Genomic DNA, 71171 nt, shown 5'->3' on the forward strand with positions numbered 1-71171 from the left:
CAAGAGACAATGGAACAACGCAGGCCCTCAACAACTGCTCCTTACACTCGAGTGCCCTTGTTTTTGTTTTGTTTTGCTTTTTTGTGGGGGGAGGAGTGTTGTCTCTCAAATTCCTCTCTGGCCTTGCTCTGCTCTAGGTAGAAATGTCAACCTTTTAAGGCTAGGCCTATTAGAAGCAAGTACAGTCCTGAGTGAATGTGTATTGTTTAACGTGAACAAGACAATGTCAGAAACATGAATGCATCAGAATCAGGGAATCTTCCTTTGGTCCCAGTGTGAATATTGACCATATACAGAAAATGTCCACCTTGTCCCCCTGAAGATGTTTGCTACCTTAAGACTGAACTTGTCTCCTGGTTCAGATGCTTGCCACAAACCTCGCCTCCACATTCAGCGGTACACCATGAAGATGCTGAACTTCCAGGGCGCTTCGGCAACTCCGTCAGTGTGAACACAGCCCCGAGACTAAAGAGCAGGCATCTAGTGCTTGGTATCTCTTCCCTTACAAGATGAGGAAGAAAGGCTCAGCAGGTAGAAGTTTTTTGCTTTTTATTTAGACATGGGATTTTCCTTTTTGTATAACTTATCTAATTAAAATATTCATCTTGTAGTTACCACAAAAAAGTAACATAGAAAATCGTATTTACATTTTGGGACCAAAATACAAATGCAGAGCGGGATGGCGCTCACTCCTGCCCTCCTGCCTCAAAGCAGAGAAAGCAAGCCCCCGAGAGCCCTGTGACACCAAGGACCGCAAAGGGCTAGTCCATCACGTGTGATCTGTATGTAGTGTAGCACAGAAAAAATTGCACGAGTCTTCACAAATGTGACCAATATTTGAACATGACTGTGTCTGCTTTGTGGCCATTGTGCATGGGGTGAGGGGCTGTGGGGACAGCTGCCTCCTGAGCCCCTCACTGTTCTCACCAGTCATATCCCTGACGCAGACACTCTTGAAAGGGTAGAAAATCTGGCTCTAAGTAAACTGGGTGCCTCAGAAATCTTTGTGCCAAACCGGATGCTGACACTGGATAAATGTGTGTCCTTTCTTCCCCTAGGCCTACAAACTCCTAAGGGGAATTAAGGGGAATTAAATCATCCACAACCAAATCCACAACAGGAGAATCGGCAAAGGGAAATCTGGGAAACACAGCTAAGGCATAAATCTGAGGTGGTCAACACCTAGAGAGGGGCTGTTCTAGACAGCAGGGCCTGGCTCCTAGTACAGATGTCCCTTTGAGTTCAGCTAAGAGACCTGATGTTAGACTTTGAGGTCAGGCTGAGAGAGCTGGTATGGTGAAACAAGCAACCAAGAGAAATTTGTTTTACTTAGCAGTACCTGTGTCCCAAGGCAACTGGGACCCAGCATAGCAAAGCACAGTAAGGCTGTGGGGGTTGGGAGGGGTGGGGTGGGGCAGGGCGTTAGCTTTAGCTGTGCAGGTTCGTGTGCTGCCTTGGAGGCTTCGTTAGCCTGAGGTCTCGAGGGTAGGTGCACTGGCCCAGTTTAGCAGGCTGGCCCCTCAAGTTCGTAGTGTATTTCACCCGGTTCATAACCAAGTGAGTCCTGCTCTGTTTTCTGACAGCAAGGAAGGAGCTGGCACTGTCCTCCTAGCTCTGACCTTGCCTGCATGTCATCTAGAAACTGACTGGCTGGGACCAGGGTGACCATCTACCCTTCGGCAGGTGGCCCATCCCTAACTCTGGCCAACACTCAGAAGGCGGAGGCTTCACAGAGTTCTCTGCTGGCTACAGTGCACTGCTGCTCCTCTGGCCACGTCAGCACCTTTCCTGTCCAACACGAGCAAGCTTCACAGCACTACAATGCTCTAAACCACTCACTCCTGGTAGGAATTCATAGAGAACAAGGAAATAAAGTGCTGGCTTTTCAAACCCCCCAACCACATCAGAGCTACAAAAGCCCTGTCATGTGTGTTTCCCCACAGTGCAGGGAGAGACAAAATAAGGAAGGGTCTGTGTGTCTGTGTGTCTGTCTGTGTGTAAAATACTGAACCAGAAACTAAAATTATAAAACTGCTGAGGTCCTACATCAGTTCATCTCTTAGGCTCTGTCCTCCAGTGAGCTGGAAAATGGGGGAGAGTAGTATGCTTTGAAGATGATGCAAACGGCCTTCCTTAACAAATCTACTGAAGAAAAGTGCCCACCAAGGAACAGTGGGGGTTTCAGCAGGGAGGCTCCCCTGGAGGACAGGCATCCTGGCACTCACTCACTCTTAGCCCTGCATCTGGGTTTGGAGTGACACACTGGCTCTGAAGGACCAGTGTCTACTCAGAAGAGCTGACTAGGACAAGAATGGCTTTCGCTAGGCTCATCTAACTTTAATAAAGGACCTGGAAAGTAAAGGGCTAAATATAGTGGACCAAAGAGAAAATAAAATAAAATAAAATAAAAACCCCTGGGGGTATTATAAATACATCTGGGGGCAATATTTATTAATTAAAACTATGTCTTATAGTTTACAAAGATGCTAATTAGCAACAAAAGTATAACTGATCTTAAAGTCCTCAGTAAGACTGAGGCTCATACTGTCTTCAGAAATCTGAAGTGTGCTACAAGCAGGGTGCAGGGCTGAGGCACAGAGGGGGACACCTGGAACTGTGCAGGAGTCAGAGGCCAAAAGTTCCACAGAGCAAAAGATACGGGTCTTCTGTGGACATCCTCTTCTCCCGTCCCCATAGTCCCTGTAGTCCTGCTTCCAGACTCAACCTCCAAGGCAAGTCCTGTTTATCGTCGGGAAAATCTGTTCTTGAATGCTTTAATGGTCTTGGCCATCATCGGGGCAATTTCTGTGAAGAAAAAGGAGACAGTTGCTTCAGATTGGAGGCAGGACAGACATATGCCACTGTGGTTCATAGCAAAGCCAGGCTAAGTTTGTTTTCCATGGCTGTGTATCTCACCTCCATGCACAAATGGACTAACCAGCAGGAACTGTCTGAAAAGGTGCCAGAGAAACCCCGTCCTAAGGCAGACCCCGTAGGTGCAGAACCAGCAGCATCTCTTACAGCTTTTGAAGACTGGCTGCTGTGCTCATGGATGGCTCAAGACACAAATCAGTCAGAAGTCTTTGCTGACCTTTGGGGCCATAATGCCGACAATTTAACTTTGTAACACACACACACACACACACACACACACACACACACACAGACACACACACACACACACACACACACACACACACACACACACGTATCCAGAGCCTCCAGCCCCCCAGAGCAATGGGTCTCAGGATGAGCTAATAAGCATGAACACCTGAGGAGGGCCAGTCTGACTTGGCTGGTGTTCTTTGTCCAGATAACGTCTGTGTCAAGATTCCCCACCAGCCCACAGCCTGCTCCCACCAAAGTTGCTTACTCTTCACAGCTGGTTTCCTGGGATCATAGGAAACAGAGCTGCTGGCCACAGGAGCTAAGTGGGCACTGCTGGTACTGGGCCCTTCGTAGGCCAGCTCCTCAGGACTTGAGTGGAAGCTGCTGCTGCTGTTGCTGGCAGGAACATGGCTGCTTCCTGTTGTATATGGTGCTGGCTTAATCCTGAAACACGGAACAAAGCTGATAATTAGCTGGAACACAGCACACAATCTAACAGAGCTGTTGCTGGGTGACTGGGTGACTGCGCTGTGGCTCTGTGCGGTGGCCTGGTACACTGAGTCCTGGTGAAGAATCAGATACAGCTGTCAGCCCTTTATTGAGAGTGACAGTCACACTAAGCTTTTCCTGTTAAAATGTCAGTCTATCGGGGCTGGGGATTTAGCTCAGTGGTAGAGCGCTTACCTAGGAAGCGCAAGGCCCTGGGTTCGGTCCCCAGCTCCGGAAAAAAAAGAACCAAAAAAAAAAAAAAAAAAAAAAAAAAAAAATGTCAGTCTATCATTTGGAAATGCTCACATGCCCTAAAAAAAAATGTAGTCACCCTGGGAATTTGTTTTGCTTTGGTATGTATATGTATGCAGATGTGGGGACCATGGGCAGAGATGTTCATGTAGAGGCCAAGCCGACCTTGGGTGTCATTTCTCAGGAGCCACCTAATTACGAGATAGAGTCTCCTGCTGAGATGGAGCCCGCCCTGCAGGGTCGGGTCCTTCCTCTACAGGAGCACACGTGTAAGAAACGGAAATGCTCCACCTCAGCAATGAGAAGGGACACTAAGGCAGAGGGAAAGTGCAGATCCAGGAATCATTCAGGAACGCACTCTCCAATGCCTGCCGCCACCACAAAGTCAGGCACTTCCTGCCCCCAGCTCCCCTTCAGGGTAACGACCACGCAGCAGAGATCTTGCCTGACTTTCTCAGGGACAGCTGCTCCCCCGGTTCCAAACTTCTCCTGCCTCCGTCGAACATCTCTCGGTGGCTTGGCCACAGAGTTCACAAAGGCCATCTTTGCTTGTCGTCCTGAGTAGAAACACAAAACATCAATATTTACCTTCATATGAAAGGCACCCAATTTGAGAGTCTAGAGCAGTGGTTCTCAACTTTCCTAATGCTATGACATTTAATACAGTTCCTCATGTTGTGGTGACCCCAACCATAAAATTATTATTATTTTTTTAAAGATTTATTTATTTTATATGAGTACACTGTTGGGGCTGGGGATTTAGCTCAGTGGTAGAGCGCTTACCTAGGAAGCGCAAGGCCCTGGGTTCGGTCCCCAGCTCCGAAAAAAAAAAAAAAGAACCAAAAAAAAAAAAAAAAAAAAAAAGAAAAATGAGTACACTGTTGCTGTCTTCAGACACACCAGAACGGGGCATCGGATCCCATTACAGATGGTTGTGAGCCACCATGTGGTTGCTGGGAATTGAACTCAGGACCTCTGGAAGAACAGTCAGTGCTCTTAACCTCTGAGCCATCTCTCCAGATCACCCATAAAGTTATTTTTTATGGCTACTTCCTAACTGTAATTTTGCTACTATTGTGAATGGTAATGTAAATTTGTCTGTTTTCCTCAAACTAGGGTTCTAGGCAACTAGTGAAATGTTTTTTGAACGCCTCAAAGGAGTCACAACCCAGAGACCACTGGTCTAGAGTCTTCTAGAGCTCCAAACCAGGGCTCCTCAGGTCCTGTGAACCCAATCTCTGAGCAGCCAGAGGCAGGAGACACAGCCCCACCTGGATGCCCTTGCCCAACCCCACACTTCCTGTACCTTTTGGCTTATTGGCATGTGCAGACCGGATGTTGTTTGTGAGCAGGCGCAGCCGCTGCTCTCGGGCGTCCTGAAGCCTCAGGTACATCTCCCTCCAAGACTCATACTCTTCTGGTCTTTCTTCCTTAAAGTCCCGGTGACAGTGAACTTTCCACAACTGATCTGTTTCCTCAATTAATACCTGGAACCAGGACCAAGACTTCTATACAACTTTCCCACACATCTCTCCATTACCTACCCATGACCCAATGCCTATGGTGTGGGAGAGGGAGGGTGATGTGGTAGCAGTAGTTACAGAACCACACTACTGGGAAGAAGGCAAATCACTAGATAGATAGCAGGAAGCAGGCGTAGTTGCTCACGCCTTTACTCTCAGCACCCGAGAGGGAGAGGTAGGTGGGTTTCTAAGTATGAAGGGTAGCCTGGTCTACACAGTGACTTCCAGGAGAACCAAACTCTGTCTTGAAAAAAACCAAAACCAAAAAATTAGCCAAACAATCAAAACAAAAAGGCTCCCAGGAGCAGACACAAAAAGTATGCTTGTGTAAAGGTCGAGACGTGCAAACCAAACATGCCCAGAACAGTGATTTGCCCTCTGACCTGCCCTTCGGCCAAGGCAATCCAGAGACAAAGCTACCTTTGGAAAAAGAGCCAGGAAGGTACGCCATTCCCACTTAGGGCACTCACATGATTGCATTCCTCTATTCGGTAGAGCTGATCGGGTGTGCACCTCTCCAAGACAGGTTCAAGAACAGAATAGGGGACTCCTCCCACTTCAAAGATGGCTGCAGAGAAACCAGAGGTGAGAAGGTGAGTGCTGAATGGCAGCCAAGCTCCCTGTGACAAAGTCCCAGGGCAGTAGCATAATCAAGAGATCGGTGACTCACAGTCAATATTATTCTTAAGCACCCGGATACACTGCTGGTGCAAGGTCATCATTTTGGGGAGATAGGCACACTTGGAACCTGAATACACCTGCATCTTAGAATTCATTCTGCGTCCTGTGAACCCAGCTTCTTCTTCTTCCTGGGGTGAAGAGAAAGCTGTAGAAAGAAGAAAACCAGCAAATCACAAAAGATCTCCAGCCCATAGTGAAGAGCCCCCACACGGCAGCCCATCACTTTTTTTTTTTTTTCTTCTTTTTTTCGGAGCTGGGGACCGAACCCAGGGCCACTGAGCTAAATCCCCAACCCCGGCCCACCACTTTCTAACTCCGGCAGCAAGGGCTCCAACAGCCTCCTCTAGGGACCTCCTTGGGCAGCACACACACTTGGTGAACAGACATAGATGCCTGCGAAACACTAATGCAGGCAAACTAAAAATATAATCTTTAAACCTAGCACTTGGGAGGCAGAGACAGGTGAATCTGACTTCAAAGCCAGCCTGTTCTACAAAGTGAGTTCTAAGGCTACACAATTTTGAAACAGACTCTGTTTCAAAAAAATGAAAATAAATGAAAAAGATGTCCAAAATTACCTTTTCGCTTTGGCTGAAAGGAGGAGATCAACTCGAGGGAGGGAAGGGGACGATAGTTGGTTTGTATGGCGGGCAAGGGGATGTCTGGCAATGCTGGCAGCACATCAGTAGGGACCTGCAAGAGAGAGTGCAGAGCCCACCCTGTGAACCCAGCTTTCTTCCCTGCAGTCGGCTAACCAAGCATACCATACAGGCAAGCAGGTCAAGGAGAGGGAGCTACAAGTCACCCATGACACCAGTTAGGGTCACTGAAATAAATGCTGATAGGGCAAAAAAATGTCTTAGAAAATTGTGAGGCGCTAAGAAGTAAATGTAGGGTCTCATACATTCTCAGTGAGTACTGTACTACTGAGCTTCCTCCCTAGCCCGGAATAAAGCTTATCCTGTCACTGTCCACCTTAACTGCTAGCATGGCTGAGAATATTAATAACGATCAAAACTCAACCAGTTGAATGGCAGCAGGACAGTGGCCTGGCGGGTTGTACGGTAAAGAAATCATATGGCAGCAGCGGCCTGGCAGGCGGGCTTTCCACACTTGGCAGGCAGGCAGGAGAGACAGAGCAGTCAGTTACCTTTCTAGGCCTCGTGGGTTCGGCTCCAGCTGGCTGCAACTTGTCTGACTTGTTTTCATTCGCCTTGGGTAATTTCTGAGCCGAGTTCAAGTTTTTACTAGTGCTTTTAGAGTCCTTCTTTTTAAGTCCTTTTTCTCCAAGTGCTGTACCGGAAGTTTTCACAACCTTCTTCTTTTTCTTGCGGGGCTGGTCATAGCTGAGGTATGACTCAAAGGACATGGTGGGCTGCTCAAACTCATCATCCATGTCCATCTCTTCTACTTTAGGGAGTGAGCCTGGTGACTTTCGATCCGAGTTAGTTCTTACTTTCCCCTCCTGAGCCTTCAGGTTGTTGGGAACTTTATCCTTGGCTCTGGGTAATGGGTCTCCTGTCCCTCGTCCTGAGTCCACGCTATCTACACTCTGCTTGTTTTTGTCAGACTTGATTTTCTCGGAGTCCTTGTGTTTGGGCTTTTTAAAGTGGTTGTCTGAAGCAACATCTAAGGCAGGTGACAACTTCTTCTTGAGGCTGTTGCCTTCTCTGTCCTTCTCTTTCTTGACAACACTGGAGGGCAGCTTCTCCTTGGCACTGTCCTCTGAGAGTAGCCTTCGGCTCTCCTCTTTGGAAGAGGCTTTGTGTGACTTCTCTCTGCCCATGACAGAGCTCTTCTCATCCCCCCTGGCATCCACAGGGCGTTTCTCCTTGTGGGAAGATTTGTGTGGCTTGTTTTGGCTAACAGCCCCTTTCCCTTGGTGCTCACCCAGGTGACTAACCCCTAGTCTGTCCTGAAAGGTATTACTGTGGACTTTCCCAGGCTTCGGGTGTGAGACGATGGGTTCCTGGTCCATCTCTGGGGACCTAGAGAGGTCTGTATACATTTGATGGGGACTTGAAGGTGGAGGAGATTGAACATGACCATAGTCAGACGACTCGGGGTCTGAAGAATATGGTGGTGACACTTTGTGACACCTCTTCCTTTCATCTCTCCTCTCGTGACCATGAGCCACTTTGTGAGGCCTTTCAAGCTCAGGAAGTTTTCTGTGCTTTTTCTGTCTGTGCTCAGGGCTGTAGGGCTGGCTGCCTGAGGCTTGCCAGCTTTCCTGGTAGTTCCCCTCCGCTTCCTCCTCCTGCTGGGGAACATCTCGGGGACGCTTGCGGGAATTGCTCTTCTCAAAATCCTGATCCTCAGCCTCATTGTTTCTAGAACAAAAGCCAGAGCAGAAGCAGGTCTCAGCATTAGCCTCTTCCAAGTCTCAGACCTGACCTCAGCCATGGAGGCACAGGCTCCATCCCAACACTTGGGTGGTGGGTCAGGAACTCAGATGCTCAAGGCAGTTCATCCTCTGCTACAAAGCAAGTTCAAGGCCAGTGGGCTACAGAAGACCCTGCCTCACCACGAAACAAAACAAGGACCAGGCCACAAGTGCTGGCTCACACCTATAATTCCAGTACCAAGGAGGCTGATAGGATTGTTGAGGAATCAGATGTTCAAGGTCACCATGTTACATAGCATGTTCAAGGCTGGATTAGATTGAGTCACAGAATGAGACCATGTTTTAAAAGAAGATATTAAGGCCAGTCTGACAGCTCAAAAGATAAACTTGTCATGCAAGCCTCAAGATCCTAGTCCAATCCCATGGTGGCAGAAGAAAACCATTTCTTAAAAACTATCCTCTGATCTCTGAGCACAGTTCCAGCCACTTCCACCCTTAGTATGCTTGCTAAGTGAGAGAATCTGTGCTCAGTCCTCAACATACCTGTGCTCAAAAAACACCCAACAAAATGTTAATGTTTCTCATTAAAAAAAAAAAAAAAAAAAAAGAATTGTACCCTGGCATGTTGGCCCATTTCTTCTTCTTTTTTTTTTTTTTTTTTTTTTGGAGCTGGGGACCGAACCCAGGGCCTTGTGCTTGCTAGGCAAGCGCTCTACCACTGAGCCAAATCCCCAACCCCGGCCCATTTCTTTAATTCCAGCACTCACAGGCATAGGCAGGCAGATCTCTGAGTTCAAGGCCAGCCTGGTCTTGAGTTCCAATGTGGCTATAGTAAGAGACCTTGTCCCAAAAACCAAAACCAACCAACCAAAAAAAATTTAAGAAAAAAAATATTTGTTTGCATTTTTACATATTTATTTCAATGAGAAGCCTGCACTATACACACATGGAGGCCAGAGGACAACCTTAAGGAGCCAGAGCTCTCCTTTCACCACATAGGTTGCAAGGATCAGTAGTTAACAGCACTGACTGGGGTTGGGGATTTAGCTCAGTGGTAGAGCGCTTGCCTAGCAAGTGCAAGGCCCTGGGTTCGGTCCCCAGCTCCGGGAAAAAAAAAAAAAAAAAGAATAGCACTGACTGCTCTTCCAGAGGTCTTGAGTTCAAATCCCAGCAACCACATGGTGGCTTACGACCATCTGAAATGAGATCTGATGCCCTCTTCTGGTGTGTCGGAAGACAGCTGCAGTGTACTCATATATAATAAATAAATAATAAATAAATAAATAAATCTTTAAAAAGAGAAAATTTATTCTCGATACTTTATCATATATTCTACAATAACCTACAATAATAGTGGGTTGTTTTTAAAATTGAGGTAACACAGTTTGACATGTGAAGCAGAACAAGCAGAGAAGAAATGTTCTTACCGTTCTACTGGAACCAGCTTCTTCCACTGGGCAACCAGGTCTCTGGCAAAGTTTCCCACTTGCTCATGTTTCCGAAAGCTGTTCACTGTTTTCCCCACCCCAGTCTCCTATAAATGTAACACAGGAATTGATTGAGGATTCTGAGCCTAAAGGCATGATTTTCTACAGAAGTAAAACTTCCTGTTGGAGAAAAGCAACAAATACATACTCCTCTAATAAAACACCCAAGCCTTATGCTAAGTTACTTTGTAGTCTATGTTCAGATGTCTGACACAAAGTAATGAAGCCCACAGGTTTAGAGAAGGTCATCAGAACAGACCAGAACCACAGACTGTAACAAGGAGGGATAGGGTTTGATGCAGCATGCTTTCCCTGAGTCAGTGAAGTCCTCATCATAACCCTTAAGGAAGGAAGGAATCAGCCTAAAGCCATGGAAATTTGGGTTTGTTTGTTTGTTTGTTTGTTTGTTTTTGAAAAGACCGGGTTCAGTATGTATACCAGGCTGGCCTTGGACTCAGACTCACCTACAAAGGCATACACAACCATGCCAGCCTAGAAGTTTCCTAGAATTAGAATCTATGACTAGTAGATGCAAAGCCAATATTCTTTTCATGTATTAAACTTTGTAAAAGATTTATGCTTCTATGTGTGTGTGTGTGTGTGTGTGTGTGTGTGTGTGTGTGTGTGTGTGCCCACGCATACGTACATACATAGGTACATAATTAAGTATAGGCCATGTGTGAGCAGCTGTCTCAGAGGTCAACTGGAGTTAACTAAAGGCAGCTATAAGCTGCCTGACAATGCTGAAACTGAATTGGAGTTCTTTGGAAGATTAGTAAGCACTCAAACACTCGCCTATCTCTCATGCACCTCACGTATTTACATTTTGAATTGAGGGAAAGAGTGACAACTTTGCAGCACCCACATCAGGTAGCTCCCAATTGCCTACAACTGCAATTTGAGAGAATCTGAGGTCCTAATGTTCTCTTTGGGCATTTAAATACTCAAAGTCGCACTGGTACACACATGTAAGTAAAAGAATAAATCTTTATATTCTGAACTAAAATTTTTGAACCAAAATTCAAGTAACAGGAACTAGTCACACAGCTTAGCTGAGGGCACTTGTCTGTCATGCATAACGCCCTGAGCTTCTTCCACAGCATGCCTGCCTACCTTGTCACATGACATAAAATCCACCATTTTAAAGTACAGTGATTCCTGTACTTTACCTTCATACTTACCTCCTCATAATTCCTCATACTTCCCACCACCTAACTCTAGAACATAAAATAAACCCTGTTCCTTCCAATCCCCAAGCCCTAACAACCACACATCCCTTTTCTGCCCATTGATTAGCCCATTCTGGACATTCCATATAACAGAATCATACACTATGCGTGTTTTGCATCTGCCTTCTTTCACTTGTAAAGCCTATCCTCACGTCTCCCTCTATCCTCTCTCAGTGAGAAACATTTGCATCAGTACAGCCACATAATACAGTTAAAAATTCTTACCACAAGAATGTCTACTGTAATAGGTAAGACGGAAAGTTTCTTCAAATATTTCAATAGCTGCAGAGAGAATGAAACAAGTATTAATTTCTATAGTCATACGGACCTTCTCTGAGGCAGATGATACCATGTGCTTGATGGTGAGATATTTGGAGTGATGCTCTTCATAGTAACAATAACAACTATGGGTGCTATTTGTTATCTTAGGTGTGAAGAAAGGCCTTGTTACTAGCCCAAGACATTCACTTTAGTCTATATGGTTTTAGAGTCTTGGCTTTCTTTAGTGACTTTTTAAAACTGTGTGTGTTGTATACTCGTGTGTGTCTGTGGAGCACAGGACAACTACCACCATGCTGGGCATGGCACTGCACGCCATTAATCCAAGCACTGTTTAGGTGAGGGGAGGTGGCCGGCCTCATCTAAACTGGGACCCAGTCTCAAAAAACCCAACAATCAGTGCCACAATCACTGGCCTGGAACTCACCAGTTAAGCTAAGTTCACTGATCAGTGAGTTCCGGGGCAGCTCTGTCTCTGCCTCTCCAACACTGGAATTACAAAAGGGTGATACCAGCACAGCATTTCTACACAGGTACAGGGGACCGAACTCAGGTCCTAACTCTTCTGAAACAAGCTCATTGTTACCAAATGAGCTACATCTCCCAAGCCCTCTTTTGCAGCTTTTGGGGTTTCCTGTTTATAGTACTAGACATTGAACCTAGAGCTTAACTATGCTAACAAGTGCTCTATTGCCAAGCCAGAGCCTAGCCTTCTTATGTTTAGAGACAGCCTCACTAGCTTACTCAGGCTTGGCCTCGGCTTTTAAACTTCCTGCCTTAGCCTCTGGGACTGCAGGGTTACAGGACTATGTCACCAAGCCTGACTACATTACGCTTTTTTTTTTTTTTTTGGGTTTTTTTTTTTGGAGCTGGGGACCGAACCCAGGGCCTTGCGCTTCCTAGGTAAGCGCTCTACCACTGAGCTAAATCCCCAGCCCACGGTTTTTTTCTTTTTAGAAATTTATTTTATGTATGTGAGTACACTATAGCTGTCTTCAGACACACCAGAAGAGGGCATCAGATCTCATTACAGATGGTTGTGAGCCACCATGTGGTTGCTGGGAATTGAGCTCAGGACCTCTGGAAGAGCAGTCAGTGCTCTTACCCACTGAGTCATTTCTCAAGCCCAGATTATGTGTCTTTAACTACTTTCTTCTCCAAGGGTAAAGAAGAAACAGAGAAGTGAATTAAAACTCACTAAATGGGACTGGGGAAATGGCTCATCGGCTGCTCTTCCAGAGGACCTGTATTTGTTTGACTTCCAACACTCACATGGAGGCTCAAATCATCTGAAACTCTAGCTCCAGGGGATCCAATGCTCTCTTCTAGCCTCCAAGGGCACCAGGTATGCATGAAGTGCAGACATTCATGCAAACAAAACATCCATACGCAAACTAAGTAAATAATGTTAAAAACCCTTACTAACTTGCCTGGCATGGTGACTAATGTCTATAATCCCAGCATTTAGGAAACTGAGGTAGAAGGATCACCCTGAGTTCAAAGGTCCTCTGGGTTTCAAAAAGGGAGATCCCGCCCCCTGCTCACAAAAACAAAACAAAAACCAATCAAACACTGCCATCAGCAACTATCAGTTTGCAGAGGACTGTGAAAGGTAACAAGTTTAGAGAAATTATCTACAGACTTGATACATCTAAAGTAGAACAAGGATTCCACAGGAGAAAAGGACCTACAAACCTCCTGAAAGGCTAGTGTTTAACAGAAGTCTTCAACACAAAAGGGAAGTCAAGACCAATCTGAGTTCCTGAAGTCAGAGCTTTGCTGTTAATAATGATCAAACATTTCTGGGTAGATCACAAAGATTTGGGTTTGTCCATTTCCTTTCTAAAGTCTTTAAAACTAGGTCAAAACTGGTGGAGCAGAGCTCAAGATGGAGTGACAGACAGGTCGTCTCAGCTTCTTGCCTGATCATGTGAAAGTCAGTAACCTCCCTGAACCTTAGTTACTTCATCTGCAAATCAAAACCAGTGTCTCCATTTGCTGCCAGCTGTAGGATTCATTGGGACAAACCCGGTGCAGTGCTTAGTCATGGTGTCTGCAACACCATAAAAGTTAATAAACATGTTCATCCCTAATCGTTTCATTCAGCCAATACCTCCTTCCATGCCCTACCCTGGATCCTGGACCAGACACTGCTCAGGCAACTCCTACTTAATTTCCAACGTATGTCAGGATTGGCTAAGCCTTTTTCTAAGAATGGGTATGTAATACAAACACTTTCCACACGTGGGAGTGTGGTAAAGTACAGCGGTGTAAACAGACAACGGAGCCAGCTGTGGTACTATGCCCTCGTAAACCCAGCCCTCAAAGTCTGATGCCAGCCTGGGCTACACATTGTAGGCCACAGTACATGGCAAATCCTCACTCGAAAGCAAAAACATGGAGCTGGAGAGATGGGTCAGTGGTTAAGAACACTTGTTGCTCTTCCAGAGAATCCAAGTTCAGTTCCCAGACCATCTGGCAGTCACAGCCATCTGTTACACCAGCTTAGAGTACCTGATGTCCTCTACTGGCTTCTAGGGGCACCCACATACATGTGTACAAACTATCAGGAGATTGGAGCTTTTTGGTTATATGCACATACAACATATATGCATAACTATTTCAATTTTTAAATTCAAAACAGGGCTCAAGAGATGGCCCAGTGGCTAAGAGCACTGGTTACTCTTACAGAGGACCTGGGTTCAGTTCCCAGAACCCTTATGGTGGCTCACAGCTGTCTGTAACCCCAGTTCTACCTGACCTAATGCCCTCTTCTGACCTCCATGGGCATCAGGCATGCATCTGGTAAACATACGTACATGCAGGTAAAACTCATAAAAAATAAAACAACTTTTTTAAAAAACCAACATAAAACAAAATAGGTAACTGCTGCCCTCACATTTAAATATTAGACAGTAAGACTCGTTCTATGTAGCCCAGGCTGTAATCCTCATATTACTACAAGGTGGAGCAACAAGTATGTTTTTCTGGTCATTCTACTTCTATAATTACTTAACATGGTCTCTAGGCAGAGCAACTGGATCACAGGTGACAATCTTGTTTGACTGGGAATAAGAGGCCCAGTGGTGTATCTGGGGAATATGAAACTTAATGGAGTAAAAATGATACTTAAACTCTCCATTTCCTCTATGATCCAACCCAGGAACATATGCAAAGGCTAATGCTAACAACATTTTCTCAAAGGGAAATCTGGAGTTGCTGGAAAGAGTTAAAATGGGTGGTTCTCCTCTCCCCGAGAAGGGGACATTTATATACCATCCACTCTGCTTGTCTCATTTGACCCTGTGTAGTGCGTACTGTTCTCCTATTTTACTGATACTGAACCTGGGTCCAGGGAGGTTCCATACTTGCCAAAAAAGCCAAGAAACAGCTAACACCACTGTCCTTAAAAGGAAAGCAAGGAACACCTAACTCATGCACCTCGAAGGAAAGAAGAAAGCAGGAACTCTTCCTCAGTACCGTGCTACCTAACAGCTCACAGTTAATGTGACAAAGGAGCTCACAAGGACAGTTACAGGACCAATGACACAGCCAACATAGAGGAATGGAGTCAGAAGTCAAAGAGGATGTGCTTTGCACTAACTGGCAAAGTGAGTGCTGCCTGTTGCTTACCTTTGCAGACACAATGAAAACTCTTGAAATTTTCAAGAGTTCAGTTCGCGATTCAGCTCAATATAAGAAAAAGACTTCACCATCCCCTGTTTTCAGTAAATTCCAAGAATGAATGAAGCAATAAGAAGCAGAAAGTACTATGGAAGTACTTTCAAGTAGATGGAAACTTGTATTGTCACCCCAAAGTTTCATCCATAAAGCCAGCAAACACTGCTAACAGATGACAGAAATAACAAAAGTTTGCACAGTCCCATGCATAGGAATCTCAGGTTCTCCTGCCCACTGCTTCCAGCCTTGGAGCTAACCAGTTCCTAACAGTGACTGCCTCGTTCTCCATCTACAACCAATCTGTGTGCTTCAGTTTTCACACTCAAAACCTAATAAATTGGACTGCTAACTTTATCCATCACGAAAATTGTTTCCAATCCAATGATAGGACCAAAAACTAAGTCATCTCCCAGTACTTTCTCTAACAAGTAAGCCTAGCTAGAGCTTGGAACGAATGTAGAGTGAATACACAGCTAATTTACACTTAAAACACCAAAATCCAATAGCAGGGGTCCCAAAAAACACAGGTGTGGAATCAGCCTTTTGGCTAATAATGGTCTGGAAGCAAGATTTGGTTGCAAATTCAATACTGCTCTATAATCATCTTGCCACTTCAAGAACCTGTGAGAGCTTGCTGTGTTAAAAGGAGGTTAGAAAGTCAGTGTGCCGGCTTGCAATTTTCTCTCTGCAGTCAGCGTGTTTCTGAATATCAACGTTTCAGGTCCTTTGCACGGGGGTCTCTCAACATTTTCCTCACCTCCATATTGCTCTCTTCACAACACATTCAGTTCTCTCTCCCTAGTGGGTACAGAAGCCAGGAGCTCACTAAGCTGCTACTGAACTATATCCCTTGCCCCAAGGTAATTTTCTATCTGGGAAATGAAAAGCCAAATAGGGCTGTCAGTGGCAGAGGGCTTGCCTACTAGTGTTAGCCTAGGAGTCCCCGCCAACACCACAAGAACTACAATCAAATACAACAACAAACTAAATACCCTTTGAAAAACTTATTAGGAGTTTAAAAAAATTTACTTAAACCTTTTCTACCCTGACATTTCATACACAAATAGACCATTCCAAAATTTAAATTCTGAGAAAAAAAAAACCTACAGATATTACACGGAGGATTTTTATTTTTTTAATCTGCTGGGGGAAACGACCAAATGAGGGTGGTTACTTTAAGGTCAGTCACAAGTCTTATAGTGTTCAGGAAGGCAATCTGGTACTTGGAAATAATGACCATTTATTAAATGCCCACAAAGGGTTATTGTAAAAAGAAACTTGTAAATATGTCTGACTGAAGGTCCCCCAAGGCCTCCATAGAAAGGAAAACACAAGACAATTGAAACATTTACGTTTTCGGTGATTTATAACACAGCTTCAGAAGTGTATCTCTGAGCTGAATGGGGGTGGCCTGGAGGTGAGAGGTAGTGTGAAACCTTCAAAACCAGAGAACCCTCTCCGTGACCCACTAGGAACAAGAGTGAATGGGGTCCTGGACTGGAAATTCTGAAAGATGGCGATTAACACAGAGAGCACCTGGGGCCAGCTGGTATTTCAGGAAGAACCTAGAGAAGAGACAGGCTGAGCAGAGAACTACCCCAAAGTCCAGAGCTGGTGCTGGATAGGAACCTAGATTGCATGTGTAAGTCCGCTTGCTGCCTCCCTCCATTACTTCCTCTTTTACTCAGCTCTCTGGACACTTCACCTTTTAGGAAACTCAGGCCCAAGCTAGAACGCTGACAAGCAATGTCACACCCGTCGGTGTTTTCGGCCAGAGACTTCAGTGAAAATGATCCTAACTCCCACCATACCCTCTCCTAGAGCAGCGAGAAGCCTGGTCACCTGGGGACCAGGAGGGGATACAATGTATTTAAGATAACAGTTTCTAAAAAGAAGCAACAAAGTAGTGAAGTGCAATTAAACATGGTTCCTCATCACAGCCTGCTCCCACCTTCCAGTATGTCAGAGCGGTGTAACACGCTCACGCCCTCACCAGGCACCCGAGTTCCAGGCGCAGAGCTCAAAAACCCAAGGCGTTCCCCGTTTTCTCGTTAAAGGACAGGGGAAAGAACAGGGGTCCTGGAGCCGGCGAGCGGCACAGTCGCAGGACCCCCAACCAGCGGACAGAGTCGCTCGGCTAGGACCGGCAAACAGCTGGCGCGACTGCCCGAACCCCGGGGAGCGCCGAAAGGGCCGGCCGCCCCTCGAGTCCTCAGCACTCAGTCGGGGGGCGCCCGCCGGCGGCGAACTCCTCGCTGCCCCGCGCCGCTCCGTGGGGCCTGGCTTCGGGTCTGAGGAGAACCCCATCTCACCCAGCCCGCGACCGTTACAGGGCCCGCGCCGCGCCCAACGCCCGCCCGCGCCGCCCACCCGCCCGCTGCTCACCTTCTTGGGGTCCGGGTTCGCAGCCAGGCGCGCCTGCAGCTTCTCCACAACTTGGAGCGCCGACTCCGCCGCCATCGCTGTCACTGGCGCGGCCTCCTCGCCGGAACTGGGCTCGCGTAGCGTCCTCGGGCCGCAACTCCGCCCTCCGTGAGGCCCCGGCGGAGACGGAAGCGCGAATGGTCCCTTCCGGGCCTCCGCTGGGGGGCGTGTGGGGAAGGCCCCAGGACCGGCCCCCGCGCCAGACCACGCCCCCAACATCACGGCGACCAAGTCACAGCACAGCTCAGGTCACGCCCCCGACACGCCCTGCCCAGAGCCACGCAACCAGCCACGCCCCCAAGGCCTTCTGCGTCCCGCGAAGGTTCTGTAATCTGAAAGACAAAACTCTGGCTTTACACTTCGGTCACTGCCCTCCCAGTCATACTGTCATTTACACCTGAGGGTGGTGTCAGTGCTCAGGGTTTGAAGCGGCCCCAGTGACTATCTTGAGATCCTTGGAATGGAAGGAAAGAACTGACTCAGGTAAATTATCTGACTTCCACCTGCAAGCTGTGACACACCCACACAACAAAGAAACATGTAATTTTAAAGTAACTTAACGGTATTGTAATTTTGGGAGAGCAACCCAGGCTGTCTGGCTTCAAGACAATTTGAAACACTGGAAATAAAAATAGTAACACATTACCAACTATCTTGTCCTCAACAGCAGAGAACAGCCTTTTTTTTTTTTTTTTTTGGATTGTTCCAGTGACATTACTTTCTTTTCTTCCTCTTTCTTTCTTTCTTTCTTTCTATCTTTCTTTCTTTCTTTCTCTCTCTCTCTCTCTTTCTTTCTTTCTTTCTTTCTTTCTTTCTTTCTTTCTTTCTTTTCCCGAAAAGGGTTTCTCTGTGTAGCTAGCCTTGGCGGTCCTGGAAGGCACTCTGTAGTCCAATCTGGCTTTAAACGCAAGAGATCCACCTGCCTCTACCTCCTAAGGGCCGGTCGTGATTGAAGCTATGCGCCACCACCATCTGGCTCCATTTAATAATAAATTAAATCCTAGTAAATTAAAAGCCAACCTGAACTACATGTCCAAAAAAGGAAAAAAAAAAGAAGAAAGAAAAGGGGCTATAGAAATGGGTCCACAATTAAGAGCACCAAGTGCTCTTGCAGAGGACCTGAGTTCACATCTGTCTGTCAGCTCCAATCCAAAGGGACCTACGCCTCCTGCATCTGAGAGCACCTGCACTCACATGAGTGTACCCACCCACATATAATTGAAAAATAAATCTTGTAAAAAAAAAAAAGAAAGAAAGAAAGAATAAATGTTGAGGCAGTGTCTCAGTAAGGTAGCCTTGGCTGTCCTGAACTAGCTATATAGCCTTGACCTGCCTCTGCCTACTGAGTACTCAGATTAAACCAATTGACATCAATTGGTTTAAACCAGTCCCCCACCCCCAAAATAAGACTTAACATAGGGTCCAGGGCGATGGCTCAGTGGCTAAACTGGCTAAGAGATAATCAGTTGATGAACTGAATTTTATTCTTGGGGACCATCACGAAGGTGGGAGGAGAGCGTTGGCTGTCCTCTGACCTCTGCACACGAATAGTGGCATATGAGTCTCTCTCTCTCTCTCTCTCTCTCTCTCTCTCTCTCTCTCTCTCTCATACACACACACACACACACACACACACACACACACACACACACACACACACTAAATGATATATAAGAAAAGGGGCTGGAGGGCTGGAGAGATGGCTCAGTGGTTAAGAGCACCGACTGCTCTTCCAGAGGTCCTGAGTTCAATCCCCAGCAACCACGTGGTGGCTCACAACCATCTGTAATGAGATCTGATGCCCTCCTCTGGTGTGTCTGAAGCTACAGTGTACTCACTAATAAAATAAAATATATAAATATATCTAAAAAAAGAAATATAAGAAAAGAAGAGAAACAAGGAAGGAATGAAGGAAGGAGACAAACTGTCTAGTTAAGGAGGAATACTGAATTCTTCTGGAAAACAGCATACAAATTCCTCTACTTGAGCAGGTTTGTTTTGCTTAACTGTGGCCACAGCTCTCCTCAGAGTTTCAAATTTCTAAACTGATTACATCCCTGATTATTTCACAGGTGAACATATATACTTAGGGATGGCACCTTCCCCTAGCGGGACTCCCAAAGCTACTCTGAAGCCTTGGTGGCACAAGCATTTAATCCCAGCATTCAGGAGGCAGAGATAGGCAGAGCTCTGAGTTTAAGAGAGACCAGTCTGGTCGACATAGGGACAGCCAGGACTACAGAAGAGAGACTCTGTCTCAAAAAAAGTACTATGAACATTTAACAAAAAAAAGAAAGAAAGAAAGAAAGAAAGAAAGAAAGAAAGAAAGAAAGAAAGAAAGAAAGAAAGAAAGAAAGAAAAAGAAAAAAAGAAAGACAAGCGCTTTAGCTCACTGATACAATGTTTGCTAAGCTTGTAGGAGGTCCTGGCTTCTGTCTCCTGCTTTCCTTACACAAAGAATAACAAAAATAATTCAGTACTTTCAAATGGCCTCCATGTATATACATTGTATCCAGCAGTAGCCTAAAGCTTCCCTTAGCTGTTTATCTTGCTTAGTTTGGTTGTCTTTTCATTATGTGAGCTCAGTGAGGGTCTCTGTGCTCTGTAGCTGCTAAATAGATGCTCGACGACTGAGTTGATGGCCACCCGGATGGCTCAGCAGGTCAAGTGCTTGCAGGGAACGTCTGGCAGGAGCAGACTGAGACTGGCTGATGGCTTCCTGGTGGCACAGCTCTGTGCTATACCATACATCTTTCCCTCCCAGACCCATTCTTCTTCCACTGCTTGTATTTACTTGCCAGCACATCGGCTGGAACCTCCTTCTACAGAAGACCAGCTGAAATACCTAGCCTTGTGGACTGAGTAACTACTAGATTCTTGGACTTCCGGTTCACAGTTGACCACTGTTGGCGTAGTTGGACTACAGACTGTACGTCATCACCATAAATTCTCTCAATATAGAGAAACATTCCATAAGTTTTGACTCTAGAGAACCCTGACTAATACAAATAGTTTGGCTCTTTTTTTTGGGTTTCGGTTTTTGGTTCTTAAGATACTATATCCTGGGGTTGGAGATTTAGCTTAGTGGTAGAGCACTTGCCTAGCAAGCCCAAGGCCCTGGGTTCGAACCTCAGCTCCGGAAAAAAATAAAATAAAATAAAAAGATACTCTATCCTATGTAGCCCTGGCTATCCTGAAATTCATCATGTAGCATACACTGGCCTCTTATTTTCAGTTGTCCTCCTGCCTCTGCCTCCTGAGATTACATGGTGTGATGGCTTAGGTAACTGTTAGTTATCTAGCCTGCCATTTTGTGCTGTTACTTGTGTCCTAAGAAAACTTTCTCACATGCTGTTACAGCTGCTGCTAGGTCGTTCTGTGCTTGGGTGTTCTTGGAAACCGTTCTCAACAGACGTTAGTTAGAACTGCTTTGTATAGCTAGCCACAATAAGCGTGGACCCGAACCAACCACTCGGCAGCACTTCCTACCTCTATTATGATCTTTTATAGTTTACGCCTATGTAAGCTGCCCCTGTGATGGACTTCAACTGAAGACAGACACCCACACCAATATAAAAAGCCATTTGGAGCCCTGACCGCTCTTCCAAAGGTCCTGAGTTCAATTCCCAGCAACCACACGGTAGCTTACAACCATCTGTAAACTTTGCTGTACACTTACCCTGTTCCCATCAGTTAGGGTATTCAACAGTGGCAGGGGACTTGTCTTGTCTAACATTCATGTCTTAACTTGCCAACCAGGATGTCGGTCACACAAGTATGTCTGTCTGTCTGTCTGTCTGTCTGTCTGTCTCTCTCTCTCTCTCTCTCTCTCTCTCTGCCAAGTAAGATGTTAAGTTCCAGGGAAGTGTTGGGAACTTAAACTTTACTTGACCCCTGATCAAAATTATCAATTTCTCATGGTGATGTGTTTACAAAAAAATAAAGATAAAGGGGGAATATTTTTTGTTCCATGCGGGTGAGGTGTGGGGGAAGGGAGTGCTTGGCAGACCCATGTTGAGGCATCCCTTCATGGAGGGGCCAGCCATACACGGGTATAGTATAAAATAGTTTATTCAGGGTATGGGGAGGAGAGTTGAGGGAGTAGTAGAGCCAGAGAAAGGCGGGGGGGGGGGGGGGGGGGGGAGGAGAGGAGTAGAGGCCAGTCATGAGCACATGGAGAGAGATGGGAGAAAGGAATGGAGAGAGAGCAGGAGAAAGAAGGGAGGAGCAAGAACAAGAGAGGAGGGGCAAGCAGCCTTTTATAGTGAGTCAGGCATACCTGGCAGTTGCCATGTAACTATGGGGCGGAGCTTAGACAAAAAAAAAAAAACCGCTAACACCTGGTTACTCTGAAGAGAATGACAGAGTACTCACGTGCATTAAATAAACAAATTAAATAAATAAATCTTCTTAAAAGGGGGGGGGGCTGGAGAAATGGCCCAATGGTTAAGAGCACTGACTGCTCTTCCAGAGGTCCTGAGTTCAATTCCCAGCAACCACATGGTGGCCCACAACCATCTGTAATGGGATCTGATGCCCTCTTCTGGTGTGTCTGAAGACAACAATAGTGTACTCATAACAAAAAAAAAAAAAAAAAAAAAGACTTCCACTTTGAGTAGGGGTCAAATCCCCTGTGTACAGCAAAGACATGTTCCTAAGGGAGTCCCCTATCTCTAAATCCTGATTGGTGGAATAACTCAGTACAGATGTTTGTAGATTTGAGCTTAAAAGCCCTGTAGGATTTTAACTCAATGTCATATCCAGCTTGCGAGTCCAGACTGTGGCCTTGATTGATCTCTCTTGGGGTGTGGTGGTCAATAAACCATCCCTATTTGCCTGAGCTCAGTGTCTGAGTGGTTTCTGGGATGATTCCAAGACTCCAACACACGATGTACTAAACTCGGGTTCTTTTTGCATAAGCCATTTTCCTTCCTGTTGCCTGAGGCGATACTTGGGATGAAGAACAGGTTCGAGCTATAGACCTCATCTCCTCTGCTGATCTAGGAGCTGTGAGAGGGCTGGGGCTGTAGGTCAGTAGGAGAGGGTTGGTTTGTTTGTATTTATTTATTTATTTATTTATTTATTTATTTATTTATTTATTTATTTATTTTTCGGAGCTGGGGACCGAACCCAGGGCCTTGCGCTTGCTAGGCAAGCGCTCTACCACTGAGCTAAATCCCCAACCCCTTTTTTCTTTTCTTTTCTTTTCTTTTTTTTTTTTTTAGGGTTTCTCAAGTACCTGACGGGTAATGGAAAAAAGTTGCCAACTTGTGAGTGAATGAGTGAGTGGGTGAATCTGCACAAAGGAGGAAGCCTAGCTCCACCTGGAGGCCCAGCGGGACCTTTTAGAGTCTTTGAAGGAAAGAACGGGCCCAGGAGAACTGAGCAGGGTGATCAGTTCAGGCGGGACAGTAGCAGGTCCAAGAGGACTGGATGACCTTTCAGGAGGGCAGGAAGAGGAGCAAATACTCCAGAGTACCACGGAACCCTGTTCCAAATGCCCCATAACTGACAGGACTCCCACAGACACTCCCAGATACTAAGTACAGGGTTGTGAGGCTGAGTTCTACCTTGAAGGCAAGGCAGGTCATCTGAGCATGATGCAAACCAACCACGTGGAACATGTGTGTTCAAGGCAGCATGACCGCCTACAACCCTCGAGGAACTTTCTCTCTAGAGAAGCTACCTTGTTCCCAAGAGGCAGAGACTTGCACACACCCAAACGGAGGCCATTCCAGGGAGCTGAGACAGGCATATGCTATCAGGGACAAGTGTGTTGTCAGACACCCCTCCCCCGCCCCTGGAATAAGTGCCCCTCAGACCTGGAGTAACAGGCCAGCCAGCCAGCCAGCCCGACAACACAACAAACCCAATGTAAGACTCAACTCTGTTAGCAGAGGTGACACTTTAAATATTGCTCCCTTCAAGAGCAGCCTTAGGTGGGTGTCACTGTCCTTATGTCACACAAAGAGAAAATAAAGTAAGGCTGAATCGGGTGACAGGAATGCCGTGGCTGAAGCCCGGATCTCTGGCTGTGAACGAGGCTTTCCCATTTCACTTTAAATTTCACATCCTGACTGACTCAGGAGAGAGGCCTTCTGTGGCACCCTTTCAGGTTCCTGTTGGGACAGTTTCTCTGCCATTGCTAATCAAACATCCAGCATTGCCCACTGAGAGAGCTCCACTGCCCCTGGAAGCGGACACTTCACCAGCGAGAACCATTGCCACCAGTCACTTCCTTTTCTACATCCTATTGTTCTTGTTTTAAGCTTGAGGGCACTTTTATTAAAGTCTGAGAGGAAAACAGCAGGGCAGGGAAGCTGTAGGTCTCTGGAGGTGGGAGATGGTGAACGGGAGCAAAGAAGGCCTGGCCTTTTGAATTAGGGTCTAAGAAGGGCAACGGAGCAGGGTAGCATGGCGGAAGGGGCGGGGCGCGGGTAGCGTGGTGGAAGGGATGGGGCGGTATGCTGCAGAGAAACCAGAACGCTAGGGAAATCATGTTTAGCTCAGTGACTGAAAAAAAAAGAAGGAAGGGGACAGGAAAGAGGACAGAGCTGCTGTGAGAACAAAGCAGCAGCACTTCTTGCTAGCAATGGGCCAGGCCAGAGGAAAAATACCTCAAGGTGTTCTCTTATCGGAGTATTGGCGCCGTGGTTGTGATTGATAAATATGCTAATATCGAGCCAATAATACATCGGGAAAGTCCTGCAGACTGAAGAAACATTATGCTCCTTGAGGCAAAGGGTTTTGTTTGTGTTTTTAGGGTTTGAACCTAGAACATCTCAGAAGCTAGGTAAGATCCTACTATCAACAGAAAATGTCACTAGTTATTGGAGTTTCTGCAAGAGCTTGATATGTAATAAAGATAAAGATCACATCAGAGATATAGATTTCTAAATAGATTTCCTGGAAGAGATGGCTCAGCAGTTAAGAGCACTGGCTACTCTTCCAGAGGACCTGGGTTTAATTCTCAGCAACCACCCAGTGGCTCACAACCATCTGTAACTCCATTCCCAGGAAATCCAAGGCCTTTGTCTGGCTTCTACATGTCCCAGGCATGTAAATGGTGTACAGACATACCTGCAGGCAAAACACTCATGGATATAAAATAAACATAAGAAAACAAGTAAGTTATAACTGTCTATAGTTTGTCATAATTAAACTCCTTTGTGCAAATAATATTTGGCAATAAAAATCATTTCAGTAGCATTTCAACATGGATGATTTCTGTTTGCAGTGAAATCTCAAGCTCTTAGAAGAATTTCAAATAGCACAAAATAAGTTAAGAGCTCTTGAATAGCCTGGCAGTGGTGGTATAAGCCTTAAAGCCCAACACTCAGGAGGCAGAGGCAGGTGAATCCCTGACTTGGAGGCTAGCCTGGTCTACAGAGCTAGTTCCAGGACATCCAAGAGCTACACAGAGAAACTGTGTCAGAAAAACAAAAACAAAACAAACAAACAGAAACAATTCCGCATGGTAAACCATAAGCTTCAGGGCCTTGTCGTGTTATTTTGTTATTTTTGTTTTTGTTTTTCTTTTCCTGCACCTCATGCCTGCAACCACCCAGTGGGAAGGCTTACACTTCCACATCCTAGTTCATCACTGAGGGGAAGTCAGGACAGGAACTCAAGCAGGGCAGGAACCTGGAGCAGGAGCTGATGCAGAAGCCATGGAGGGATGCTGCTTACTGGATTGCTCTTCATGGCTTGCTCAGCCTGCTTTCTTACAGAACCCAGGACTGCCTGTCTATTGGTGCCAGTCATACTGGGCAGCACCCTCCCCCATCAGTCAGTAATTCATAAAATGCCCTAAAGACGGGCTCTGCATTCATCCTTTCACTTTTTAAGAAATCCAATGCTTGGGGCTGGGGATTTAGCTCAGTGGTAGAGCGCTTACCTAGGAAGCGCAAGGCCCTGGGTTCGGTCCCCAGCTCCGAAAAAAAAGAACCAAAAAAAAAAAAAAAAGAAAAGAAAGAAATCCAATGCTTCTTTCTATTTTCTCTTCTTAGTTACAGCTGACAATGGCGTGAGCCGCCATGTTCATGCTGGGACCAAATCTGAGTCCTCTGAAAGAGCACAAGTGCTACACTGAGCCTTCTCTCCAGACCATGAACGCAAGCGGCTCACACATGCTAGGCCACGTGCTTTACCGCTAAGCCATACTCCCTGGCCCATTCTAACATTTATCATGAGATGACTCAGGGTGATGGGCTGGACTCTGGGTCCCCTGAGGTATGCAAACAGCTTAACCCTAACTAAGGAGTCTGGTGTAGTGGATGGGTATAGTACCACTCAAATAAAATAAAATAAAATCCTATCCTTAATCTGACAGTACCCGGAGGAGGATCTAAAGGGCTGGGAACGAATATTCTGTGGAGGGGGCTGGGAGTGTGGCTTGGGTGGTAGTCCTTTGGCTGGCATGCACACAGCCCTGGTTCGGTCTCCAACACTGTCTAAAACTGGTCTTAGTGGTACACACCTATGGTCCTAGAACTCATGAGGTAGAGGCAGGAGGATCAGAAACTTGAAATCCATCCTTGGCTCCACAATGAGCTTGAGGTCAGCCTGGACTACATGAGATTCTGTCTCAAAAAAAAAAAAAAAAGTTGGGGAAAAAGAAAGGTTTTTAAAAAATGTATTTATTGGGATTGGGGATTTAGCTGGGTGCGGTCCCCAGCTCCGAAAAAAAGAAAAAGGAAAAAAAAAATAAATACATTTTTTTTCCTTTTCTTTTTTTCGGAGCTGGGGACCGAACCCAGGGCCTTGCGCTTGTTAGATGTATTTACTTTAAATCACGTGTTTTGTGTGTGCATGCTATGTGCGTGTTTAGAAGGCGTTATAATTGGTTGTGAGCCACCTGGCATAGGCGTTTTCCTCTGCAAGAACAGATCCCTCTCTCCTGCCCAAGAAGAAAGTTCTGTAGATACTCACCCACTGCTGCTGGGGAGGATCTGACTGAAAGGCACAGCGGCACCAGGGCTAACCTCAGCAGATTCGATTCAGTCCTGACAGGACTGCCGAGCCAGCAGGCTTGCTGCCACAGAGCCGTGAACGTGACCGGGACAGAAAGAGCTCCAGGCAGTGCAGCACTTGATAAATATTTTGCTCCAGGGAGCACAGGAAGGCTGGAGCTGAGGTAGCAGCGTGTGGGCTCTGTACAGCCCGCTGGCAGTCTTTGTTTGCTCTCACAGCGAGTGGGAGATCCAACCAATTGTCAGTTTTAAATCAGGCGCTTTCACAACTTCCCTTGAAAACCAGTCCTATCTGGCTGGGCTGGGGCAGGGGTAGCCTTCTAACTCTGTGGTTTCATCTACTCCCCCCACTCCTGATGCTCACATTTGTAGTTCCGTAAACATGGGAGAGTTCTTGTGTGCGTGTGGTGTGTGTGTGTGTGTGTGTGTGTGTGTGTGTGTGTCTGTGTGTCTGTGTGTCTGTGTGTCTGTGTGTCTGTGTGTCTGTGTGTCTGTGTCTGTGTGTGTCTGTGTGTGCATCAGCAGCATAGTCCCTGCCTCACACAAGTGGAACGAATAGAAAGACCATGAAGAAGAAATGAAAGTAACAGAATTACTCAGCACCTGAAGCAAAAACCCTGGGCTGGTAGAAAGTCAGTAGAGACCCAGGCTGCCCAAGTCAGAAGTTGGGACTGTCCTGGTCCCCCTACCCCCAACACACTCGCAACCACTGATCCGGTTGACTGTGCCTTCCGAAGTCCCCTGGAAAGCCCCCTCCCCCCATCCCCTTGTTGAGGCTCTCACTTTCTCTCTTGGATCAATGTGCCCATTCACCCTTAAGGCCACCTCTGTCCAGGCCCCACTCCTCTCCAGCAGAGCTGTTAATTCAGATTCTCATATGCAAATCAAAATGAAGTCCCTCAGGGCCCCCTGGGCCTGAGAGCCCCTGTTCTCCGAGGCTCCAGCAGCCCAGAATCACCCTGGGAGCCTGGCCACTGCTCTCAACACCTGTCCTTCAGCCTTGAGGTTCACAAGGAAGACTTAAGGTTTTTGTCTTGTTCTGTTTTGTTTTTGAGACAGGGTCTCATTTAATCCAGGCTGGTGGCATCAAACTCTGTGTATCTGAGGACTATCTTGACTTCCTGGTCCTCCAGCGGCCCAGCCTCCCAAGTGCTAGGATTGCAAGCTTGACCAAAACAGCCATTGGCCAGAAACACGTTTGTTTTTCAAGACAGGGTTTGTCTGTGTAGCCCTGGCTGTGCTGGAACTCTGTAGAACCAGCTGGCCTCAAACTCACGGAGACCCACCTGCCTCTGCCTCCTGAGTGCTGGGATTAAGATATGCACCACCACCACCCAGTTAGGACTTTAATTTTTTAAAATATGTGTGTGTTTGGTATATGTGTGTGGGAGTGCACATGCATATGCGTGTGTGTGTGTGTCTGTGTGTCTGTGTGTGTCTGTGTGTGTGTGTGTGTGTCTGTGTGTGTGTGTCTGTGTGTGTGTCTGTGTCTGTGCATACAGGCATGCATTCATGCCATAGGACTCTTAGGAGTTAAGAATTATCTTGCAGGGGGGTTGGGGATTTAGCTCAGTGGTAGAGCGCTTGCCTAGGAAGCGCAAGGCCCTGGGTTCGATCCCCAGCTCCGAAAAAAAAGAACCAAAAAAAAAAAAAAAAAGAATATCTAGTAGGATTCAGTTCTCTCCTTACAGCATGTGGGTCCTGAAAATCAAATTCAGGTCATCAGGCTTGGCGCCCAATTCCTTTAAACTTTGAACCTTCTCTCCAGACCCTCTGGCTTCTTCTTCTGAGAGAGAGAGAGAGAGAGAGATGCTAGGTGGTTGTGGCACACACCTTTAATTCTAGATTTTGGGAAGCATTGGCAGGTGGATATCTGAGTTCAAGGACAGGCTGGTCTATAGATCGAGTTCTAAGAAGGGTACACAGAGAAACCCTGTATTGAAAATGCCAAAAAGGGTTGGGGATTTAGCTCAGTGGTAGAGCGCTTGCCTAGCAAGCACAAGGCCCTGGGTTCGGTCCTCAGCTCCGGAGGAAAAAAAAAAAAGAACACTGAATGCTCTTCCAGAAAATGTGCTCCTCCCCCCCAAAAAATGAGTGGGCCTGGCTGGAGGGATGGTGGAATGGTACCTTTGTGGCTAAGAGTACTGGTTTGCTCTTTCAGAAGACATGGACTCAATTCCTAGGATCCACAGAGAGGCTCACAAGCATCTTGAATGACAATGAGGACATGACCGCTCCTATGTGTGGTTGAGAAGGATTTTTGTGTAGATATGAGGGTGAGAACATCCAGGGGCCTCTGAAAGGCTCCAGACTGAACATGGCCAGCAGACTGATCAGGGCCATGAGAGGAGGAGGTGGGAGGAGAGTGAGAGAGGAAGAGAAAATAGGGACCAGAGAGGAGCCCAGGAGAGAGGGAAGAACCAGGAGGAATCATGGGAGTGAGAGAACCAAGAGGCTAAGGAAGCCCATGGCCAAAAAGCTGGGGGGAAAGAAGCCCAGGAGGTGGAGAGGTTTGGGGTAGGGGGTAGGGCTGAGAAGAGCAGAGGAGCAGGGCCTCTGGAAACTGTACTTGCAATGATAGAGGAGCCTGGCAGCCATCATCAGCTTTCACAGGATAGATACTAGGCACCTCTGTTAGCCATTTGTCCTGGGTTTCTTTGGGACCTAACGTGTCTGTAACTCCAGCTCCAGGAGTTGGAGGGCTCAGCTTTGTGTTCCTGCTGTCCCAGGCACAGGGCGGGCACATGGTTCACAGACATACACGTGTGCAAAATACTCCCACATAAATTAAAAATATTTCGAAGTTACGTCTACATGTATTTATCTTGTGCGAGATACAGGTGTGCACCACACATGCATACGTCGTGCAGAGGTCATGTTGCAGGAGCTGGTTCTGTCTTTCTCCGAGTGAATTCAGGGATCAAACCTGGGCCCTCTGGCTTGTGGGCAAGCACCTTTACCTGCTGTGCCAGTTTGCCAGCTTCATTCCTGCGGCTGTGCATAGGTGCTGAGGATGTGAACTCGGGTCCTCACGGACAGGTACTTTATCGACTGAGCCAGTCCCAAGGCTGTTAATTTTTAAAGCTCCCTAAGTGGTTCAATATACAGACCAGGCAGAAAGCCACTGTGCCCAGGCTATAGTATAAACTTTTGGAGGAATTTTCAGCAACTTCACATTACCCAGTGTTTACTTCAGCAAATACCAAGTCCCTGCTGGGTACCAGATCCTCCCTTGACCTGCCTGAAGCTGCCATGACAAATACTGTTTAGGCTTCTCATGGGGCCTGCACCCTATCACAGGGTTCTGTGCCAATTTCCATCTTCAGAGAAGACAACAAAGGCCCCATCTCAGAGCTAAGCTGTTTAACAACTCAATAGCTTCAGGAAGTCCCTGAAATTGACCACATTCTATAGCACTATTCTTCCCCCAAGCTTTTAGAAGCAAAAAGGATGGTGGGAGATAATCTCAGAAAAGTCTAGCCACCTGGAGAAGGCTCTTCCTAACTATCCCAGATGCCTGCAAGTTGTGCAGTGTACCCCAGGTTTCTAGAGCTGTGATTCATGCTATGGTGGGCTTTGGTGAGGCAGATGAGTCATTCCCAAATAAAACTCATTAATACCTAGGCACGGTGGCACATGCCTTTAATCCCAGCACACAGGAGGCAGAGGCAGGCAGATCTCTGTGAGTTCAAGGCCAGCCAGGTCAACATTTCGAGACCATATCTCAAAACAAACAAACAAACAAACAAACAAACAAACCAAAAGAACAACAGCAAACGCAATCTCATTGGTTCATGTACTTGGAGTTGAGAGCTTCCTTATTGCTGTAGTCAGTTCTCTATCTGAGGTAAGCAGACATTCATTCATGTCTCCCACAACAAACACTGTCAACAGCTAATCCCCACCCCCAACCTCCTACTCTGTTCCAGTCACTATGACAGACTTTATCTCTAAATTGATCCCGCTGTAGCTTCAGGGTCTTTCTGTTAACCCCAGATTCCAGCATCAACCTCGTCAGACTCAGCTTGTGCATCCCTGGCTTTGAAAAGCCTCTACTCAATTCTAGCCTCCTGTGGGACCCCTGAGTTCAGGGACCGTGACTAAACCCTTTTTGGTAGCCATGGTAGAGGGATTAAACAAGTGTTTGGGGAATCCACAAATGAACACACTTGGATAGGCCCAGGACTGTGCAGAGGCAGGGAACTGAGGAGTGTGGTAAAGCCATAGCATCCGAGGGCTTAGGGCTAGCCCCTCGAGAATAGGTTTATTCATGCAGATGAGTGTGAGTGTATTTGTCCCTGGGTTTGATCCCCTGTGCTATAGACACAGCACTTCTCTCCCTAATTAATCAGGTAGCTCTGTAAAAGCCAAGAGGCAGGCAGAGGAAGCAGTAACAGCCTGTTGTCTTCTCCCTGGAAGAGCCTACCTGCCCTGTGAATGCAGTGGAGAGGGCAGATGTGTGTCTGATGCGAACACTTGCGCGAATGTGGCCCTGGGTTAGGTTTGCTCTTAACATTTGCAGGATCAAAAGCTGGAGTACAGATAGAGGGCCACCTGCCGGGTATTCAGATATTTACAGGTTATAAATTAAGCTAAGCTGATAAAAGCAGGGGATGATGATGGTGCACATATGTAATCCTGGCCCTGCACAGCCTGACACAGGGAGATCAGGAATTTGAGGCCAGCCTGAGCTACATAGCAAGTTCCAGGCCAGCCAGCGCTTGATAGAGAAGCCTTGTCCCCAGAAAGATCCCCCCAGCTCTATTCTTTGTTTGCTTGTTGGTTTTGAGACATGACCTGGACTCGCACTCATGATAATTCTGCTGCCTCAGCCTTTTGACTGCTGTGAGCAGCCATGTCTGGCTTCCTATTCTATTTTTTCTCTTTGGTTTTGTATTGTTTTTGTTTTTCAAGACAGGCTTTCTTTTTGTAACAGCCCTGGCTTTCCTGGAACCAGATACCAGACATGGCTCTACTTTTTGCCCTGTTGTTTGTTTGTTGTTTTGTCTTTTAAATATTTATTTATTTATTTATTTATTTATTTATTTATTTATTTATTATATATAAGTACACTGTCGCTGTCTTCAGACACCCCAGAAGAGGGCATCAGATCCCATTACAGATGGTTGAGAGCCACCATGTGGTTGCTGGGATTTGAACTCAGGACCTCTGGAAGAGCAGTCAGTGCTCTTAACCACTGAGCCATCTCTCCAGCCCAATTTTTATTTTTTTTATTTTTTTTATTTTTTTTATTTTAAGAAATGCTTCTGTAAGGCAGTGGTGGCGCACACTTTTAATCCCAGCACTTGGGAGGCAGAGGCAGGCAGATCTCTCTAAGTCTGAGACCAGCCTGGTCTACAAAGTGAGTTCCAGGACAGCCAGGGCTGTTAAGATGCTATTCTGCGTTTCTCCTGACAAAATTGCTTTTGTGATGACCTGGGAGCCAGGTAGGAATCACAATTCTCAGACCCTCTTGGAAGTCATGGGAAGGGGTTGTCAGAAGAGCTTGTCCCTAACTTCTCCCTCCTCTTCTGCCTTCAGTGGGCGTGATGGGTCTCCTGAGTCATGGCCTCTGATCCTGGGACCTAGAAATCTGCTACTTTGTGTGGCAAGGTTGCTAATCACCTGATCTGGGCATGGAGAAATTATCCTGGGTTACAGGGTTAGCACAATGCCACCACCATGGAGATCCTTCCAAGTGAAAGAGGGGGGTGACACTCAACTAAAAGACATTGATACCTCCAGCTAGGCATGGTAGTCCAACACGCCTTTAGTCCCAGTATTGGGAGGCAGAAGCAGATGGCTCTACGTGAGTTCTAGCCAAGGCTAAGTGCTGGGTGGCAGGAGCACATGCCCTTAATTCCAGGGAGACCTTTGAGTTTAAGGCCAGTAAGTGTGGTTGATAGAGTGAGTTTCAGGCCAGTTAGGGTCACACACACACACACACACACACACACACACACACACACACACACAATCCTGTGACATAAATTCTGCTGTCGATGTGCCTTGTGGCTGCTGACATCAGTTTTGACTACTTGGTTAAGGTGGTTTACGGTTTAAGGTTACTGGGGTTGTTTCTAGAACTTTCCAGCAGAAAGGGCCAGGCACCACACAGACTTGATAACTTGTGTACACACATACTTTCCCAGTCTGATCTGGCCCTCCTGGGTACTCTGTACTCTATGACTGACCGCTGCAATAATGGAGGGGTGACCACTATGGCTGACCATGACTGTGTACGACAACTGACCACATCAGTGACCACCACAGTCAGGAGTCACCATCACAACGAACACTCCTACTGACTGCTTCAATCACCACCACACTGTCTCTAGAGGACCAGAACTTACAGAACGAGTGTGTGTGTATAAAAGGGGATTTGTTAGAATGGCTTACCAGCTGTGGTCCAGTTGGTCCAACAAGGGCTCTCACTAAGGCAAGATCCAAGGATCCAGTAGGTGCTCAGCCCACAGGACCAGATGTTTCAGATGGTCTACTACGCTGGGACCTCAGAAAAGTAGCTTCCAGCCACAGCAAGGGGACAGACTTGCTAGTGAGACTGAGAGCAGACAAAGAGAGCTTCTCCGCCATGTCCTTTATATAGACTGCCACCAGAAGGTGTGGCCCAGATTAAAGGAGGGTTTTCCTACTTTAAAAGATCTGGATTAAGCTCAGAGGTGGTGACACATACCTTTAATCCCAGTACTCAGGAGGCAAAGGGAGGCAGGAAACCAGGGCTGCACAGAGAGAAATCTTGTCTCAAAAACAAAAGCAAAATAATCAACCCAAGTCGGAGTATTTATTCCTATTTTTCAAAGATAGGAGATTCAGGGGGGCTGGAGAGATGGCTCAGCGGTTAAGAGCACTGGCTGCTCTTCCAGAGGTCCTGAGTTCAAATCCCGGCAACCACATGGTGGCTCACAACCATCTGTAATGGGATCTGCTGCCCTCTTCTGGTGTGTCTGAAGAGAGTGACAGTGTGCTTGTCATATATAAAATGAATAAATAAAATCTTTATAAAAATAAATAAATAAGTTAAATAAAATTAAAAAAACGGAGATTCAGAAAAATTAAAATATTCACGGAGATGCCAAGGTTATTAGGAGCCAGTCCCAGGTCTCTGTCCAGATCTTCCAGGCTGTGTCACTTGTGCCTTCCCACTTCTGTGGGCCAGCCTTTCAGTTCAGCCCTGCTCTCTGGTGTTTGGCCAAGCATAAAGCCTGTGAATTCAGCCATGAGTTCTGTTACCCGCAGACCATTCTCAATTTCAGACGCATTTTCTTTTCCTTCCTTCCTTCTTTCCTTCCTTCCTTCCTTCCTTTTTTCCCTCTGCTGTTTGAGACAGATTCTCTCTTGAACTCTTGCTCTTTCTGCCTCTACTCCCGAACTCTAGAATTCCAGGCGTGGACCATGAGTGTTTGAGTTGGCATCCGTCCATGTTAGTTACAGATGCCAGAGGTGTGGGGACCCCCTGGAGCTGGACTTAAAGCCAGCGTGAGACACCAGATGTGGGTTTTGGGAAGCAAACTCAGGTGTTCTATATGAGCTCAATATCACCTAACATGGATTCACAGAGTGAGATTATTCTGGTTGTTACAGTCTGACTCTGAGTCCAGAGCCTGAGTCCTAAGCCTGAGTCTCCCCTGGGCTTGCTTCTGCAGATGCACTCTACAGAGGGTTGTACAAATGGGGCTGGGGTCATACGTAGTGGAGGCTCAGGAGTGGACCACTAGTGGAGCTCACTTTAGGGCTCCTTTGATGCTTTCATAATTGTACTTGTTTGGTGTGCTAGAGACTGAACTCAGTTCTTGGTTTGGGGAATGCCTCTGTGATTGAAACTCTACTTCACACATGGCAGAGCAAGTTCGAAGAGCAGCACGAATTTAAACATTTATTGGCTCAGAATAACATGGGGAGGGACAACTAACAAAATAGTATCTAGAGCCAAGGTGTTTTCTTGTGAAAGTTTCCAGAGTGGTGGACACATATGCAGACATAGTTACTGGTGACAACTGTCTTTTGGGGAGGGTTTGCTATGTGGGAGGTCCTGGCTCTAAATCTAGCACTTAAATGCTTCTGAAACAGAAACATACAGGCTGGTGAAAAGGCCCAGCAGGGAAAGTCATGCGCCACGCAAGCCTGGCAATTTGAGTCTGATCCCCAGAACCTACAGAAATAAAAGCAGTGGATCTGTAGATCATCGGAGTTCCCAGTCAGCCATGGCTAAATAGTAAGACTCTGTCTCAGAAATTGTTTGTGTTGAGGGGGCTGCAGGGCACATGGGGCAGGGCACATGGGTCAGGGCGCATGAGGGGCCAGAGGACAATAGTGTGGAATCAGTTTTCTCCACCTTTACGTGGGTTCTGGAAATGGGGCTTGCATAGCAAGTGCATTTACTGTACACTGAGCTAACTCACAGGCCCTGAATTAGCTCTTTGGTTTCGTTAATATTAAAACTTTTTTAAAAAGATTTATTTATTAATTATGTATATAGTTTTTTGCCTGCATGTATGCCTACAGACCAGAAGAGGGCACCAGACCTCATTACAGATGGTTGTGAACCACCATGTGGTTGCTGGGAATTGAATTTAGGACCTCTGGAAGAGCAGTCAGGGCTCTTAACCTCCGAGCCATCCCTCCAACCCATATTAAAACTTTTTAAAGGTGGGTGGTGGTGGTACACATCTTCCCTGCACTCAGGAAGCAGAGGCAGGTGGCTCTTTGAGTTTGAGGCCAGCCTGCTCTACAGAGCGAGTTCCAGGGCAGTCAGAGCTTTTCAAAGAAACCCTGTGTCGAAAAAAGAAAAACAGGGGTTGGGGATTTAGCTCAGTGGTAAAGCACTTGCCTAGCAAGCGCAAGGCCCTGAGTTCGGTCCCCAGCTCCGAAAAAAAAGAAAAAAAAAAAAAGAAAAACAATATTAAAATTTTTATGTTTATGGGTGTTTTGCCTGCATGTATGTCTGGGTATCATGCTGTGTGCCTGATGCCTGCAGAGTCAGAAGTGGGTATTGGATCCCTTGGAACTGGAATTACAGATGGTTGAGAGCCACCACGTGGGTGCTGGGAATTGAACTAGGATCCTTTGAAAAGCAGCCAGTGCCCTTAACCACTGAGTCATCTCCAGCCCATTTTGTTTTGTTTTTTTTTCTTAAAGATTTATTCATTTATTATATATAAGTACACTGTAGCTGTCTTCAGATACACCAGAAGAGGGCATCGGATCTCTTTACAGATGGTTGTGAGCCACCATGTGGTTGCTGGGAATTGAACTCAGGACCTCTGGAAGAGTAGTCGGTTGCTCTTAACCGCTGAGCCATCTCTCCAGCCCCCCATTTTGTTTTTTATTTTGTATGTACATGTGTGTCACATGACAGTGTGGAGGAGGGGACAACCATCAGGAGCTGGTTTTTTCCCTCAACCAGGTGGATTCTGGGATTGAACTCAGGTGGTCACACTTGCTAACCTACTGACATCTCACTAGGCAGATTTAGGGCCTCCTAACTTCACGACAGTGAGAAAATGATCTGGATTTAGTGAGAATCCTTTGAATTTTGACTGTTTTCCAGACTAGTAGTATGCCTTGGGAAGACCCTCCTTCAGTCAGCCTTCCAGATGTGAGAACAAGCAATCAACCCGTTGGGCTCCGTGGATGTGATTTTTGTAGGTACTGAAGAGTGCTTTCAAATTAGGGTATTTCCAACTTTCATTTGTAGGGTGCAAACCTCGGGTAAGCCAAACTCATTTATATTCTAATGTTTGAAAGTGCCCCTGTCAGGAAGGGGTAGAATCTATTTTACCCAGGACTGGGGCTTATAGGGGTTATAGTTGACTGACAGGCCTATTCTGAGCTTAGTCAGATTCAAAGGCAACACAGGAGGAACAGGCACTCACTGATGTTATCAGTTTGCTTTGTGGAATTTTGTTTTCTACTTTCAAACAGTTCTCACCCTGAGGCTCAAACTCATGATGTCCCTACTAGACTCACTCTCTCTCTCTCTCTCTCTCTCTCTCTCTCTCTCTTCTCTCTCTCCCTCTCTCCCTCCTCCTCCTCCTCCTCTTCCTCCTCTTCTTCCTCCTCCTTTCCTCTTTTCTAAACAGGGTTTCTCTGCGTAGCCCTGGCTATCCTGGAATAGATCAGGCTAGCCTCTAACTCACAGAGATCCACCTCTGTCCCGAATGCCCCAATTAAAGGTATATGCCACAATGCCTAACTGGACATACTTTAAAATTATGTGTAGAGGAGGGCTCCTTGGGTCAGGGAGTCAGTTCTCTCCTTCCACCACGTGGGATAAAACTTGGGTTCTCAGTCTTGGAAGCAAGAACCCTTAAGCATTGAGTGATATCACCATATTCTTTTTTCATTTAAATTTTATTCAAGGGGTGCTTGGGTATTTGTCTCTGTAGGCTTAGTTGTTCACAAGACTGCCTTCGTCTCAGTTTTTACCCTCTTTGAACATGTAGAACATAGGCTAAAAGGGTAAATATTAAAACAACAACAAAACCCAAAAAAACCCAAACCCCGGGACTGGAGTGGTAACTCAATGGTTTGCACACAGCATATACTGTCCTTGCTGAGGACCTGGGTTCAGTTCTCCTAGCAGAGGACAACCATTCTATCTCCGATGGGATCTGTCGCCTTCAAGGGCACTGCCCTCTTATGCACATAACCACTCACACATATTTTCACAATAATTTTTGCTTAAAAAAGGAAGAATCACAACCATGAGTTAAAGTGTGCTCACCCCTGGAGGGACCAACATACACCATTCTGGGCACTTTAACACACACACACACACACACACACACACACACACACACACACCGTCACACTGAAGTTTACAATCACCACAGGACTTCCTTTTGGCAGCATTGGAAGGAGAGCAGGTGGCAGCTAAGGATCTCACTACAGAAAATAAGTCTGTGATACCTGTGAGGGCCAGGTACTGTATCTCACTCACGCCAGAGCCTCCAGATGCTTAAACTAAGTATCTCTTCTTGTAGGACAAACCGCGTACAGCATTTGAGCGGGAACTGAGACTCAAAGAAACAAAAGACACCACTACGGAGAGGTGGCGGCTCATGTCTGTAACCCAAGCCAGCACTCAGGAGGCTGGTGATCCAGGACCACTTTGAGTCCTAGGCCAGCTTGGGCCACACAGTGAGACGTCTAAATCAGAAGAGCAGGATTCTTGACGGTGGTCAGTGGTAGGCAGAGGATTAGTTATGCCACCAAAAGCAATATTCAGGAAAACAGGGAGGGCAGTGACTTCCTCCATGGTTAAGCAGTTGACTGCCTTTAGCCTCTTCCAAGCCTCTGCTGCCTTCCAGGGCCATGTTGGGAAGCAGTCCCTGACTGGTACAAACACGTCCTTTCTGTTCACACTGGTCTGCACCTGTAGCTTCAGGAGCCAAGTTCAGTCCTTGTGGTGCCCCGGGGCACCTTGGGCCAGATTCCCCTCTGACAACCACTCTATGGTTTCCATAACAAGTGCTCTCCAAGTAGCTCCGTACCCCCAGGCACTGCCAGGTCTCCAGTGGCTGGCAGCTTAAAACTGTAGGTAGTTTCTGGCCCTTAACTCTTTAGGACCCAGGCCCCTCTGGTTAGGTAACTCTGGATCTTCACACAGGTCGCCCGGAGCACCTCAGCACTAGGTTGCCCATGGCTACAGGAAAGAAGCCAAATCCTCTACCGAGGGTCAGGGGCTTGCCTGCAGCCCTGCTAGCAGTGAAGCAGGGTGGGTGAGAGGCTAAATTTCCCTGCTTCACACCCTCCCCACAGTGTCTAACAGGTCTCCGGAGTTTCTCCAGTGGGGATGGAGGTAGTGTTACAGAGCCACTTCAAGGGGAAAGCGCACTATTCCTCCTTCTCTCAGCTATGTTTAAAAACAAATCCAAGGGGCTGGAGAGATGGCTCAGCGGTTAAGAGCACTGACTGCTCTTCCAGAGGTCCTGAGTTCAAATCCCAACAACCACATGGTGGCTCACAGCCATCTGTAATGGGATCTGATGCCCTCTTCTGGTGTGTCTGATGACAGCGACAGTGTACTTAAATATAATAAATAAATAAACCTTTAAAAAAAGGGGGGGGGCAGGGACAGGAACCACATGCTCTGCTTCACACAGCAATACTTCGTGTCAGAGAAAGCACACAACACAACACCCCCACCCAAACCAAAACCAATCCCCCCACCACACACACACACACACACACACACACACACACACACACACAACCAAACGAGAAGACACCAGCTTTAGTGTATTAACATTTTCTCTGGGAGGAGACCCTGTCACTTAATACTGAGGTTATATCTACACTATTAATCTAGTACAAGGAATCTTTAGAGTTCACCTTTCACATCTTTTTTAAGAGATACCTGGATGGGGCCAGCAATGGCTCAGTGGGTAAAGGTGCTTGCTTAGTAAGGCTGGTTTGAGCTCCACTCCCAGAACCCACTTAACGGTGGGAAGAGAAGAGGCTTGAGTTGTGACATATTTGCTGTGACATATCCCTCCCCCATCCCACATGAGAAGATCCCTAGCCAGCTCTTCCTTTTGCCCTTGTTTCCCTTCTGGACATAAACACCAATGGCACACAACAGTGACCTCCCTGGTTCCACAGTTTCCCGTCACACCATCTGATCCCTTAACAATGCAGCCGTAGCAGCCATGGGATGGTCCTTGATGGCATCCATGACCTTGGGCATCCAGCAAGTTGCTGATAATAAGCATCCCTAGAGCTGGGGATGCAGCCCAGCTGCAATCATTGAACCATTGGCCTAAGCAAGTGCAGGACCGGAGCTGGAGTCTCGGCTTTGAGGATACCCTCCAGGCCTGTAACCCTCAGCAAGGGAGGAGCCTGGCATTTCTAAGTCTGCTGCTGCGACAGATCCCTTTTCCAAAAGACTGACTGTCCCCAACTGTCAAATTTTCATGACCAAGCTGGAGAAAATCACCACACAACAAAGTCACAAAACTTGGTTTATTAGCCAAGTGTACTTAAGACACCGGCTGTTCCACACTGCTGGGGCATCAGGACATGGGCAGAGCAGAAACATCAGCCTGCAAGTCTGCATGATGGCCTGAGGGGACCTGACAGTCAACTACCAGGAGGTCCTGTCTGTCCAGGCACTGGCTGCTGCACACTGGTTAGGGAAATCTCCAATTGCTCTACTCCCCTGGATAGCCATGAACTCAGTATCACACTGACAGCTGAGAGGCAGGACTGAATCCTACTTTCTAGTTTCACCTCTTTCAACCGCCAACACTGCTTCCACTAAGCCAGAAGCCCAGTTTTAGTATGTTAATAACATCAGCATAAATTTGGATGGCTCAGCAGTTAAGAACTTGCTCTGCCAGAGGACTCAGGTTCAATTCCCAGCACTTGTCAGATGGTTGCTAAACATCCATTTTCTGCAGAAGCATGATTTAAAAAAAAAATCACAAATGTAAAGCCCTCCCAGTTGCAGACAATACAACGGTACCCATGTAGGAAGGCAGAGGCAGGCGGCCCTGAGTTCAAGGTCAACTTGGTCTACAGAAAAACAAAACCCCCCAAAACTTGGGTCTCTAGTTCAAATGGGGGACTAATGTATAAAAATGAGTTTCTGGCCCACCAAGGCTACATTCAGTGGTTGTCAGGCTTCCTAACACTTCAGCCTGCTCATGTGCTGACTCCCAACCTTATTTTCATTGCTAACAAGCTCTGTAACTGCAATTTTCCCAGTTATGAATTGAACCACGGGTAGAGGGAGGGACCTTACACATCCTAGCTTATGGAATACTTTTTTACTGTGTGCCTTCTCTACAAATCAGGCTCCCACATCAGTTAATCACCAAGCTAGCTTAGCTGTTTTGAGCATGTTTACTCAAGTCACAATTACCTAATTCAGAGTAGCTGTGAGGTCGCCCTCCTCTGGCTGACTTGCCTGGCACTGTGTAAACTGGGTGTGGTGGCACAGGATTCCAGCACCCAGCTAGTTCTAAGCCACTCTAGCTGACAGGAGACCCTGGCTTGGGAGACAGGAAAAGTTAACCCTGTCTCAGAAACAAACTTTGCTCTGAAAGACCCTCCCTCTGGGCTTGGTTATTGTTCTGGTGCAGCTCTGAATTAGGACCAACAGCAATGTTGTTTTGCTGGTTTGGGATAGACTTAAGTAATCTTATTTTAAAGATTAGTCCAGGGTTTTTTCCTTTTATATATAAGCGGAGGCCCCACTCATATCCGCAGCTTTCCCAGTATTGTTCTTTTCCTGCTTTTGTGAATGATATGACTAAGGGATTGCACCAATTATTAACGCAGTTCCGGTTAAGGGGTGTAGGTCCTGAATTAAGTTGTTGTTTTGGGGGGGTTTTCCTTTTAACTGTAATGAAGTCCCAGGAGGAAGAGGGGTTCCAATAGGTGTCTCCAGTAGTTTCGCACCCCCAAGAGCTGCAGAAATAATCGACAGCATGGCCACATTTTGTGGTAAGGGAGCAGTCTCTATGAGACCTGGGCAAACGTATATGGGTGCCATAATCAAGTAAGTTCTAGCTGTGGCATTATAGCACCCTGGGACAGTGCTATATCTCTGTTGAGTATTAACAGGTTTAGGTTGGGGCAAATAGTGACCGGGGGTGCCCTATGCAGTGTCAGCCCCCAGGGCCAGCCAACAGAGATCTACTTCCAAATTATGCCAAGGTGTTGTAGCAGAAACCGTGGAGGAGGAATTTGCAATGTCTCCTGCTTGGTTAGTAATAATCCAGGTAAAATTAAAGACTTGGTATGGGGAGGCACTTTCAGCTGTAAGGCACAAAAACATCCATGGAGAGAGCATCCTTCTTCTTTTCTGAAATCAAGCACAGTTAAAGGCCACAAAAACCTCCCCCTCTTCCTTTTCTTTTATTGAGCATTTCTTGGGTTTGTTGAAGTGTGAGATGTGAGTTGAAGTCTCTGGTCGGGGTCACCCTTACGACACAGAGGATTATCATCAGTCTTTTTTCTTTTTCTTTCTTTTTTTTTTTTTTTTTTTCTTTTTTTCCGGAGCTGGGGACCGAACCCAGGGCCTTGCGCTTGCTAGGCAAATGTTCTACCACTGAGCTAAATCCCCAACCCCTATCAGTCTTTTTTAATGTCCATTCATCTTGCCCAATCCCTGGGGGAGCCTTCTTGACATGTGACACATGGATCCCCTTCTACCTTTACAGCAGTGGGGGTAGTCAGCAACACCAGGTAAGGTCCTTTCCACCGTGGCTCAAGGTTCCCTGCTCCGTGTCTTCTCACCAGGACCCTGTCTCCCACCTCAGACTGATTCGGTACCAGCAGGTCACCAGTGATGTAGGTCTCTTTTAACTGCTCCCAGATTTCTTTTTTTTTTTTTTTTTTGGTTCTTTTTTTCGGAGTTGGGGACCGAACCCAGGGCCTTGCGCTTCCTAGGCAAGCGCTCTACCACTGAGCTAAATCCCCAACCCCCAGATTTCTTTTCTCACGACCTCAAGTGCCTTTAATCGAGCTAGGAGGCGAGAAGGGGGAATATTGGAAGGAGTAACATCAGGACAAGTTTTACTTTCTATAGTCATATAGATGGGCGGCGGCGCCCCAAACATTAGCTCAAAGGGTGTTAAGCCTAAAGTCCTAGGAGTATTTCGAACCCGGAAAAGGGTGTATGGGAGTAAGGCTGTCCAATCGTTCCCACCGGTCTCCAAGGTCAATTTAGTTAAGGTCTCTTTTAGAGTTCTATTCATCCTTTCTACCTGTCCTGAACTCTGGGGTCGATAAGCACAATGTAATTTCCAATTTATCCCCAGTTGATGGCCAGTCCCTGACTTACCTGGGTGACGAAGGCAGATCCGTTGTCTGACCCAATTACCTTTGGTATCCTGAATCGAGGAAAAATTTCTTCAAGTATCTTGTGATATACGGTTGTTGGTCCGGGTGTGATCCCTGTCCTTCTTGAAAAACAATGGCCTTTACGGCCCTAATGGTAGGCAAATCAAAAGTTCCTATGGTCGGTCAACCTACTCCGAAAGTAGGCCATTCGGAAGCACAGAAAGTCTGCCAAGGGGGTTTGGGGATTTAGCTCAGTGGTAAAGCGCTTGCCTAGGGCCCTGGGTTCGGTCCCCAGCTCCGGGGGGGGGGGGGGGGGGGGGGGGGAGTCTGCCAAGGACCTTTTTTAGAAGACAAATCCCGTCCTCTTGCCCTAATGTCTGTCCAATGGTCCACCGTCAAAGACAAAGGGGTTGTCACAGTCTGCCCCATGGCAAAGAAAAAGAACACCAAACACAGAAACAGAATACAGACAACAGACACTAACACGTCCAAGCACACTCGTCCTCGCCTAGACTTAAATAGGCAGCTGAACGCGACCTCTGATGGAGTGGGATTCCTCGTTCACTCCCGCCTAGGTAAAAGGAGCACTCGTCTCCTTTGCTCCGAAAAACCAGTCTGGTCCTCCCGACTGCCCACAGTCCGGTCCTCCCGACTGTTCTCCACCCGTGGAACGTCTTCCAGGGCTGCAGCTTGCGGGCCCCGGGCGTCCCCCCTTCTGCGGCCAGAGGGTCCTCACAGACTGCTGAGGCGGCTGCACTGAGTGGGATTCCACGTTCACTCCCTTTGTTTCAAACCAAAACCAAAACACACATGCACACTGCGGTGCCGCACACTAACATTCAGGATTCACACCAACGTACCTCCAAGGGGTCTCCGGGTCCCCAGGGGTCGCGCAAAGATCACGGACGAGCCCCAAAATGAAAGACCCTCCCTCGAGTCTCAGGATAGCGCGCCCCAGGAAACAGGAGAGACCCACTTGACTCGAAAGCAAGAGGCAGTTTAATGATGGAGATCCGGGCCAACACCTGTCTCACGCAGGAGACAGAGGAGTCGACCCCGAAGCTCAGAAATCAGGGGTTTATACAGGAAAAGTTTAGGGAGTTTGGCGTGGCTACACGTAATTGGCTGATTCAAGCAGTGGCAGGCTAATTTTGGTGCGCGACTACATCAGCAAGTAGCACGTGTGATTTAACATTCCAGCGATGTGGTACGGCGGTTTATTTTGGTTAGCTGGCGGTCAAGTTAACCTCAGAGGGGTTGGGAGGAAGGGGAGAGTGGGCGATTCCAGATGATCCTCGGCCTTGTGGAGACTGTTTACCTTTATGGTCAGCTATCGTCACTGATGACTTGGCAGCCTTATTTCAGGCTTGTCCGGGCATGTTTAGGCCTACCTCTTTCTGTTTCTTTCCATTTTCTGCTTGACTATAAATTTTGTGCTTTTTAATTACAGGTACTTAAATTTTACTCCTTCAGCTCACTTACTGAGGTCTCAGTAAGCAAACAGAAGGCAGGAGGGGTGGCTCGGTAGTAATGAGCACCAGCTGTTCTTGAAGACAGGTTTGATTCCCAATGTCCATGTAGCAGACATGGCACAACCCCACTTATGGGTAGGTGTGTCACATGCCACCTGCATTATTCTGGCCTCCACTGGTAGCCAAGTACAGGCCCACATGCAAAAACCCACCCACACAAAGTTGAATTAAAAGAAAATTTAAAAGTTGGCATGGCCCTGTGTGCCTTTAACCCCTGAGCAAAAAAGCCTAAGGAGGCAGAGGGTTAGGATTCTGTGTCCTGGTGACCAAGGAGTTCTAGGACAGCAAGAGACAGAGACTGTGGGGAAAACAGCTGTCTAAGGCACGATTGGAAGGAAATGGGTTAAATGGTTTTGTGAAGGCTCCTTGTCCAACAGAACCTTAAACCAGGACCACCAGGCCATTAGGCGGCTGACTAGAGCCCAGCACCTGACTGGAGAATGGCTCACACAGCAAGCTTGCCTGTGTCACCTACCCAGTCCACAAAATAATGACTTTTGATCACTATTTACAGCTATCTTCACACAAAACAAGCCAAGATTCTTTGTACAAAATTTGAGTACTTACACACCTACTAGTGGTCTAATGATGTTTCCGTGAGACAGATTTGCTCCAGGTAACAGCTATCAATGGAGGACTATCACTAATCAGACATTTGCCTTCCTAACCAGGTAGCCCAATCATCTCATTTTAAATGCAACTCAACTATGAATAGCAAAGTCAAAATTTAGTCTTTAGCACCACACCAGAAGCTATGATCCCTTTGCCACACACCCACACACCAAGTCACAAACCAGGGACTCCTGGGGGCACTGATCCAGCCCTTAATTACAACCAAACCCTAATCAATCCTGTGTTGCTCAAAACCCACTTAAGCTGGGCCTCGGCACCACAGCCCATCTGCAGGGCACTTGAACACAATGCTCAGCTCAGCTGCGGTGAAACACGGTGTCCAGGAGGCAGGCTGCAGCTGCCAGTAATTCCCATTGAGGCTTTAAATGCTTGAGGTCCCAGGATCTGAGTGTGGCCACACTACTTCACAAACACACAACTGTAACACATGCATTTCTGAGAAAACTTTATTGGCCTTTGGATAAAGTTTATTTGCCAGGAAGGATGATGCCATCATACTGAAAGAGAAGAAATTTTGTTTTCAGAACGAGCGTCCACAGCAAGAACTGCAGCAAAAACTAGTTTGACAATTCTGACTCCAGACACCTACACTCAAGACCTTTCCACCACCAACCCTGGGAGCCGTTTAACGAAGTCACCCCAGTATCCAATCTTTCCACAAGCTACCCACCCAACAGCACTGTGTTCAGAGCTCCCACCCAACACCAGCCACCAGCACCACACACCACCAGTTCACTGGGGGAAATCAGCTTTACCTTCTGCTGGAACCAGCGCATGGCCTCCTCTTTGCTGATTCTGTGTTTGGCCCCAATGCAGCCTGTTCTGCGCTTCTTGTCTGCGATGCTGAAACCTGGCCTACCCAGCACCTGTGCCAGAATAACCAACAGTCATCTAGCCAGCCTAGGGCCGGGTCACCAGTGGACAGACAAGACTCACACATTAGAGACCGATCTTCAAGTCATCTAGAAACTTAACAGATTCTGAAGCAAGACCAGTACCTCTGTTGGACAGAAGTGTCGTTAGCTACCCGGACAACACACCAAGCTCTGAACACACATGCCCTGCAGGCTCCTTCCCCAACTGGTCTCCAACCTTGTAACGTCAGTCTCAAGAGGGAACTGATTCCCTTGACCTGTTCTGGCCTCTAGGCACCAGACACACATGTAATACTACTAACATGCAGGGAGTTCAAGGCCAGCCTGGGCTGTAAACCAAAGACCCTGCCTCACAACAAAAACCTTCAACATGTGTAATGTGAAGAAATGTAAAGCACCCAAAGGCACAAAGGCACACTCACCCCCTTGGTTCAGAAGCTGCCCAGAGCTCTGCCGCCCTAACCGACCTCCCCCTCAGGTCTCACTTTTACGTCTGGCTCTTTGCTCTCACAGAAGCACTGTGGTAACAGAGTCATTTCCACAAGAAAACCCCACTTGAGCACAGTCTGTTTCCATGTCTTCCCCACAGAACTCACGTGTGCCAGAGACTAGGGATGAGTGGAGACAGGGTAGCCAATGCCAGGGACAAAGGCAGCACAGGTTTCTCCCAGAGAGCTTTGCACAGCAGAGACCTGTCAACCCTGTGTGGTTGAACCTGTACACTTGCTAGAACAAGGCCCTTCTCTCAAGGGGGACACACAGGCAGACAAAACACAGACTTCAACCCAGCACTACATCCCAACAGTAAGACAGCATGTGCGGACAACAGACAGAGGAGCAGCAGGCCCTCTCCCCACAGGCAGCTTGGGATCAAGAAGTCCACATTCCACATACCACATAGAAATCCAGGCCATAGATGCCAATGCTTGGGTCATATTTGATGCCTAGGTCAATGTGTTCCTGAATCCCAAAGCCAAAGTTGCCGGTATCTGAGAAGTTATTCTTCCGTAATTCGTACTCTCGCACCTGAGGAGACATAAAGAGCAACCAGGTTATTCCTTGTGTTTAAAGAGCATAGTATGAGCTCAGACCAACACCCAGAAGGTCCAGAGCAAAACCAAAACTCTGTGCATCCCAGCCAGGAGAACAGGCTACCCTTCCCTTAAACCAAATCATCTCTCATCATCCATCAAATGTTCCCCACTTCCAGGCCAGCCCACCTCACCTTCAGGCCTTTCTCCAGAATCTCCTCTGCCTTGGCTCCACGGACAGTGCAGTGAACAGCGATTTTCTCATTTCTCCGGATGCCAAAGGACCTGACGGTGTATCTAGCTGCAAGAAGGGAACAGAGAGGTAGGTAACATTTTACTCCCACTGCCCGGCATCTAACGTGTTAATCAACCTCACCCACCAACACAGAACAGAGCTTTCCATCTCTAATGTCCCCAGCTGCACTTCAGCTAAGAACATTACAATCCCCAGAGTTCATGACATTAGGCAAGTCAGAAACACAGGTTAGCACCGTTAATACTCCTTGAGAATGTCAAATGTAGCCCAGGCTGGCTTGACCTGGGAGCAATCTTCCTGTTTCAGTCCGGGTACAGGAGTTACAATCATAGGCTACCAGGCCTAGCTTAACATTATGCTCTATCATACAGGAACCTGCATTCAAAATCCAGAATGGGGTGTGGAAGGGACAAACTGGGAGGTTGACATTGGTAAAAGCTAGTATTTTCAAAAGGCCGACTGTCCAGATGTCCTGAGGCTAACTAGCCCAGGCTCACCGCTGGTACTAAGAAAGGGTATCCAATCCCAACAACAGACCACCTATAACCACACTCCCAACAGACCCCATGTTTCAAGCACATTAACACCTCCCATGTGGCCACACAAGGGAATCAGAATTCATTTTAAGGAAGCTGATGTGGAGCCTAAAGTTAAGAAGCACTGATAGGGGGCTGGAGAGGTGGCTCAGTGGTTTAAAGAGGTCCTGAGTTCAAATCCCAGCAGCACCCACATGGTGGTTCACAACCATCTATAACAACATCTCACGCCCTCTTCTGTCAAGCAAACAGAGTACTCAGATACGAACATGAATATTAAGAATAAGATAGTCTCTCACCCCAGCAGTGTAATGTATTAACCCTGTTCTTACCTGTCAACCAGGCGGAATACTACACGTCTACTCTAGCTCCCTATTCGCACTCGTGTTCCGGTTAGATGGACTGAGGCCTTCCATCCACGCCTCTCTGGCTAGCCCATCACCACTCACCTTTGGAAAACACAGGGGTCTGGCCTGTGAGCTGCTCCAACACCTTGGCTGCTCGGGTCAGTCTGTCTCCACTCTCCCCCACGCAGATATTGAGGCAGAGCTTGCGGATACGAAGTTCCCGCATGGGGTTCTCCTTTTCACCCTGATCTTGCTGCAGAAAAGAGTAAACGCAGCCGTCAAAGTCGAGAAGCCAATGTCTTCTCCAGTCTGATCTCTACGGTCCCGAATCCTATGGACTAAGGACTAAAAAGGTCTCAGTGTTTGGGGCGGAGGAGCACTGAGTAAGCCTTAATGCTATGGCGGTCGATGTTTCTGGGTAATAGACACAAGAGCTTATAGAAAGCCAATCAGACAGGAGAGAATACAATGTAACCTTAAAATGACAAACTACAGGAAACACCGGCCTATGCGACCTGCCCTCCTCCTTCCCAAGCTGTCTGCAAGCGAGCACCAGTCCTGAGTAGGGACCCGCAGATGCTCCCCAGCACCAAACAAGCTTCAAGTCCCCTGGGCTGGGACCCGACAGAGAGCTCGGCACATTCCGCTCGCACTCCCGGAAGCCCCCAGACCCCGCGTCTGGGCCCTCGGGGCCGCTGACCTGAGCCCCATTCCTACGATGGGCGGCGACGTGACGGGCGAGCCCTGCGCCCGCACAGCCCTGCCGGTCTTAATGCCACCAGCATCGCGGGCTCCGTCCTCCTCCAGCCACCGGCGAAACAGCCCTCGTGGGCTCCGCCGGCCGCGGATGGAGATGGATGAAAGAGAGGCAAAAGCAACTCTTGCTCTACTCACCGCCATGGTGGAGAACAGGAAGAGAGAGTGGGACTTCCGGCCCCGTGGCCTTATGGGTCAGGAGGCGGGATTTTTCTCCTAGGCTGACAAACGAGGTGAGAGTGGGAAAGAGAGGCACGGTTGTCTTGGCGCTGCCTCCTCTAGTGGATCGTCCTCGGAACTACAGTCATCTCGGGCAAAAGACCAGGTCTTAGTTTGTCGGATGCTTTTGAAAACCAGGTAGACTGGTATGTTCTTGAGTCCATCACTTCAAGAACAGAGTCATAGCCGTACTTTAAGTGGACCTTGGTTTGCAAAGTTCCCAGCATGTACGCTGTATTTCAAAACTGGCTGGGGTTGGGGATTTAGCTCAGTGGTAGAGCGCTTGGCTAGCAAGCGCAAGGCATCTAGGTTCGATCCCCAGCTCCGAAGGGGGGAAAAAAAAAACTGGCTGTAACTCCAGTTCCAGGGAGACATCTGGCATCTACAGGCACCAGGTTATGCAGGCAGGCAGGCAAAACACCCATATAAAAAAAATAAGCAAAAATTTCAAAATAAGCTGAGGCTGGAGAGATGGTGCAGTAGTTAAGAGCACTGACAGCTCTTCCAGAGGTCCTGAGTTCAAATCCCAGCAACCTTATGGTGGCTCACAATCAACTAAACTGATGCCCTCTTCTAGTATGCAGGTGTACATGCAGATAGAACACTCGTTTACATAAGTAAAAGGATAAACTGTACAGATTCTAGGGCATTTGTTTTGTAACAATGTTAACATAGAAGTTATACTAATCAGCGTAGTGGCTTAAATCAGCTGTTACAGTCTGATGCCCTTGCCTTCCTCCCGAGGACGCCAGACACACACTTGCAAGAACACATGTGCGGGGGGAAAATTTTCATATAGATAAACTAATAAATGCTAAATAAAATTTGAAAATAGAGTCCTGAGCTGTGAATACAGGCAGGTGTGGTTTTAATTCAACTTACTAGTTACTAATTTAAATGATTTCAGTCTGTTTTCTTTCCCCTTGTGTAAAATAGGTACTTCAGGGGGTTGGGGATTTAGCTCAGTGGTAGAGCGCTTGCCTAGCATGCGCAAGGCCCTGAGTTCGGTCCCCAGCTCCGGGAAAAAAAAAAAATAGGTACTTCAGTGTCACGGGTTACTGTGAAAATTCAGTGAAGTAGTGAAGTGTGTAAGTTGTTACTTTTATGATTAATACAAGCCTAGAATACAACATCCAAGCAACGCTCACCTTCCAAAAAAGGTATTAAACAGGTTAGCTAAAAAGAGAGGACAGCAGAGATGCAGGGGAGAGAGAGAGAGAGAGAGAGAGAGAGAGAGAGAGAGAGAGAGAGAGAGAGAGAGAGGAAGAAGAAGGAGGAGGAGGAGAAGGAAGAAGAGGAAGAGGAGGAAGAGGATGGAGAGGAGGGAGAGGAGAGGAGTAGGGAAGGGAAAGAGAAGAGAAGAGAAGAGAAGAGAAGAGAAGAGAAGAGAAGAGAAGAGAAGAGAAGAGATCTTACCGTGGCTTACAGATGCATCCGAGACAAGAGCATCAGTTCAGACTGTAGGACACGCCCCCTTCCAGGGTTACATTGAATCCTTAGTAGCTGAACTCAAGGCTGAGGACCACCACAATCCACATCCCAGGCAGATGCTGGCCTTCCTTGATTCAGTCAGTTTCTCTAACAGGAATACATGAGCAAAGAAGAACACATATGCCTTTGGTAGAAAAATGGCCTATTCTCTCCCTTCTGTTACTCCCAACACCCCTCTCTAACCTACGCAGGGGAGACATGCGAGGCCGATGATCTGAGTTCAATCCTCAGAACCCATGTACAGGTAGAAGGAGAGAACTGACGTCACAAAACTGTCCTGCAACTTTCACACTCCTGCCATGGCACGTGAAACCTACACATGCAAGTAATGAGAATCTTGAAAAACCCAGTTATGTTATGCGATTATGTTTTTGTTTCAATCCCAGGCAGGGGATATGGGGTTGCTTCGGACTGTCCACAGCCACTATGATTTGTCTCATGCTCTAGAAGGGGTGTGATTTTTGCAAGCTGTAGCTAGTTTATGTTTGGAATTTTGGGGGCACTTAAGAGAGTATAAATGCGGGGTTGGGGATTTAGCTCAGTGGTAGAGCGCTTGCCTAGGAACCGCAAGGCCCTGGGTTCGGTCCCCAGCTCCGAAAAAAAGAACCAAAAAAAAAAAAAAAAAAAAAAAAGAGAGAGTATAAATGCAGGAGGACCAAGCGGGCTGGTGACAGCTGCTACTCCCTCCACTGTTTCTCCCTGCCACTGCTGGTCCAGGCTGTTGCATTTGAGGCTTTTGCTGGATTGCTGGATTGATGATAGCTGTTTGGAGATATGATGATACAGAAGGGACTAGGGTGGAGTAGGGGTGGAGAAGGGTGTTAGATAAATGAACCCAATAAAAAAGCCAAAAAGTCCAGTTATAAGTGACACCTAACCTAGAGCTAGGTAAAATGAGACACATGATTTCCAATGCCATAGAAGAAGTGGCAAGGGAAGAAGGAAGGAATATTCTGCCTCAGGGTACCACCAAAAAGTTAATTTGCTGCTGCTGGCTCTGGGTTCTTTCCCACTCTGCTCTCAGAGGGGAATTTCTATTTCTTCCTCCTCCTCCTCTTCTCCATTCTCCTCTTCTCCCTGCTCTTCTCTATTCTCCTCCTCTTCCTCTTCCTCTTCCTCTTCCTCCTTTTCTTCTTCCTTCTCTTCCTCCTCCTTTTTTTTTTAAAGATTTATTTATTATATATAAGTACACTGTATCTGTCTTCAGATACACCAGAAGAGGGCATCGGATCTCTTTACAGATGGTTGTGAGCCACCATGTGGTTGCTGGGAATTGAACTCAGGACCTCTGGAAGAGCAGTTGGGTGCTCTTAACCACTGAGCCATCTCTCCAGCTCCCTCTTCCTCCTCCTTTTTTTGTATTTCAAAAAAGATTGAGGGCTGGAGAGATGGCTCAGTGGTTAAGGGCACTGACTGCTCTTCCTGAGTTCAGTCCCCAGCAACCACATGGTGGCTCACAACCATCTGTAAAGAGATCCGATGCCCTCTTCTGGTGTGTCTGAAGACAGCTACAGTGTACTTATATATAATAAATGAATAAATCTTAAAAAAAAATAGTTTGGGATAAGGTTGAGGAGCCTCATTCCCTAAGATTGTACAAGGCTCTAAGGAAGCTTTCACGGATTTCTTGTAAAGCTTGGTTTCAGCTGTAAAAAAAGAGCTATATCAAACTCTGATGCCAGACAGATGCTGATAGAGACTCTAATGTTTAAGACTGTGAATACTAGGGGCTGGAGAGATGGCTCAGCGGTTAAGAGCACCCGACTGCTCTTCCAGAGGTCATGAGTTCAATTCCCAGCAACCACATGGTGGCTCACAACCATCTGTAAAGAGATCCAATGCCCTCTTCTGGTGTATCTGAAGACAGCTACAGTGTACTTATATATAATAAATAAATAAATCTTTAAAAAAAAAAAGACTGTGAATACTAAATGTAAGAGTTATTAGACCTATTAGTCTGTTAAAGGCATAAGCAGCACCAATGGATAAGTGAATAAGGGAGACATGATATTGGCTCTCACAAGCATCATGCCAATATCATAGGACAAGCTGTAGCTAGAGGTCTCAGGTATCAAAATCCTTGCTGCTTTAACCACAGGGTATTAGGCCACTCATAAAGATGCTGTGACCAAGTCAGATCTCTAAATGTCTGATGATTTTACTGTGAGAGATATGGTTCTTTCCACCAGAGAAGGGGGACAAGCCATTTCTGACAGCAATGAGTTCTCTTTGGAAAGAAAGCCAAGTCTTCCGGGGCTTTGCAGAGGTAAAGGGTACCATTGGACTGATGAATGCAGGTCCAGGAGAGACATACAAGGTAATCTCTTGGTGTTGGGAAACAAAATGAAGGGCCTGCCAGCTTGCGGCCCATAGCAGTAAATATGAACCTTTTCCCCCTGGTCAGCCAGGAGATAAGAAGCAGGCAGAAAAACCACGACAAAATATTGATAACAAAATAGCCACTGGCATTTATGATCCTTTGCCTTCAAGAGCAGTAGAGATATATAAGGGAAAAAAGGGTAGATTATTATATCTCCCTAAGAAAGAAAAAAGAAAGGTGGCTTATAATATCTTCTTTTATTTATTTATTTACTTACTTATTTATTTTTATTTTGTATAAGTACACTGTCGCTGTCCTCAGACACACCAGAAAAGGGCCTCAGATCCCTTTACATATGGTTGTGAGCCACCATGTGTTTGCTGGGAATTGAACTCAGGACCTCTAGGAAGAGCAGTCAGTGCTCTTAACCACTGAGCCATCTCTCCAGTCCCCATTATATCTTTAAACTAAGCAAGTAATAACAAGTCTCAAATATTTCACATTGGCTTAGATTAATGTTTATTGATAGAAATTTAGGGTTATATTTGTGACAATATAATGAATATATTTCTTAGATATTCTGGGCCTGTCAGCTGAACACTGGATGCCCCACTGAAAGAGAGGAACCTTGGGCAGCCAACAACAGTCTCTCTCATTTCTACAATTTTGGAAGCTACTTGCTCTACACTTCCTACATACTCAGGTAATATTTACCCTTCTTAGGTCTCTGATGAGGGAGAAGACTAGATAGTTGATAGTCTTACACTTTTCCTTATTAAAGATTAAAGACGTAGGGGCTGGGGATTTAGCTCAGTGGTAGAGCGCTTACCTAGGAAGCGCAAGGCCCTGGGTTCGGTCCCCAGCTCCGAAAAAAAGAACCAAAAAAAAAAAAAAAAAAAAAAGATTAAAGACGTAAAAGCTTAAGTTGTTTAGGACTTAAAAAATGTTGCAGGGTCTAAAAAGTTGGGTTTTTTTGTTTGTTTTGTTGTTGTTGTTGTTGTTTTAATTTTTTTTAAAGGTTTATTTATTTATTATATACATTGTAGCTATCTTCAGACATACCAGAAGAGGGCATCAGATCTTATTACAGATGGTTGTAAGCCACCATGTGGTTGCTGGGATTTGAACTCAGGACCTCTGGAAGAGCAGTTGGTGCTCTTAACCACTGAGCCATCTCTCCAGCCCTAAAAAGTTGTTTTTAAGTTGATAAATGTAAGTTATGATAAAGTGATTTAGGTACAGAACTTCGGACTAAGATAGAATAGATAGTGAGATATTTTCCCCAAGGTTGCCAAAGACAGATGGACTAAACATTATAAATATAATTCTTCCCTGCTAGTTCTCATAATTGTTCTTATTGTATATAGTTTATTGATTATAGAGAAAAAGTCATTTTTGAACTAAAAGAGAGAAATGTAGAAGAATTTTGGTTTCTTTAAAAACCCAGTCATGTTATGTGCCATGATATGTTGGAAGTATGTGATCTGCTTTTTTATTTTGATTTTATAGAGGATTACAGTTAACTGATTGCATGAAGATCTCAGAAGAGACTTTGAATGTTGGACCTTTTTTTTTTTTTTTAATTTTTTCCCCCCGGAGCTGGGGACCGAACCCAGGGCCTTGCGTTTTCTAGGCAAGTGCTCTACCACTGAGCTAAATCTCCAACCCCGAATGTTGGACTTTTTTAAACATTTATTTACTTTATGTATATAAGTACACTGTCGCTGTCTTCAGACACACCAGAAGAGGGCATCAGATCCCATTACAGATGGTTGTGAGCCCCCATGTGGTTGCTGGGAATTGAACTCAGAACCTCTGGAAGGGTAGCCAATAATTTTAACCTCTGAGCCATCTCTCCAGCCCAAACTTTGGATTTTATTTTTTTAAAGATTTATTTATTTATCATATACAAGTATGCTGTAGCTGTCTTCAGATACACCAGAAGAGGGCATCAGATCCCATTACAGATGGTTGTGAGCCACCATGTGGTTGCTGGGAATTGAACTCATGACCTCTGGAAGAGCAGTCGGTGCTCTTAACCGCTGAGCCATCTCTCCAGCCCCCCAAACTTTGGATTTTTAACTATTGTCCAGACTATGATAGGCTGTGGGGCCTTTTGAAGTTGGACTAAATACATTGTGGATTATGTTATGGCTATAAGTCTATGGGGACTATGGAGTGGAATGTGATGGTTTGAATAGGTTTGGTCCCCATAAAATCATGTATTTGAATGCTTGGCCCTTGGGCAATGGCACTATTAAGAGGCATGGCCTTGTTGGAGGATGTATGTTACTGTGGGGGGTGGGGGGTGGGCTTTGAGGTCTCCTAGTGCCTAAGCCCTGTCCAGTGTGGAATCAGAACCTCCTCCTGGCTGCCTTCCAAGGACAGTTCCCTTCCGCTGCCTGAGAATCAAGATGTAGAACTCTCAGCTCCTCCAGCACCATGGCTGCTTGCCACCATGATAATGAACTTCTTTTTTTTTTTTTTTCTTTCTTTTTTTTTTCTTTTTTTTTTTTTCTTTTTTTTCGGAGCTGGGGACCGAACCCAGGGCCTTGCGCTTGCTAGGCAAGTGCTCTACCGCTGAGCTAAATCCCCAACCCCCCTTTTTTTTTTTTTTTTTTTTTGATAATGAACTTCTTAAACATAAGCCAGCTCCGATTAAATGTTTGCCTGTATAAGAGCTGCCTTGGTCCTGCTTTCCCTTCAATGCTATGAAACCCAAACTAAGACACAAGCTCTTGTATCTACATATATCACATAAAATAAATTAATCAAAATCAATAAAAAATTCAAACTTAAAAGAATAGTTGGGGATATATAGTAGTAGCTCAGTTAGTAGAGCACCCGCCAATTTCATACAAATCCCTGGGTTCCACACTTTTCTACTTTACCTGTTGCTGTGATCAAACACTCTGACCAAAAGCTAACTGGGGGAGGAAAGGATTTATTTCATGTAATAGATTACAGAACATCCTCATGGGAAACTAAGGCAGGACCTCTATGCCTTATGAATGCTGTGTGCTGCTTCTGTGGATCATGCTTAACTAGCTTTATTATGTAGTCCAGGACCGCATGCCTAGGGAATGAAACTGCCCACAGTGGACTGGACCATCCCACATCAGTTAACAATGGTCACATCCCTCCCACACATGGGAGACATCCCTCCCACACATGCCCATAGGCCAATTGGATCTAGGCAGTTTCCTCAATTGTGGTTTCTCCCTTAAGGTGACTTGTAGGGTGTCTCACATGGACAATTAAGACAAACCCAGGCACATCCCCAGAAGTACATATGATGACCCAAGTCTGCAGTCCCCAGTGCTTGGGAAGTAGAGGCAGGAGGCACAGAAATTCAAGACCATTCTCGGGGCTAGAGAGATGGCTCAGCGGTTAAGAGCACCCGACTGCTCTTCCAGAGGTCCTGAGTTCAATTCCCAGCAACCACATGGTGGCTCACAACCATCTGTAAAGAGATCCGATGCCCTCTTCTGGTGTATCTGAAGACAGCTACAGTGTACTTATATATAATAAATGAATAAATAAATCTTTAAAAAAAAAAAGAAATTCAAGGCCATTCTCAGCGCAATACCATGAGACATTTCCAATAAGTAAATAAGAATGATTCAGACTTATAATAAAAAGATTATCACTTTCCGTTCCCTGAAGAGAACAGTTGAGGATCGGAAGGGGATTGCTTACCCTGAAGAGAACAGTTGAGGATCGGAAGGGGATTGCTTACCACCCAGTGACTGGCTAAGTACCAAGTTAGAAGAGGATAATGAGGGTTGGGGATTTAGCTCAGTGGTAGAGCGCTTGCCTAGCGAGCGCAAGGCCCTGGGTTCGGTCCCCAGCTCCGGGAAAAGAAAAAAAAAAAAAAAGACGATAATGAAATTAACTCCTCTGAGCCAAACCCCAGGCTTCCCACTCCATGTCGGTGGAATTGAGAAGGAACCCTTCAATGGGACAGTGAACTTGACAATTTACTTGTTTTTCTGCGACTTTACAGAACCACACCAGTCTGGGAGGTCAGCATCATTTCCATCTTTGAGATGGGTAAATGAGGTCTCTGATGTCACAGGAACTTCTCTGGAGTTGGGCCTGAACCCTGACATCTAGCACAGTGGCCAAAAGCTACCAGGCAGTGCTCTTTTAGCCTCTAGAACAGTGTTTCTCAACCTGTAGGTCTCAACCCTTTGGGTTTGAACAACTGTTTCACAGAGTTGCCTTAGGCAATTGGAAAACACAGATGTTACCTTATGATTCATAACAGTAGCAAAATTACAGTTACGAAGTAGCACCGAAAATGGATTTTTGGTTGTGGGTCACCACAACAGGGGGAAGTGTATTAAAGGGTTGTAACATTAGGAAGGTTAGAACCACTGTTCTAGGACTTAACAGATACCTAATAACTAACTGTTCAAGACACAGGAACAGGCCTCCCCCCCTTTATAAAAAGATTTATTTATTTATTTTATGTATGTAAATACAATGTTGCTCTCTTTAGACACGCCAGAAGAAGGAACCTGATTCCATAACAGATGGTTGTGAGCCACCATGTGGTTGCTGGGATTTGAACTCAGGACCTCTGGAAAAGCAGTCAATGCTCTTAACCACTGAGCCATCTCTCCAGTTCTTGGGGTGTGCTGTTGTTGTTGTTGATGCTGTTGTTGCTGTTGTTGTTGTTGTTGTTGTTGTTGTCGTCGTCGTCATCGTTTTGAGAGAGAGAGAGTGTTTCGTGTATCTCAGGCTGGCTTTGGAATCCTTAGTAACCAAGGATGGCCTTGAACTTCTTTTTTTTTTTTTTTTTTTTCCGGAGCTGGGGACCAAACCCAGGGCCTTGCGCTTCCTAGGCAAGCGCTCTACCACTGAGCTAAATCCCCAACCCCGGCCTTGAACTTCTGACCCTTCAGCCTCTACTTGGGTACTGGGATCACAGGCTTGCTCTACCACACGTGGTTTATTAGTGTGGTAGATCAACCCCAGGGCCTTGCACATCTCAGGTGAGCACTACACCAACTGAGATGCATTCCCTTTTCAAAAATCCACTTAATACCTGGGAGCAGTGTTAGACACCTTTCATCCCAGCATTCAGGAAGCAGAAATAGAGGATCTGTGTTCAAGGCCAGCCTCTTGTGGGTGGGAAGGGGGTCTCCAGGATTGAGGGTTGGCAGGGAAGCAATCTGGGTGAGGTAAAACTGAAACTTGGTTCAGTTCGACTTGGCATCCATCACTGGTTCAAACTCCGAGGGTTTGACACCAGGTCAGTGATTTTAGCCAAGCTGAGGCACGGCACAATCCGGAGGAAAAAAGTTCTGATAACAATTAACTCACTCCCAACTAAATGATGAATTTAAGACAGGTTTTTATTAAAACCCCCTTCAAAGCACATCTGGCTTCTTTCACAAAGATGGGTATTGCCCAAGATTTAGGGTTCAGAGATCACGACTGAGGTAAGCATAATCCCCGTGGGTGTCAGGAGTGGCCTGGCCCTGAGACAACACAGAAGTCACTTATGCTGTTGGAAAGCACAAATGACATCACTCAAAAGGCTGGGTTTTATGGCACTGCTCAAAATTTAGGAGGAAAGGGTCTGGGATAGGTAAAGCATAAATTCTAAGAGATACAAGCACAGCCTGGCTCAACAGATAGCAAAGGATCACCAGGTTGTAAACTGTATTCGTTTCCAGGGAAGACTGTGTAATGGCTATTCCACCCAGTGACTGGCTAAGTACCAAGTCAGAAGATGGTAATAAAATGAACTCACTGATCCAAGCCCCAGGCTGCCCACTCCAGGTCGGTGTTATCAACCTGACTACATATGGAATGAACTAGAATTGGAGGGCTCACCGGTGATCCAGATCTTGAAGCTGGAAGACACAAATTTCTGACCTGGAACTTGGCATGGAGTTCTTGAGGCATAGTGGCCATGAAAAGCCTAGGCTCAGGCAAGGTAGTGCACAGCTTTAATCCCAGGAGACTGAGGCAAGGAGATCTCTGAGTTTAAGGTCAGCCTGGGAAAAAGCAAGCTCCAGATCCAGTCATGGTGGTACGCACCTTTACTCTGGGCCACACCTTCTGTTGGAGACCAATATACAGAGATTGGAAGAAGGAAGACTCTTCCCTGCTTGCTCTTCCTTGCCAGCACAGCCGTTGGAACCCACTTCTTCAGAAGACCAGCTCAAACAGCTAGCCTTGTGGGACAGAGAAACTACTAGACTCTTGGACTTCCCGTCCACAGCTGCCCATTGTCGGGTTAGTTGGGCTACAAACTGTAAGTCATCAAAATAAACTCCCTCAATATAGAGAGACATTCCATAAATTCTGTGACTCTAGAGAACCCTGACTAATCCAACAGGTAAATCTCCTAATCTCCTTCCCTTTTTTTTTTTTTTTTTTCGCTGAGAACTGAACCCAGGGCCTTGCACTTGCTAGGCAAGCGCTCTACCACTAAGCTAAATCCCCAACCCCTATCTCCTTCATTTGAAAGAAGATTGTGTGTTTACCTTTCCTGGCTTGTCTGGCGCTTATCTATGTACATGAGGACCTCTGCCCTCTACAAGCCTCTTCTAAGCTCCAGGATGGACAGACAGGTATATAGACTCTATCTCAAAAATTAGCAACAACAACAACAGCAACAACAACAAAAATAGATTGTGAACTGGGTTGGCAGCTTACATTTGTAATTCCTACTTCCTGGAAGTCGGGGCATTGTGCACTCAAGGCCAGCCTGGTCAGCATAGCAAGACTATTTCAAAGTATAAGAAGGGAGGGTTGGAGAGGTGGCTCAGTGGTTAAGAATGATTAAGAACATGGGTTCAGGGGTTGGGGATTTAGCTCAGTGGTAGAGCGCTTGCCTAGGAAGCGCAAGGCCCTGGGTTCGGTCCCCAGCTCCAAAAAAAAAACCAAAAAAAAAAAAAAAAAAGAACATGGGTTCAATTTCCAGCACTCATATGGTAGCCCACAACTGTTTCTGGGGGATCTAATGTTGTGGGCCTGTAAGTAGTACACAGACAACATGTAGAGGCAAAATACTCAAGCACATAAAAAAAATAGGAAAAACTAACACACACACACACACACACACACACACACACACACACACACATGCATATTATATATTTAGAAGTTGAGGATACAACTCAGCAGTCAAGAGCTTGCCTAGCATGTACAAGGTCTTAGGTTGAATCACCAAGACACACAAAACCAAACACTAGGTTATTCCTTTTTTTTTTTTAGATTTATTTATTTATTATATATAAGTACACTGTAGCTGTCTTCAGACACACCAGAAGAGGGCATCAGATCTCTTTACAGATGGTTGTGAGCCACCATGTGGTTGCTGGGAATTGAACTCAGGACCTCTGGGAGAGCAGTCAGGTGCTCTTAACTGCTGAGCCATCTCTCCAGCCCTAGGTTATTCCTTTTTAACTTTGTTTGACACTGTAGCTCAAGCTGGTCTTGAGCTTTAAGCCTCTGGAGTCAGACCTAAGCCACCAGGTCCACCTTATAAAATTAAAACAGAACTGACTTCTCCATCATGGCACATAATCTAAGCCAGTAGTTTTCAACCTTCCTAATATTGTGAGCCTTCAATACAGTTCCTCATGTTGTGGTGACCCCCCCCCCCCATAAAATTATTTTGTTGTTACTCACGTGATGGTTTGTATATGCTCGACCCAGGGAGCAGCACTATTAGAATATGTGGCCCTGTTGGAGGGGATGTGGTCCTGTTGGGATAGGTGTGTCACTGTGGGTGTGGGCTTTTAAGACCCTCATCCTAGCTGCCTGGAAGCCAGTCTTCTGCTAGCAGCCTTCAGATGAAGATGTAGAACTCTCAGCTTCTCTTGCACCATGCCTGCCTTGTTCCCACCTTGATAATAATGGACTGAACCTCTGAACCTGTGAGCCAGCCCCAATTAAATGTTGTCCTTTAAGAGTTGCATTGCGGGGGCTGGGGATTTAGCTCAGTGGTAGAGCGCTTACCTAGGAAGCGCAAGGCCCTGGGTTCGATCCCCAGCTCCGAAAAAAAAGAACCAAAAAAAAAAAAAAAAGAGTTGCATTGCGGGGGGGGGGGGGGGGGGGGTTGGGGTTGGGGATTTAGCTCAGTGGTAGAGCGCTTGCCTAGGAAGCGCAAGGCCCTGGGTTCGGTCCCCAGCTCTGAAAAAAAGAATAAGAAAAAAAAAAAAAAAAAGAGTTGCATTGGTTACGGTGTCTGTTCACAGCAGTAAGAGCCTAACTAAGATATTTTATTTTTTTTTAAGATTTATTTATTTTACTTATATGACTACACTGTAGCTGTCTTCAGACACACCAGAAGAGGTCATCAGATCCCATTACAGATGGCTGTGAGCCACCATGTGGTTGCTGGGATTTGAACTCAGGACCTCTAGAAGAGCGGGCAGTGTTCTTAACCGCTGAGCCATCATCTCTCCAGCCCACTAAGACCTTTTATAACTGCAGTTTTGTTACTAATGAATAATAATCCAGATATCTGATATGAGACCCCTGCTTGACCCTCGAGGGTTGAGAAGCACTGATCTAAGCTGATTTGGAATTTATTTCCATTCTCTCTATCTCTATCTCCTTTTCATCCTTCCCTCCCTTCCTCTATCACTCCCCTCCCCCTTTCCTGATTTCTTCAAAAGCTAGACAGAGGGAAAAAAAAAAAAAAAAAAAAAAAAACCTCCCGAAAGACTCACCTGCCTTCCCTGTTTCCGAGTCCTATTCTACTGCAGTTCTCTGCGTCTCTCCACACAACTCTCGTCCTGATTGACAAGTAAGGCGTTCGCTTCATTCTGACATGCCAGTAAGAACCGGTTAAGATCGCTGAGCAACGCTTGCGGTTCTGTTTACTGACACTTCTTTGAGATCAGTTTGGCACCAGCTCTCTTTCTCTCAGTGACACCAGGGGCACCACCCACACCTCAGCACCAAGGACAGTGCTCAGCACCGCGGTCAGAGTTGCAGGAGGAAACCTAACAAATTCATCATTGGCTGCTGTGCAAATCTTCCCCAGGGCCACTGGACAGCATGCATCAGAAAACTCAAAAATAATTGTTTCATTAGGAACTGTTTCTAGTTAAGTGATCTAGAATACACGTGACGATTTCTCAACCGAGAATCTTAGAGCAGTTTTTTAAAAAGATTTATTTATTTGTTTACTTATTTACTTATTATATATAAGTACACTGCAGCTGTCTTCAGACACACCAGAAGAGGGCATCAGATCCCATTACAGATGGTTATGAGCCACCATGTGGTTGCTGGGAATTGAACTCAGGACTTCTGGAAGAGCAGTCAGTGCTCTTAACCACTGAGCCATCTCTCCAGCCCTTAAAACAGTTTTTTTTCCTTTTCTTTTTTTTCGGAGCTGGGGACCGAACCCAGGGCCTTGCGCTTGCTAGGCAAGCGCTCTACCACTGAGCTAAATCCCCAACCCCAGAACAGTTTTTAATAAAGTTAAAAATGAGTCAGAGCTGGGCTCATGCTTTTAATCCCACCACTTGCCTTTAATCCCAGCACTCAGGGTGCAGAGGCAGGTGGATCTCTGGATTCAAGGCCAGCTGTTTCAGAACAGCTAGGGCAACACAGAGAAACCTTGTCTCAAAACAAAACAAAACAAAACAAAACAAAAAACAAACAAAAAAACAAAAAACAGGGGTTGGGGTTCGGTCCCCAGCTCCAAAAAAAAAAAGAAAGAAAGAAAGAAAAGAAAAGAAAAGAAAGCAGCAAACAAACAAACAAACAAAAAACAAAAACAAAAAAACCCCAAACCAATAACCACACCCGCAGAACCAAGGTTGGAATTCAAGTCGACTCTACAATTCTTGTCCATCTCCATCTCCCAGTAAACTCCTAGCTGAAGAAATGAAGGAGGGGTGGGAGGCCTGAAGTCCCAACCGTCATCTGTGTGGTCCCAGCAGCCAGTGCTGGGTCGTACAAGCAGCAGGACATGGGGGAGGAGTAGGCAGAAGATGAGCTAGAGTGGTCTGTCTGTCTAGAAAGGAGGGTTGCCGAAGGACTCAGGTCACAGCCCCCACCTTGAGTCGATGGGTGTTTTCTCTGGAAGTTCTGGAATAATCCACACAATCAGTTCCTAGGAACCGGGCTGTGTGCTTGGAAGCAAACCTGGTTCAGGGAAAGTTGGCCACTGGGAAAAGCCGGCCTGATTAGAGTTCGAGTTTGTCCCATCCTTCAGCAGGTCCCTTCGTCTAAGGAACCTTCATAGTTGGAGTACCTATTACTGCAACATAACACCATGACCAAAAGCAACTTGGGGACAAAAGGATTTATTTCAACTTACAAACTCCGGGTCACACCCCATCACTGAGGGCAGCTAGGGCAGGAATTTAAGGCAGGAACTGAAGAAGAAGCCATGGAGGGGTGCTGCTTCCATGGCTTGCTCAGTCTGCTTTCTTTTTCTAAAACCCAGGACCACCTGCCTGGGGATGGTCCCTCCCACACCAATCAAGAAAATGTTCACGGGTTGGGGATTTAGCTCAGTGGTAGAGCGCTTGCCTAGGAAGCGCAAGGCCCTGGGTTCGGTCCCCAGCTCCGAAAAAAAGAAAAAAAGAAAAAAAAGAAAAAAGGAAAATGTTCACAAGGCTGGCCCACCCACTGGACTGGTGGGGGAATTTTCTCAACTGAGGTTTCCTTTTCTAAAGTTGACTCTACATTGTGTCAAGTTGACATAAAACTAGCCAGCAAAGTCCTATTCCTACTTATCTGTCAGTACTGCTGTGGTCCAGGGAGGTCTAGGGAACTCCCTAATCACCCTTTCTAAAATCCTAAGGATGCTGCTAATGGGTCCTTTCCATGAAAAGGTAGAAACACTTGGGGGCGCTCTCATTACAAAAAAAATTGTTCTTGGGCCGGAGAGATGGCTCAGCGGTTAAGAGCACTGTGTGTTCTTCCAGAGGTCCTGAGTTCAAATCCCAGCAACCACATGGTGGCTCACAACCATCTGTGATGGGATCTGACGCCCTCTTCTGGCCTACAGGTGTACATGCAGGTGGAACGCTGTATACAAAATAAATAAATCTTAAAAAAAAATTGTTCTTACAACCATGGAAATTAATAAGCAGGGACGTTTTGAGAGTGGACTGTTATGACAATATCTTCTTTGTGGTTGTTGTTGTTGTGGTTGTTGTTGTTGAACAAGGTATCATGTGGCCCAGACTAGCTTACTTACTATGTAGCCCAGGATGCCCTTGAACTCCTAAGCACTGAGATGACAGCCACCATGGCACACACCAAGCTTATGTGGCACTAGAACCTTCTTCATCCTAGGCAAGCACTCTCCTGACTGAACCCTACACTCAGCCTCTCCTTCATAAGTTCTCTTGGCCTCTTCTCTGCCGCTCTGGTTCCACTCTCAGCCCTAGCAGCAAACCTCCCGGAGAAGCCAGCTCCCCACCCCCTGGGCCCCGTTTGGAGATGCTTCAGCAGCCTGCTAGGTGCAATCCTGAGGCTCCCCACGTCTGTTTGTCCCTCAGGAGCACTGTCCTGCAAGCTGAGGTCTGCCACCAGAAGGCTGTCCCGTCTCCCCAGCCTCGTCAGCTACTTCCGTCAGGAGAGCACATCTGGCTCCATCTTGGGCTGGAATCAGCAGCAGAAAGGTCGTACACGGGGCTGGGGATTTAGCTCAGTGGTAGAGCGCTTACCTAGGAAGCGCAAGGCCCTGGGTTCGGTCCCCAGCTCCGAAAAAAAGAAAAAAAAAAAAAAAAAAAAAAGAAAGAAAGGTCGTACATAACATTTCTCTCTTTCCCTCTTTCCTCCGTGTTCTTTCTCATGTGTGTGTGTGTGTGTGTGTGTGTGTGTGTGTGTGTGTGTGTGTGTGCGCGCGCGCGCGCGCGCGCTCATGTGTGGACAGATGTTTACGGAGGCCAGAAGCAGTGTTGGGTGTCTTCCTCAGTTGCTCCACCTTACTCTCTGAGACAGAGGCTCACCGACGCGTTAGACTAGCAGGCTCCAGGGATCCCTGTCTCTCTCTATGCAGCGCCCGAATCAGCCACAGCCACATGCCCAGCTTTCTGAATGGGCACTGGGGTTCTGAAGTCAGACGGTCACACCTGCCTTATAAGCAGCAGTTTGCTGCCGACTGAGCCATCACCTGAGTCCCCGTAAATCTGAGCACATCTGTTCGTTTGTTTTGTTTGCATGTGTGCATGAAGGAGTCGGAGGACAACTTGCAAAAGTTGGTTCTCTCTCTCTACTGTGCAGGTCCTGAGAATCGAACCGAGGTCCTCAGGCTTGGCAGCAAACTGCCTTTACCTGGTGAGCTATCACCAGCCCCTTCTGTAACGGTTCTGTTTCTAAAGATTTACTTATGTTTATTTTGTGTGTATGGGTATTTCACCTGCATGAATATCTGTGCATTATGTTCCTGCCGTGCTGGAGGAAGCCAGAAGAGGGCGGTAGAGCCCCTGGACTTCCAGATGTTTGTGAGCCGCCATGCTGGGAATTGAACCCTGGTCCTGTAGAAGAACAGCCAGTGTTCTCAACCACAGAGCCATCTCTCCAGCTCCACTTTAACTTTTTTTTTTTTAAGGTGCCAATTGTTTGGCTTTAGATTTGGATTTATTCTGTGTTCAACCTACTTTTTTATTTATTTTATGATTTATTTATTTTATGTATATGAGTGCACTGTCGCTGTCCTCAGATGCACCAGAAGAGGGCATAGGATCCCATTACAGATGGTTGTGAGCCACCATGTGGTTGCTGGGAATTGAACTCAGGATCTCTGGAAGAGCAGTCAGTGCTCTTAACCACTGAGCCATCTCTCCAGCCCCCCCCCCCCCCAACTTTAACTTTTTTTTTTTTTTGGTTCTTTTTTTTCGGAGCTGGGGACCGAACCCGGGGCCTTGCGCTTCCTAGGTAAGCGCTCTACCACTGAGCTAAATCCCCAGCCCCAACTTTAACTTTTTAAGACAGGGTTTCTCTGTGCAGTCCTGGCTGTCCTGGGACTTTCTCTATAGACCAGGCTGGCCTTGAATTCTGCTTTGGCTCTGTCTCCTGAGTGCTGGAATAAAAGGCATTGTGCCACCACCAACTAGCTCTCTTCAGTAATTCTTTTCTCTTTTTAAATTGTATTTTTATTTACATTTTAAATGTTATCCCATTTCCCTTCCAGAAATCTGCTATCCCACTATCCCACCCCCAACCCCTTTAGTAATTCTTTTTTTTTTTTTTTTTTGGTTCTTTTTTTCGGAGCCGGGGCCTTGTGCTTCCTAGGCAAGCGCTCTACCACTGAGCTAAATCCCCAAGCCCCCCCTTTAGTAATTCTTAATTGACTGTTTAAAGCCTGGGTTTTTGTTTGTTTGTTTGTTTGTTTGTTTTGGACTGTCAGAGTACATTTGAACTTCTATTACAAAATCCCATAAACGGGGGGCTATGACTAATAGAAGCTTAACCTTTACCTATTCTAGAGCATGAGAAACTGAAGATCAAGGTGCTGGTAGATCGTGTGACTGGTGAGAACCTGCTTCCTCTGTGTGCACAGGGTGGAAGGGACAAAGGGGCTCCTCTCCCTGGGGTCTCCTTCACAAGCACTAAGTCCAGGGCTCTCCTGACTTTGTCAGTTTTCAAAGGTTTCATCTCAGTTGGGCATGGTCCCGTTTCCCTTAATCCCTGCATTTAGGAAGCAAAGGCAGGAGGATTGCCATAAAAAACATTTTTTTAAAGATTTATTTATTTTATGTATATAATTACATTGTAGCTGTCTTCAGACACCCCAGAAGAGGGCATCCAATCCCACTATAGATGGTTGTGAGCCACCATGTGGTTGCTGGGAACTGAACTCAGGACCTCTGGAAGAGCAGTCAGTGCTCTTAACCACTCCCTGGATTGCCACAGATTTAAGGCCAGCTTGGGCTATGTAAAAGTTTTAGACTACAGTGTGAGACTTGTTCCAATAATAAAAATGGTATAATCCAGAGAAAATCTCAGATTCGAGCATAATTTCATGAATGGAGGGGACGTGTTTAGTATCAGGAGTCAGGGACTCACTCTTGGATGGTCAAGTTGGCACTGAATGTGGTTCTTTTGGGAACTGCAAGCTGTCATTGACTGTCACCCATGGCGCATCTGCCTACAGTCAGTTTACATTTGCTCTTATTTGATGACATGTCCTCACCTCAGGTTTCTCCAGGGTCTCCAGCTTAACAACCATGTGAAGCTAGGCTTAGTGGTGCTCACCTCACGACCTAACACTGAGGGGAGAGAGGCAGGAGGACCAGGAAGTCCAGGTCATCCTTGGCTACATGGTGAGTTGGAGGCCAGCCTGGGCTATGTGAAACTGTCTTTTTTTTTTTAAAAAAAGATGTATTTATTTTATGTATATGAGCACACTGTTGCTGTCTTCAGACACACCAGAAGAGGGCATCAGATCCCATTACAGATGGTTGTGAGCCACCATGTGGTTGCTGGGAATTGAACTCAGGACCTCTGGAAGAGCAGTCAGTGCTCTTAACCACTGAGCCATTTCTCCAGCCCTTTCCACTTCTTTTTATGTGGCATACGTGTATTTCTAGATACGTGAATGATGTGCATGTGTGCAGAGGTCAGAGGACAGGTTTTTTTTTTTGTTTTTTTGTTTTTTTTCAGACCTGGGGACTGAACCCAGGGCCTTGCGCTTGCTAGTAGAGGACAGTTTTTGGAAGTGGGTTTTCTCTTCCCACCATGGAGGTCCAGAGAACGGATATCATTACAGGCTGGGTGGAAAGGAAGCCTTGATGGGTTGAGCTGTGTGTCCAGACTCTGCAGTGGTTTTCCGATTAACTGTTTACTATACTTTTTCTCGTGAACTCCAGGTCATTCCTTGCTTTCCACCATGGTTCTTGACTTGTACGCTTACTCACTTTATCTCATTGTGTTTTATTTTCTGTTGCCAGAGACAGAATCCAGGGCCTTGCACATGACAGAGCAATTGAGTTACCATCCAGTCACACCCTAAACTATTGAAGCAAACTGTTTGCCTCTTGCTTCCCGTTTCATTTTCAGTTGGGAAAAAGGGGAGAGCTAAGCAAAGACACACACATACACACAGGCACACACATGCGAACACACACATATACCACACACGCACACACACATACACACACAATGCACACGTAGACACAGCAGACACAGCAGACACAGGCACAAACACACATATACACCACATACATGCATGCACAAACATGTGCACACACATATATACCATACACATGCGCACACATGGGTATACACACATGCACACAGACAATGCACACACATCTACACGCATACGTGTGCACACACACACACACACCAGATACTAAGGTGTTCTAGTGTCAGGCCTTGTACCTAGGGTCCTACCTATCACCTGTCTAACCTGCACACACCCAGACTTGGGAAGTAGGGATGCTTATTCCTCTTCAGAGATGGCAGGGTGGATGCACAGAGAGGTTGACACAGTTAGGCAAGGACACACAGCTCCCGAGTAGCCAGAGAAGCAATGTGGAAAGATGAGATAAGGCTAGGCTTGTTGCATCAGTTTAGACAAAGGGGGAGTTTTGGGTCATGAAGCTGTGATTTGACTACTCTGCCCATGAGAGAACTGTATGAAGCCCGAAAGGGTAGACTGAAGAGAAATTCCCGACAATAAAGAGAACTTGGTGGCAGAATGTTTGCCTGGCATGCACAAAGCCTGCATTTGATCTGTGGAACTGAAAACACATCAGATCGTTTACAACCTCCAGTAATTTTCTTCAACTCCAAAGAATCCAATCCACCCATCTGTCTATCTACACGTGTATTTTCATGTATATACACATATACGCACACGCACACGCACAAGCACGCACACACGGTTTGAGAAGGATCACCAGTCTGGGCAGCATAACAAGCCCCAAGCCAGCAAACAAACTTCCTGGGATGTGATCCAGCCGAAGAGGGGTTGGCTGGCGTTCCCAGGAAACCTGGGTCTTTCTCTACTTTGCTGGGCTATCTTTGCGAAGTCTTTCTCGGTCTCCGCGTTGGGAAGATGACTACTAGACAGCTGGTCCTGACTACCCACCTCTGGATGCTGCTGGAAGGGAGGAGAGTGATGGGCGGACTAGAAGCCAGCGCTTCCCTCCTCCTGCCAACTCCACGTTTCCGTCAGCAGGTGGCGCTAGCGAAGCGCCAGCGCGTGGGTCGCATGAAGGACTTGGGACGTTGGCTGTAGAAAAGAAGCCAGAGAGCCCAAGGTCTGGAGCAGACAGCTGTGGACTGTATCTCATTCTCGCCCTCTATCCTTTAATGCTCATGAGTCTGGGTAGCCTGCTTGACCCCGCGGAGTCTCAGTTTCCCCGTGTGGGAAGTGAGGCCGGCTCTGAGAGGGATATTTGCCCCAGAATGCAGAGGCTGATTCAGACAGCTTCCTTCCTCTGTCAACTCAGCTCAAACTCACCACAGCCTAACAGTGAAGCCAGTCCCCTCCAGCCAGGTGCCTGGTTTCTCCCTCACCCTCCATCTGGAATATTCTCCCTTCCTGGATTCATAGCCTCTAAAACATGGAGACTCTATGTCTCTTTATCCCCCGTTGCTTTTTTTTTTTTTTTTTTTTTTGGTTCTTTTTTCCGGAGCTGGGGACCGAACCCAGGACCTTGCGCTTCCTAGGCAAGCGCTCTACCACTGAGCTAAGTCCCCAACCCCCCGTTGCTTTTTTTTTTTAAAGATGTATTAAACTGTGGGGGGGGGGGCGGGGAGAGCACATGCGTGTATGTTCACATGAGTGTGAACCTCCCCAAGCCGGAGGGTGTGGGGTCCCCTTGAGCTGGGGTTCAGGTGGCTGTGAGACATTGAATATGAGTTCTGGGAGCCATACTGAGGTCCTCTCCATGAGGAGTAAACACTCTTACCTCTGAGCCTCCCCAGTGGTATTTTTAAAACCATAACAAGGTAGAATTTATAGAACACACTTGTTTATTCTAAACAGGCAATTACATGATTTTCAGTAAAGTTTACCAAGCTGGGCCCAAGATTTGGTTGACAGAAATCCTTTTATTTCAGGCTGGGTGTGGTGGCACACACCAGTAATCACAGCACTGGGAAGGTGGAGTGGAGGTAGAGGAGTAGGTCAAGGTTCAAGGTGTCAGCCTGGGCTACACAGGCAGTCTGAGGCTAGCCACAGACATTTACTCCGCTGCTCCTGGAGCTCAGTGCTTGTCCACCCTCATGGGCTTGCCACCTCCATCACCAACCAGAATCTCCGGCCTCTCCAGCCTCTCCCCAGCGTGGTCCCATCTTTTCCTCCGTGCGTTTTTCAGGATCTAACCAAAATTTTGCTGAGTGAATCTAGCTGGGGACCACTAGAGCCCTGCTGCCCCGGCCTCATCCTCCTGCTGTGTTGTCCTGCCAAATACACACACACCATGGTCTCCTCCCCAACACCCAACTCCGTCCGCTCTGGTTTTTCTCTTCCCCTTGGTCTTCTCTCAAAATAACACCTGTGACCTCACGCCCCTCCTGCCAAGAATGTGCTCCTCGCTTTGCTGCAGTGAGATCCAGGTCCTCCCCACAGCTGAGACCAGTGGCTCTTAGGATTCAGACCCAGACCATCCCCTTCTTAACTTGGCCAGCTTCTCGAATGCAAGCGAGAGAGGGGCGTGACACTATGGTTGATTGGCAGGTAAGGGGTCACCCTGACTGGGACCCATAGCCCAACAGTCGCTACTCCCCCCACACCCCCATGCCTCAGTTTTTCCTGGCCTGTAAAGTGACCGTGACAACAGCTCGGAGCGCAGGGCAAAAGGTCTGAGCATTAAGTGTGAAGATGAAGACACAAGCTTGGGGCAACGCGGGGCTCAAGCGTAGTAGCGTCCAGCGTTATGCCCACCTGGTGGGCAGACTGTAGTTCCATTTCTGTCCACCAGGGGCGCTCTGGTCCACTTCACAACATCCAGGGAAGCGGCCCCACAAAGACTGATAGCTAAATCGGCTTTCATCTCATCTTCCTAGCAGTATTGAATATGTGATGTGTGTCACCACACTCTGCCTTCTCTTCTCAACCCTTTGCCTGCTTCCCAGTCAAATGGCGCGCGGTGGCGGGGGACTGATGGGTTTCAGCCTCCTGCCTCGTTCAAATGCTGCTTGAAAGTAGAGGCTGCCAGTGTCCTGTTCTTGTGTGCCCTGTGCCCCCACACGACACATGCTAGTGGCCCAGTGGAGCGAAGCATGGCTATTTCCTTATGTGTCCCCCATCCTTCTCTCTCTTGCTAGGTTCCCAAGTTCAAGGCCAAGATCCAGTTCTGTGTTTGAAGACTGCCGACCTCTGCCCCACTTCAGCCTGGAGCTTCATAGGGGGCAGAAATCTGCATAGATGAATACTTACATCGTTCTTTCCTCATCCTCTCAAGATTCCTCTTTCATACCTTCCTGTGGACACGCCGATGTGTTGTGACAAAATACTAACATATACTACCACCAGTGTGTGATCTATCTTACGGTCCCAGCATGCAGGAGTTGGAGGGAGAAGGATCAAAAGAGTTCAGGATCGGTGGGTTGGGGATTTAGCTCAGTGGTAGAGCGCTTGCCTGGCAAGCGCAAGGCCCTGGGTTCAGTCCCCAGCTCCGAAAAAAAGAAAAAAGGAAAAAGAAAAAAAAAAAGAGTTCAGGATCGGGGCTGGAGAAATGGCTCAGCAGTTAAGAGCACCCAACTGCTCTCCCAGAGGTCCTGAGTTCAATTCCCAGCAACCACATGGTGGCTCACAACCATCTGTAAAGGGATCTGATGCCCTCTTCTGGTGTGTCTGAAGATAACTACAGTCACATATCTAAAATAAATAAATCTAAAAAAAAAAAAAAGAGTTCAGGATCATTCATGACTACTTAGAGTTTGATATCAGCTTGGTCTGCTCGAGCATAACCTTAATAGAGGCTGAAGAGATGGCTCGG

General features: G+C 46.7%; 2 protein-coding genes and 1 long non-coding RNA gene across 6 annotated transcripts; 1 reads left to right on the forward strand and 2 right to left on the reverse strand.

Annotated features, from left to right (window-relative positions):
- Positions 1-2421: 2421 nt before the first annotated feature.
- Eloa (elongin A) lies at positions 2422-17599 on the reverse strand. Its single transcript, NM_017103.2, is given in 11 exon segments — positions 2422-2805; positions 3374-3552; positions 4295-4406; positions 5156-5336; positions 5843-5940; positions 6043-6198; positions 6632-6746; positions 7204-8383; positions 9825-9931; positions 11339-11395; positions 17459-17599. Coding segments are annotated over 11 exon segments (2322 nt in total). The 5' UTR covers positions 17534-17599; the 3' UTR covers positions 2422-2743.
- A 27277-nt stretch (positions 17600-44876) lies between these two features.
- On the reverse strand, positions 44877-48409 carry Rpl11 (ribosomal protein L11). Of its 3 annotated transcripts, none has more exons than XM_087550098.1 (6): positions 48384-48409; positions 47592-47742; positions 46545-46651; positions 46214-46345; positions 45200-45310; positions 44877-44941 (listed from the first exon to the last, which is right to left on the reverse strand). In XM_087550098.1, the coding sequence occupies exons 1-6, from the start codon at positions 48387-48389 to the stop codon at positions 44912-44914; spliced, it is 537 nt and encodes a 178-aa protein (XP_087406224.1). In that variant the 5' UTR covers positions 48390-48409; the 3' UTR covers positions 44877-44911.
- A 52-nt stretch (positions 48410-48461) lies between these two features.
- LOC134487012 (uncharacterized) lies at positions 48462-58579 on the forward strand. Of its 2 annotated transcripts, none has more exons than XR_015621238.1 (3): positions 48462-48610; positions 52851-52978; positions 57963-58579. It is a non-coding gene; the product is annotated as an uncharacterized LOC134487012 (long non-coding RNA). The 2 variants fall into 2 exon arrangements; XR_015621239.1 differs by having other exon boundaries at positions 48481-48570.
- The last annotated feature ends 12592 nt before the right edge of the window (positions 58580-71171 follow it).

Source organism: Rattus norvegicus, chromosome 5 (genome assembly GCF_021556685.1).
Source record: "Rattus norvegicus strain SHRSP/BbbUtx chromosome 5, alternate assembly SHRSP_T2T, whole genome shotgun sequence".
NCBI lineage: Eukaryota > Metazoa > Chordata > Mammalia > Rodentia > Muridae > Rattus > Rattus norvegicus.

Coding starts and splice junctions, on each gene's coding strand:
- Rpl11 (XM_087550098.1), bottom strand. Junction 46,652..47,591: donor GACCCCTGTGTTTTCCAAAG/GTGAGTGGTGAT, acceptor CCCTTCTTGCAG/CTAGATACACCGTCAGGTCC. Junction 44,942..45,199: donor TGCGCTGGTTCCAGCAGAAG/GTAAAGCTGATT, acceptor CTTCTCTTTCAG/TATGATGGCATCATCCTTCC.